Source organism: Engystomops pustulosus, chromosome 4 (genome assembly GCF_040894005.1).
Source record: "Engystomops pustulosus chromosome 4, aEngPut4.maternal, whole genome shotgun sequence".
Lineage (NCBI taxonomy): Eukaryota > Metazoa > Chordata > Amphibia > Anura > Leptodactylidae > Engystomops > Engystomops pustulosus.
Window position 1 is genome coordinate 225,819,170 of NC_092414.1, and position 69,838 is coordinate 225,889,007.

The following is a 69,838-nucleotide window of genomic DNA, read 5'->3' on the forward strand; positions in this document are numbered from 1 at the left end:
GCCCGGCTCTCCTGTACACAGTCGCTGCATAGTGCCCGGCTCTCCTGTACAGTCGCTGCATAGTGCCCGGCTCTCCTGTACACAGTCGCTGCATAGTGCCCGGCTCTCCTGTACACAGTCGCTGCATAGTGCCCGGCTCTCCTGTACTCAGGCTCTGCATAGTGCCCGGCTCTCCTGTACAGAGGCTCTGCATAGTGCCCGGCTCTCCTGTACACAGTCGCTGCATAGTGCCCGGCTCTCCTGTACAGAGTCGCTGCATAGTGCCCGGCTCTCCTGTACACAGTCGCTGCATAGTGCCCGGCTCTCCAGTACACAGTCGCTGCATAGTGCCCGGCTGTCCTGTACAAAGGCGTTGCATAGTGCTCGGCTCTCCTGTACAGAGTGGCTGCATAGTGCTCGGCTCTCCTGTACAGAGTGGCTGCACAGTGCCCGGCTCTCCTGTACAGAGTGGCTGCACATTGCCTGGCTCTCCTGTACAGAGTGGCTGCATAGTGCCCGGCTCTCCTGTACAGAGTGGCTGCATAGTGCCCGGCTCTCCTGTACAGAGTGGCTGCATAGTGCCTGGCTCTCCTGTACAGAGTGGCTGCATAATGCCCGGCTCTCCAGTACAGAGTCGCTGCATAGTGCTTGGCTCTCCTGTACACAGTCGCTGCATAGTGCTCGGCTCTCCTGTACACAGTCGCTGCATAGGGCCCGGCTCTCCTGTACAGAGTCGCTGCATAGTGCTTGGCTCTCCTGTACAGAGTCGCTGCATAGTGCTTGGCTCTCCTGTACACAGTCGCTGCATAGTGCCCGGCTCTCCTGTACAGTCGCTGCATAGTGCCCGGATCTCCTGTACAGAGTCTCTGCATAGTGCCCGGCTCTCCTGTACAGAGTCGCTGCATAGTGCTCGGCTCTCCTGTACAGTCACTGCATAGTGCCTGGCTCTCCTGTACTGAGTGGCTGCATAGTGCCCGGCTCTCCTGTACACAGTCTCTGCATAGTGCCCGGCTCTCCTGTACAGAGTGGCTGCATAGTGCCCGGCTCTCCTGTACACAGTCTCTGCATAGTGCCCGGCTCTCCTGTACACAGTCGCTGCATAGTGCCCGGCTCTCCTGTACACAGTCGCTGCATAGTGCCCGGCTCTCCTGTACAGAGTCGCTGTATAGTGCCCAGCTCTCCTGTACAGAGTGGCTGCATAGTGCCCGGCTCTCCTGTACAGAGTCGCTGTATAGTGCCCAGCTCTCCTGTACATAGGCGCTGCATAGTGCCCGGCTCTCCTGTACAGAGTGACTGCATAGTGCCCGGCTCTCCTGTACAGAGTGGCTGCATAGTGCCCGGCTCTCCTGTACAGAGTGGCTGTATAGTGCCCGGCTCTCCTGTACAGAGTCGCTGCATAGTGCCCGGCTCTCCTGTACAGAGTGGCTGCATAGTGCCCGGCTCTCCTGTACAGAGTGGCTGCATAGTGCCCGGCTCTCCTGTACAGAGTGGCTGTATAGTGCCCGCCTCTCCTGTACAGAGTCGCTGCATAGTGCCCGGCTCTCCTGTACAGAGTGGCTGCATAGTGCCCGGCTCTCCTGTACAGAGTGGCTGCATAGTGCCCGGCTCTCCTGTACAGAGTGGCTGCATAGTGCCCGGCTCTCCTGTACAGAGTGGCTGCATAGTGCCCGGCTCTCCTGTACACAGTCTCTGCATAGTGCCTGGCTCTCCTGTACAGAGTCACTGCATAGTGCCCGGCTCTCCTGTACAGAGTGGCTGCATAGTGCCCGGCTCTCCTGTACAGAGTCGCTGCATAGTGCCCGGCTCTCCTGTACAGAGTCGCTGCATAGTGCCTTCTGAGCTTTTCCCCTAGCAGCTGCTTAGGGAGACCTGATTTTTCCTAACAGTGCCGCATGCTGCAGTTTGTCTGGAGATGAGGCACTTTAACCTGGGTAATACTAAAGATTGTCCAGGTAGAGGTGGTAGCCCAGGTCCAATAGTGGGTGCACCAAATCCCAAACTCTTTCCAGCAATTCCCAGGAAGGGGGGGGGGGCATTCTGGGGGCACGATTCTAGAGTCCTCCCCTTCATATATCCTGAACTGAACTTATAAGTGTACCCTGATGCCCTCTCACACAGCTTATACATCCTCACGCCAGACCTTATCCTCTTATTGGGCAGGTACTGGTGGAACTGAAGTCTCCCTTTGATATGTGCCTCTCTGGAGTATACACTTCCATACATTGGGCACTCAGTCTAATATGGGCTGGACCTTATACAACCTATCATGACTGGGGTCATCTCTGCGTGGGCACTGAGAATTGTCGGCAAAATGCAAAAACCTATGGATGGCTTCAAAGTGCAACCTGCTTCTCCATCTCTGCTGCACCAACAGGGGTCCACAGGCCATGTATTGTGCAGTGTAGAGATTGGTCTTGGACGTCAGACCAATTAGGTCCTCACTAAAAACCTAAAATAGTCCACTGGTCCGAGCCCTGCAGTGTCTCTGCGTATCACAGGACTGGCCATAAAATCAGGGACCTGAGGGGCATAACTACTGGGGGTCACCCATGTGGGGTCAGAAGTCCTGGCCACTTCAGCACTACTACGCAAGTGCCTTCTCGGAGGTTCCTCACAGTCGCCTTGTGAGGACCAGGTAGACAAATAAAACGGACACTCGTCCCCACTAGCTGACCCTGTATCAGAGGCCATATATTTATACACCTCCAAGTCAGTGTATGAGTTTTGTGACATGATGGGGGGATAGTAGAGACCTTACACAGAACAACGCCTACTCCTCCACACAACAACTGCTCCACCACACAACGCCTCCTCCTCCTCCTCCACACAACAACTGCTCCACCACACAACGCCTCCTCCTCCACACAACAACTGCTCCACCACACAACGCCTCCTCCTCCACACAACAACTGCTCCACCACACAACGCCTCCTCCTCCACACAACAACTGCTCCACCACACAACGCCTCCTCCTCCTCCTCCACACAACAACTGCTCCACCACACAACGCCTCCTCCTCCACACAACAACTGCTCCACCACACAACGCCTCCTCCTCCACACAACAACTGCTCCACCACACAACGCCTCCTCCTCCACACAACAACTGCTCCACCACACAACGCCTCCTTCTCCTCCACACAACAACTGCTCCACCACACAAAGCCTCCTCCTCCTCCTCCACACAACAACTGCTCCACCACACAACAACTGCTCCACCTCCACACAACAACTGCTCCACCACACAACGCCTCCTCCTCCTCCTCCACACAACAACTGCTCCACCACACAACGCCTCCTCCTCCACACAACAACTGCTCCACCACACAACGCCTCCTCCTCCACACAACAACTGCTCCACCACACAACGCCTCCTCCTCCACACAACAACTGCTCCACCACACAACGCCTCCTCCTCCACACAACAACTGCTCCACCACACAACGCCTCCTCCTCCACACAACAACTGCTCCACCACACAACGCCTCCTCCTCCACACAACAACTGCTCCACCACACAACGCCTCCTTCTCCTCCACACAACAACTGCTCCACCACACAAAGCCTCCTCCTCCTCCTCCACACAACAACTGCTCCACCACACAACAACTGCTCCACCTCCACACAACAACTGCTCCACCACACAACAACTGCTCCACCTCCACACAACAACTGCTCCACCACACAACGCCTCCTCCTCCTCCTCCACACAACAACTGCTCCACCACACAACGCCTCCTCCTCCACACAACAACTGCTCCACCACACAACGCCTCCTCCTCCTCCTCCACACAACAACTGCTCCACCACACAACGCCTACTCCTCCACACAACAACTGCTCCACCACACAACGCCTCCTCCTCCTCCTCCACACAACAACTGCTCCACCACACAACGCCTCCTCCTCCACACAACAACTGCTCCACCACACAACGCCTCCTCCTCCACACAACAACTGCTCCACCACACAACGCCTCCTCCTCCACACAACAACTGCTCCACCACACAACGCCTCCTCCTCCACACAACAACTGCTCCACCACACAACGCCTCCTCCTCCACACAACAACTGCTCCACCACACAACGCCTCCTCCTCCACACAACAACTGCTCCACCACACAACGCCTCCTCCTCCACACAACAACTGCTCCACCTCCACACAACAACTGCTCCACCACACAACGCCTCCTCCTCCTCCTCCACACAACTGCTCCACCACACAACGCCTCCTCCTCCTCCTCCACACAACTGCTCCACCACACAACGCCTCCTCCTCCTCCACGCTACCCCTCCCACTCCTAACAGATCGCACTGAAAAGATAGGTAGCACAACTCTCTGTAACAACTCCAACACCAAAATGGCGATGTTAGAGAGCATTGGGCTAGTAAGATCAGGCCCCCAGCATCATAGATCGCTGTCAATGGCCAATCTGAATTGATTGGCCAATGGCGGTGATTGACATCACAGGACCAATAGGATCAGTCCTGTGATGTCATCGTTGGGGTGTCGGTTAGCGATGCCGACACCTCCCACCGCAGTGTCACCCTGTCTCGCGACAGGGTGACTATCGAGTATATCAGAAATCTGATATTAAGTTACTGCGCTCAGCGTCTGTTATATCGGACGTGGAGCGCTAAGGGGTTAAAGGGATCTGCCATCATCTGTAACCATACATGCTGCAGCTAATGTTATGTCCCTGGAGAGATGTGTAATCAGACCTCACACTGCTGTGCTCTGTGCTCTCTGCAGCCAGTGTTATGTATTGTCCCTGGAGAGATGTGTAATCAGACCTCACACTGCTGTGCTCTGTGCTCTCTGCTCTCTGCAGCCAGTGTTATGTACTGTCCCTGGAGAGATGTGTAATCAGACCTCACACTGCTGTGCTCTGTGCTCTCTGCAGCCAGTGTTATGTACTGTCCCTGGAGAGATGTGTAATCAGACCTCACACTGCTGTGCTCTGTGCTCTCTGCAGCCAGTGTTATGTATTGTCCCTGGAGAGATGTGTAATCAGACCTCACACTGCTGTGCTCTGTGCTCTCTGCAGCCAGTGTTATGTATTGTCCCTGGAGAGATGTGTAATCAGACCTCACACTGCTGTGCTCTGTGCTCTCTGCAGCCAGTGTTATGTATTGTCCCTGGAGAGATGTGTAATCAGACCTCACACTGCTGTGCTCTGTGCTCTCTGCCGCCAGTGCTATGTATAGTCAAACCTAAGTATAGTAGCAGCAGGACTGTGATATATGAATTTATATTCCGGGAATGTCCTCACACTGCTGTGCTCATGCATAGATACACTCTGCAAGCCTTTTTCTTTAGAAACCTCCCGTTTTTAGTACACAGCTGCACTGCAGACTACACACTGGTTCCTCTACAGCTTCCCCAGACAGAGCCGCTGGAGAGACACCAGAACCACATGTAAAAATAACAATTCATTGGAATGAAAGAGATGGCTGAACCGGCCCGGTCTGGTCCACATCACATCTTCTCCTCAGCTCCTCTTCTTTTTCTGCTGCTGGGCCCCAGAGCTGACATTCCAATAATAAAGGAGCTGAGCAAAAATCAGTCCGTTACATGAAGACGACACAACATAAGTGAGCGCCATGAGGGGGTCTCCGGTCTCCTGTGCAGGGGTAGAAATAACAGGGGGGTAGAATCAGAACCAATGGTACAAGCCGGTCCAATCCATACCGGGAGACACGTATGTAATACTGTGGCTGGGGGGATATATAATCAGAACCAGTGGTAACAGCCGGTCCAATCCATCCCGGGAGACATGTATGTAATACTGTGGCTGGGGGGATATATAATCAGAACCAGTGGTAACAGCCGGTCCAATCCATCCCGGGAGACATGTATGTAATACTGTGGCTGGGGGGATGGGGGATATATAATCAGAACCAGTGGTAACAGCCGGTCCAATCCATCCCGGGAGACATGTATGTAATACTGTGGCTGGGGGGATATATAATCAGAACCAGTGGTAACATCCAGTCCAATCCATACCAGGAGACATGTATGTAATACTGTGGCTGGGGGGATGGGGGATATATAATCAGAACCAGTGGTAACAGCCGGTCCTATCCATCCCGGGAGACATTTATGTAATACTGTGGCTGGGGGGATATATAATCAGAACCAGTGGTAACATCCAGTCCAATCCATACCAGGAGACATGTATGTAATACTGTGGCTGGGGGGATGGGGGATATATAATCAGAACCAGTGGTAACAGCCGGTCCTATCCATCCCGGGAGACATTTATGTAATAATGGGGGAGAGGGAGGGTAGAATCAGTACCAGTGGTAACAGCCAGTCCAATCCATACCAGGAGACATGTATGTAATACTGTGGCTGGGGGGATATATAATCAGAACCAGTGGTAACAGCCGGTCCAATCCATCCCGGGAGACATGTATGTAATACTGGGGGAGAGGGAGGGTAGAATCAGTACCAGTGGTAACAGCCAGTCCAATCAATACCGGGAGACATGTATTTAATGCTGGGAGGATGGGGGATATAGAATCAGAGCCGGGAATCACGGATCAGATATCACATCCTTTTTCTTGCATTGATGGAAATCCAGGGAGAGGCAAGTCTGCACCATGAACCTCATCCTCCATCATCATCTTGTAACACTAGGAGGGAGAAGCCGTCCAATCACAGTATTTCCTGCAATGTTGAGTTACACCATAGGGGGTGTAGAGATTCCTGAATGTCTTAGCAACCCCGGACGCCTGATGCCCCTCAGCTCATCTGGGTGATACATCATGTATAAGCATCATCTAGCTTCACTCCATAGTGACAGAGCAGGGCGTCCATTCATCCACCTATGGAGAGAGGAGGGGATCCGGTCCTGGAGAGCACACAGTGCTTCACTCCATAGTGACAGAGCAGGGCGTCCATTCATCCACCTATGGAGAGAGGAGGGGATCCGGTCCTGGAGAGCACACAGTGCTTCACTGTATAGTGACACAGCAGGACGTCCGCTCATCCACCTATGGAGAGAGGAGGGGATCCGATCCAGGAGAGCACACAGTGCTTCACTGCATAGTGACAGAGCAGGGCGTCCGCTCATCCACCTATGGACAGAGGAGGGGATCCGGTCCCGAGAGCACACAGTGCTTCACTGCATAGTGACAGAGCAGGGCGTCCGCTCATCCACCTATGGAGAGAGGAGGGGATCCGGTCCTGGAGAGCACACAGCGCTTCACTGCATAGTGACAGAGCAGAGAGTCCGCTCATCCGCCTATGGACAGAGGAGGGGATCCGGTCCCGAGAGCACACAGTTGCTTCACTGCATAGTAACAGAGCAGGGCGTCCGCTCATCCACCTATGGAGAAAGGAGGGGGATCCGGTCCCGAGAGCACACAGTGCTTCACTGCATAGTAACAGAGCAGGGCGTCCGCTCATCCACCTATGGAGAGAGGAGGGGATCCGATCCAGGAGAGCACACAGTGCTTCACTGCATAGTGACAGAGCAGAGAGTCCGCTCATCCACCTATGGACAGAGGAGGGGATCCGGTCCAGGAGAGCACACAGCGCTTCACTGCATATTGAGAGAGCAGGACGTCCGCTCATCCACCCATGGAGAGAGGAGGGGATCCGGTCCTGGAGAGCACACAGCGCTTCACTGCATAGTGAAAGAGCAGGACGTCCGCTCATTCACCTATGGAGAGAGGAGGGGGTCCGGTCCCGAGAGCACACAGTGCTTCACTGCATAGTGACAGAGCAGAGAGTCCGCTCATCCACCTATGGACAGATGAGGGGATCCGGTCCAGGAGAGCACACAGTGCTTCACTGCATAGTGACAGAGCGGGGCGTCCGCTCATCCACCTATGGAGAGAGGAGGGGGATCCGGTCCCGAGAGCACACAGTGCTTCACTGCATAGTAACAGAGCAGGGCGTCCGCTCATCCACCTGCGGAGAGAGGAGGGGGTCCGGTCCCGAGAGCACACAGTGCTTCACTGCATAGTGACAGAGCAGAGAGTCCGCTCATCCACCTATGGACAGAGGAGGGGATCCGGTCCAGGAGAGCACACAGTGCTTCACTGCATATTGAGAGAGCAGGACGTCCGCTCATCCACCTATGGAGAGAGGAGGGGATCCTGTCCTGGAGAGCACACAGTGCTTCACTGCATAGTGACAGAGCAGAGAGTCCGCTCATCCACCCATGGAGAGAGGAGGGGATCCGGTCCTGGAGAGCACACAGCGCTTCACTGCATAGTGAGAGAGCAGGACGTCCGCTCATCCACCTATGGAGAGAGGAGGGGATCCAGTCCGGGAGCGCACACAGTGCTTCACTGCATAGTGACAGAGCAGGACGTCCGCTCATCCACCTATGGAGAGAGGAGGGGATCCGGTCCAGGAGAGCACACAGTGCTTCACTCCATAGTGGCAGAGCAGGGCGTCCGCTCATCCACCTATGGAGAGAGGAGGGGGATCCGGTCCCGAGAGCACACAGTGCTTCACTGCATAGTGACAGAGCAGGGCGTCCGCTCATCCACCTATGGAGATAGGAGGGGATCCGGTCCAGGAGAGCACACAGTGCTTCACTGCATAGTGACAGAGCAGGGTGTCCGCTCATCCACCTATGGAGAGAGGAGGGGGATCCGGTCCCGAGAGCACACAGTGCTTCACTGCATAGTGACAGAGCAGAGAGTCCGCTCATCCACCTATGGACAGAGGAGGGGATCCGGTCCCGAGAGCACACAGTGCTTCACTGCATAAAGACAGAGCAGGGCGTCCGCTCATCCACCTATGGAGAGAGGAGGGGGATTCCGGTCCCGAGAGCACACAGTGCTTCACTGCATAGTGACAGAGCAGAGAGTCCGCTCATCCACCTATGGAGAGAGGGGGGGGATCCGGTCCAGGAGAGCACACAGTGCTTCACTGCATAGTGACAGAGGAGGGCGTCCGCTCATCCACCTATGGAGAGAGGAGGGGGTCCGGTCCAGGAGAGCACACAGTGCTTCACTGCATAGTGACAGAGCAGGACGTCCGCTCATCCACCTATGGACAGAGGAGGAGATCCGGTCCTGAGAGCACACACTGCTTCACTGTATAGTGACAGAGGAGGGCGTCCGCTCATCCACCTATGGAGAGAGGAGGGGGGTCCGGTCCAGGAGAGCACACAGTGCTTCACTGCATAGTGACAGAGCAGGGCGTCCGCTCATCCACCTATGGAGAGAGGAGGGGGATTCCGGTCCCGAGAGCACACAGTGCTTCACTGCATAGTGACAGAGCAGAGAGTCCGCTCATCCACCTATGGAGAGAGGGGGGGGATCCGGTCCAGGAGAGCACACAGTGCTTCACTGCATAGTGACAGAGGAGGGCGTCCGCTCATCCACCTATGGAGAGAGGAGGGGGTCCGGTCCAGGAGAGCACACAGTGCTTCACTGCATAGTGACAGAGCAGGACGTCCGCTCATCCACCTATGGACAGAGGAGGAGATCCGGTCCTGAGAGCACACAGTGCTTCACTGCATAGTGACAGAGCAGGGCGTCCGCTCATCCACCTATGGAGAGAGGAGGGGGTCCGGTCCCGAGAGCACACAGTTGCTTCACTGCATAGTGACAGAGCAGGACGTCCGCTCATCCACCTATGGACAGAGGAGGGGGATCCGGTCCCGAGAGCACACAGTGCTTCACTGCATAGTGACAGAGCAGGGCGTCCGCTCATCCACCTATGGAGAGAGGAGGGGGATCCGGTCCTGGAGAGCACACAGTGCTTCACTGCATAGTGACAGAGCAGGACGTCCGCTCATCCACCTATGGAGAGAGGAGGGGGATCCGGTCCTGGAGAGCACACAGTGCTTCACTGCATAGTGACAGAGCAGGACGTCCGCTCATCCACCTATGGAGAGAGGAGGGGGATCCGGTCCTGGAGAGCACACAGTGCTTCACTGCATAGTGACAGAGCAGGACATCCGCTCATCCACCTATGGAGAGAGGAGGGGGATCCGGTCCTGGAGAGCACACAGTGCTTCACTGCATAGTGACAGAGCAGGGAGTCCGCTCATCTACCTATGGAGAGAGGAGGGGATCCGGTCCTGGAAAGCACACAGTGCTTCACTGTATAGTGACACAGCAGGACGTCCGTTCATCCACCTATGGAGAGAGGAGGGGATCCGGTCCGGGAGAGCACACAGTGCTTCACTGCATAGTGACAGAGCAGGACGTCCGCTCATCCATCTATGGAGAGAGGAGGAGATCCGGTCCTGAGAGCACACAGTGCTTCACTGCATAGTGACAGAGCAGGACATCCGCTCATCCACCTATGGAGAGAGGAGGGGATCCGGTTCTGGAGAGCAAACAGTGCTTCACTGCATAGTGACAGAGCAGGACGTCCGCTCATCCATCTATGGAGAGAGGAGGAGATCCGGTCCTGAGAGCACACAGTGCTTCACTGCATAGTGACAGAGCAGGACGTCCGCTCATCCACCTATGGAGAGAGGAGGGGGTCCGGTCCAGGAGAGCACACAGTACTTCACTGCATAGTGACAGAGCAGGACGTCCGCTCATCCACCTATGGACAGAGGAGGAGATCCGGTCCTGAGAGCACACAGTGCTTCACTGCATAGTGACAGAGCAGGACGTCCGCTCATCCATCTATGGAGAGAGGGGGAGATCCGGTCCAGGAGAGCACACAGTGCTTCACTGCATAGTGACAGAGGAGGGCGTCCGCTCATCCACCTATGGAGAGAGGGGGAGATCCGGTCCAGGAGAGCACACAGTGCTTCACTGCATAGTGACAGAGGAGGGCGTCCGCTCATCCACCTATGGAGAGAGGAGGGGATCCGGTCCTGGAGAGCACACAGTGCTTCACTGCATAGTGACAGAGCAGGGCGTCCGCTCATCCACCTATGGAGAGAGGAGGGGGTCCGGTCCTGGAGAGCACACAGTGCTTCACTGCATAGTGACAGAGCAGGACGTCCGCTCATCCATCTATGGAGAGAGGAGGAGATCCGGTCCTGAGAGCACACAGTGCTTCACTGCATAGTGACAGAGCAGAGAGTCCGCTCATCCACCTATGGAGAGAGGAGGGGATCCGGTCCAGGAGAGCACACAGTGCTTCACTGCATAGTGACAGAGCAGGGCGTCCGCTCATCCACCTATGGAGAGAGGAGGGGGATCCGGTCCTGGAGAGCACACAGTGCTTCACTGCATAGTGACAGAGGAGGGCATCTGCTCATCCACCTATGGAGAGAGGAGGGGATCCGGTTCTGGAGAGCAAACAGTGCTTCACTGCATAGTGAGAGAGCAGGACGTCCGCTCATCCACCTATGGAGAGAGGAGGGGGTCCGGTCCAGGAGAGCACACAGTGCTTCACTGCATAGTGACAGAGCAGGACGTCCGCTCATCCATCTATGGAGAGAGGAGGAGATCCGGTTCTGAGAGCACACAGTGCTTCACTGCATAGTGACAGAGCAGGGCATCCGCTCATCCACCTATGGACAGAGGAGGGGGATCCGGTCCAGGAGAGCACACAGTGCTTCACTGCATAGTGACAGAGCAGGACGTCCGCTCATCCATCTATGGAGAGAGGAGGAGATCCGGTCCTGAGAGCACACAGTGCTTCACTGCATAGTGACAGAGCAGGACGTCCGCTCATCCATCTATGGAGAGAGGAGGGGGTCCGGTCCTGAGAGCACACAGCGCTTCACTGCATATTGAGAGAGCAGGACGTCCGCTCATCCACCCATGGAGAGAGGAGGGGATCCGGTCCTGGAGAGCACACAGTGCTTCACTGCATAGTGACAGAGGAGGGCGTCCGCTCATCCACCTATGGAGAGAGGAGGGGATCCGGTTCTGGAGAGCACACAGCGCTTCACTGCATAGTGAGAGAGCAGGACGTCCGCTCATCCACCTATGGAGAGAGGAGGGGGATCCGGTTCTGGAGAGCACACAGCGCTTCACTGCATAGTGAGAGAGCAGGACGTCCGCTCATCCACCTATGGAGAGAGGAGGGGGTCCGGTCCAGGAGAGCACACAGTGCTTCACTGCATAGTGACAGAGCAGGACGTCCGCTCATCCATCTATGGAGAGAGGAGGAGATCCGGTCCTGAGAGCACACAGTGCTTCACTGCATAGTGACAGAGCAGGACGTCCGCTCATCCACCCATGGAGAGAGGAGGGGATCCGGTCCTGGAGAGCACACAGTGCTTCACTGCATAGTGACAGAGGAGGGCGTCCGCTCATCCACCTATGGAGAGAGGAGGGGGATCCGGTCCTGGAGAGCACACAGCGCTTCACTGCATAGTGACAGAGCAGGGCATCCGCTCATCCACCTATGGACAGAGGAGGGGATCCGGTCCAGGAGAGCACACAGTGCTTCACTGCATAGTGACAGAGCAGGACGTCCGCTCATCCATCTATGGAGAGAGGAGGAGATCCGGTCCTGAGAGCACACAGTGCTTCACTGCATAGTGACAGAGCAGGACGTCCGCTCATCCACCTATGGACAGAGGAGGGGATCCGGTCCTGAGAGCACACAGTGCTTCACTGCATAGTGACAGAGCAGGACGTCCGCTCATCCACCTATGGAGAGAGGAGGGGATCCGATCGGTGGGAATGTGAGGAGGGTCTTTATAAGCAGCTGATATTATGTATCACTCAGGATCGCTGTCTAATTACAGGTCGGAACTGTATACTTTATCATTGTAATCCCAGCCAGAACTTTTTTGGTCTCTGTGACAATTGGGTTTTAAAAATGTTGGGTTGTCATAAGAATCAATATTAACACTAAATCTTCATTACAGACGCCTGTGATAACTGTTACAGCTGATTATTGTAGCCTAGGACTAAAGCACAATAAATTACCAATATCCAGAGGTCCGTTTGTAACTAGGGGTCGTATGTAAGTTGAGTGTTCTTAAGTAGGGGACCGCCTGTATTGATACATTTCAGTTGGTGTCAGGACTTTTTGCTCCTCCCTCCCATTATTACACATCAGTTATGGACATTACGGTGGGTTCTTCCAGCACATGGGTTGGACGGGACGTTACCAAAGGTTTACATATTACTACTTATTTTATCCACTGTAAACACAACGAGACATTATCTATTACCTGAACTGAAGTGAAGATACGAGCCAGAGAGCCCAGGAACAAGAGCGCAACCGTCACTGCCGACAACTGCCCCGTGTGACCGTTCCTATAGTTTGTTACTGCTTGTAGGAGCTTCAGGGGGGCGGGAAAGACACCAATCACATTAAAGAAAGACTTACAGATCACATCACATGGAGCTGGCCCCCACCCCCGCACGACAAGCCATGGGCCGGCCCCACCACCGCACGACAAGGCGTGGGCCGGCCCCACCCCCGCACGACAAGGCGTGGGCCGGCACCACCCCCGCACGACAAGCCATGGGCCGGCCCCACCCCCGCACGACAAGGCGTGGGCCGGCCCCACCCCCGCACGACAAGCCATGGGCCGGCCCCACCCCTGGATCTATAAGCTTCTCCCTCCCCCTGGAGGAGGAGCCGTTAGCCTGCCCCGCCCCTGCAGGGTGCCATATAGGATCTATAAGCCTCCCCCTTGAGGGCGATACTCACCCTGCTGATGATGACCGCGGGCACGTTGACTGCTTGTAGTATGGTGACAACAGCCATTGGTACAACAGGAGACAGGAGGACTGCGACCACCGCAAAGTACACCCCAAGGAAGAGAACACCTGGAACACACAGGGGGCAGGTCAGAGGCTGCAGGGTGACACCACCGAGTACTAGAGCAGAGATCTCATACCCAGGGCGGTGCGTCCCCCCAGGTGCTGGATCAGGAAGCCGATAACCAGGGTCTGGATCATGAGAAATAGAACTTCACCCCAGGAGCTGCACAAGACATAAAGAGGAAGGTCAGTCATACGGGTGGAGCGAGCACCCGCGTGCATGGGGGACAGGCTCACCTGAAGGGGAAGGTCAGTCATAGGGGTGGAGCGAGCACCCGCGTGCATGGGGGACAGGCTCACCTGAAGGGGAAGGTCAGTCATACGGGTGGAGCGAGCACCCGCGTGCATGGGGGACAGGCTCACCTGAAGGCTAAGGTCAGTCATACGGGTGGGGCGAGCACCCGCGTGCATGGGGGACAGGCTCACCTGAAGAGGAAGGTCAGTCATACAAGTGGAGCGAGCACCCGCGTGCATGGGGGACAGGCTCATCTGAAGGGGAAGGTCAGTCATACAAGTGGAGCGAGCACCCGCGTGCATGGGGGACAGGCTCACCTGAAGGCTAAGGTCAGTCACACGGGTGGGGCGAGCACCCGCGTGCATGGGGGACAGGCTCACCTGAAGGGGAAGGTCAGTCATACGGGTGGAGCGAGCACCCGCGTGCATGGGGGACAGGCTCACCTGAAGGCTAAGGTCAGTCACACGGGTGGGGCGAGCACCCGCGTGCATGGGGGACAGGCTCACCTGAAGGGGAAGGTCAGTCATACGGGTGGGGCGAGCACCCGCGCGCATGGGGGACAGGCTCATCTGAAGGGGAAGGTCAGTCATACAAGTGGAGCGAGCACCCGCGTGCATGGGGGACAGGCTCACCTGAAGGGGAAGGTCAGTCATACGGGTGGGGCGAGCACCCGCGTGCATGGGGGACAGGCTCACCTGAAGGGGAAGGTCAGTCATACGGGTGGAGCGAGCACCTGCGTGCATGGGGGACAGGCTCACCTGAAGGGGAAGGTCAGTCATAGGGGTGGGGCGAGGACCCAGGTGCATGGGGGACAGGCTCACCTGAAGGCTAAGGTCAGTCATACGGGTGGGGCGAGCACCCGCGTGCATGGGGGACAGGCTCACCTGAAGGGGAAGGTCAGTCATACGGGTGGGGCGAGCACCCGCGTGCATGGGGACAGGCTCACCTGAAGGAGAAGGTCAGTCATAGGGGTGGGGCGAGGACCCAGGTGCATGGGGGACAGGCTCACCTGAAGGCTAAGGTCAGTCATACGGGTGGGGCGAGCACCCGCGTGCATGGGGGACAGGCTCACCTGAAGGGGAAGGTCAGTCATAGGGGTGGAGCGAGCACCCGCGTGCATGGGGGACAGGCTCACCTGAAGGGGAAGGTCAGTCATACGGGTGGGGCGAGCACGCTCGTGCATGGGGGACAGGCTCACCTGAAGGGGAAGGTCAGTCATAGGGGTGGAGTGAGCACCTGCGTGCATGGGGGACAGGCTCACCTGAAGGGGAAGGTCAGTCATAGGGGTGGAGTGAGCACCTGTGTGCATGGGGGACAGGCTCACCTGAAGGGGAAGGTCAGTCATACGGGTGGAGTGAGCACCTGCGTGCATGGGGACAGGCTCACCTGAAGGGGAAGGTCAGTCATACGGGTGGGGCAAGCACCCTCGTGCATGGGGGACAGGCTCACCTGAAGGGGAAGGTCAGTCATACAGGTGGGGCGAGCACCCAGGTGCATGGGGGACAGGCTCACCTGAAGAGGAAGGTCAGTCATACGGGTGGAGCGAGCACCCGCGTGCATGGGGACAGGCTCACCTGAAGGGGAAGGTCAGTCATACGGGTGGGGCGAACACCTGCGTGCATGGGGACAGGCTCACCTGAAGGGGAAGGTCAGTCATAGGGGTGGAGCGAGCACCTGCGTGCATGGGGGACAGGCTCACCTGAAGGGGAAGGTCAGTCATAGGGGTGGAGCGAGCACCTGCGTGCATGGGGGACAGGCTCATCTGAAGGGGAAGGTCAGTCATACGGGTGGGGCGAGCACCTGCGTGCATGGGGACAGGCTCACCTGAAGGGGAAGGTCAGTCATACAGGTGGGGCGAGCACCTGCGTGCATGGGGACAGGCTCACCTGAAGGGGAAGGTCAGTCATACGGGTGGAGCGAGCACCCGCGTGCATGGGGACAGGCTCACCTGAAGGGGAAGGTCAGTCATACGGGTGGGGCGAGCACCTGCGTGCATGGGGACAGGCTCACCTGAAGGGGAAGGTCAGTCATACGGGTGGGGCGAGCACCTGCGTGCATGGGGACAGGCTCACCTGAAGAGGAAGGTCAGTCATACTGGTGGGGCGAGCACCTGCGTGCATGGGGGACAGGCTCACCTGAAGGGGAAGGTCAGTCATAGGGGTGGGGCGAGCACCTGCGTGCATGGGGGACAGGCTCACATGAAGAGGAAGGTCAGTCATACTGGTGGGGCGAGCACCTGCGTGCATGGGGGACAGGCTCACCTGAAGGGGAAGGTCAGTCATAGGGGTGGGGCGAGCACCCGCGTGCATGGGGGACAGGCTCACCTGAAGGGGAAGGTCAGTCATACGGGTGGGGCGAGCACCCGCGTGCATGGGGGACAGGCTCACCTGAAGGGGAAGGTCAGTCATACGGGTGGGGCGAGCACCTGCGTGCATGGGGACAGGCTCACCTGAAGGGGAAGGTCAGTCATACGGGTGGAGCGAGCACCCGCGTGCATGGGGACAGGCTCACCTGAAGGGGAAGGTCAGTCATACGGGTGGAGCGAGCACCTGCGTGCATGGGGACAGGCTCACCTGAAGGGGAAGCTGTAGGTGATGCTGTACACCATGGTGCCGGACAGCGCCAGTAACTCCAGCAGCACCGCCTGGAAGCTGAGCCCCTCCGCTGTGCCCGACCCAACGATCTTGACGATCTGCGGGACTTTCACTGAGTAATAGAGGAACAGGTGAGATCGGGCCAAAACCTCCCGATAATGGGGGGCAAACACCCCAACCCTGCACCAGACACAAGGACTCACCCATGATTGAGCCGAGGATAATCCCGAAACCCAACATCTTACTGAGCAGAATCTTCAGACATTCAACTGCAAGAAAAACAAGACGTCACCAGGACACCGGCAGCTTCCTGCACCCAGCAAAGGGGACAGAACTGAGGGGGGACATACAGCGGAGGAGGGGCAGAGGGAGGGGGGACATACAGCGGAGGAGGGGCAGAGGGAGGGGGGACATACAGCGGAGGAAGGACAGAGGGAGGGGGGGACATACAGCAGAGGAAGGGCAGAGGGAGGGGGGACATACAGCAGAGGAGGGGGATAGGGAGGGGGGACATACAGCAGAGGAGGGGCAGAGGGAGGGGGGACATACAGCAGAGGAGGGGCTGAGGGAGGGGGGACATACAGCAGAGGAGGGGCAGAGGGAGGGGGGACATACAGCAGAGGAGGGGCAGAGGGAGGGGGGACATAAAGCGGAGGAGGGGCAGAGGGAGGGAGGAGACATACAGCAGAGGAGGGGATGAGGGAGGGGGACATAAAGCAGAGGAGGGGCAGAGGGAGGGGGGACATACAGCAGAGGAGGGGCAGAGGGAGGGGGGACATACAGAAGAGGAGGGGCAGAGGGAGGGGGGACATACAGCAGAGGAGGGGCAGAGGGAGGGGGGGACATACAGAAGAGGAGGGGCAGAGGGAGGGGGGACATACAGTAGAGGAGGGGCAGAGGGAGGGGGGACATACAGCAGAGGAGAAGATGAGGGAGGGGGACATACATTGGAGGAGGGGCAGAGGCGGGACATTCAGTGGGGGAGGGGCTGAGGGAGGGGGGACTAAGAGCGGGGGAGGGGTATACAGCAGAGGAGGGGCAGAGGGAGGGGGGACATACAGCAGAGGAGGGGCTGAGGGAGGGGGGACATACAGCAGAGGAGGGGCTGAGGGAGGGGGGACATACAGCAGAGGAGGGGCTGAGGGAGGGGGGACATACAGCAGAGGAGGGGCTGAGGGAGGGGGGACATACAGCAGAGGAGGGGCTGAGGGAGGGGGGACATACAGCAAAGGAGGGGCTGAGGGAGGGGGGACATACAGCAGAGGAGGGGCTGAGGGAGGGGGGACAAACAGCAGAGGAGGGGCTGAGGGAGGGGGGACATACAGCGGAGGAGGGGCTGAGGGAGGGGGGACATACAGCGGAGGAGGGGCTGAGGGAGAGGGAACATACAGCGGAGGAGGGGCAGAGGCGGGACATTCAGTGACGGAGGGGCTGAGGGAGCGGGGACTAACAGCTGAGGGGGGGTATACAGCAGAGGAGGGGCAGAGGGAGGGGGGACATACAGCAGAGGAGGGCTGAGGGAGGGAGGACATATAGCAGAGGAGGGGCTGAGGGAGGGGGGACGGAACTGAGGGGGACGGCAGGAGGGGGGACATACAGCAGAAGAGGGGCTGAGAGAGGTGGGACATACAGCAGAGGAGGGGCTGAGGGAGGGGGGGACATACAGCAGAGGAGGGGCAAAGGGAGGGGGGACATACAGCGGAAGAGGGGCAGAGGGAGGGGACATACAGCAGAGGAGGGGCAGAGGGAGGGGGACATACAGCAGAGGAGGGGCAGAGGGAGGGGGGACATACAGCGGAAGAGGGAGGGGACATACAGCAGAGGAGGGGCAGAGGGAGGGGACATATAGCAGAGGAGGGGCAAAGGGAGGGGGACATACAGCAGAGGAGGGGCAGAGGGAGGGGGACATACAGCAGAGGAGGGGCAGAGGGAGGGGGGGACATACAGCAGAGGAGGGGCAGAGGGAGGGGGGACATACAGCGGAAGAGGGAGGGGACATACAGCAGAGGAGGGGCTGAGGGAGGGGACATACAGCAGAGGAGGGGCTGAGGGAGGGGACATACAGCAGAGGAGGGGCTGAGGGAGGGGACAGACAGCAGAGGAGGGGCTGAGGGAGGGGACAGACAGCAGAGGAGGGGCTGAGGGAGGGGACAGACAGCAGAGGAGGGGCTGAGGGAGGAGACACACAGCAGAGGAGGGGCTGAGGGAGGAGACATAGAGAAGAGAGGGCAGTAAGTTATATCATGGAGAAGCCCCTCAGTTTTGGGGTGCAGTCTTTATACCGTGCAGCAGGTTGTAGCTGAGGAAGAACTCGTCATAGCAGCGCTCAGGGAGGATCCCCGGGACTAGCACAGTCCTCAGCGCCTCCATCCTTCTCCTCCTGTCACAGTCTCCCGGTGTCCTCTTACTTCCTGATACGGTCTCTCTCGTCGCTGACGTCACTTCCGCCCTTCTTCAGCCGCCATATTGGTTGAGGCAGCGGAAGTACCTTTTCTTTCCGTCCATTGCGGGCGGCCACCATAACAACATTACTGAAAAGCTTAAAAATCTGGATGTAAAATGGAGAAGGTGGGTAACAATTACTGAGTGATGGAAGACCGGACCCTGTTGTGAGAAAAAGGCGGGAAAGTAGTCACAGCGCTGGCCCCGCCCCCTCCACGGCAGCGTGCAGGTGAGGGCGGGAAACGCGTGACAGGAATGTGCAGGTCACAGGGACCACTGCCGCCATTACACCCGGGGACACAGCGACCACTGCCGCCATTACACCCGGGTACACAGCGACCACTGCCGCCATTACACCCGGGGACACAGCGACCACTGCCGCCATTACACCCGGGTACACAGCGACCACTGCCGCCATTACACCCGGGGACACAGCGACCACTGCCGCCATTACACCCGGGGACACAGCGACCACTGCCGCCATTACACCCGGGGACACAGCGACCACTGCCGCCATTACACCCAGGGACACAGCGACCACTGCCGCCATTACATCTAGGGGACACAGCGTCCACTGCCGCCATTACACCCAGGGACACAGCGACCACTGCCGCCATTACACCCGGGGACACAGCGTCCACTGCCGCCATTACACCCAGGGACACAGCGACCACTGCCGCCATTACACCCGGGGACACAGCGACCACTGCCACCATTACACCCAGGGACACAGCGACCACTGCCGCCATTACACCCGGGTACACAGCGACCACTGCCGCCATTACACCCGGGTACACAGCGACCACTGCCGCCATTACACCCGGGGACACAGCGACCACTGCCGCCATTACACCCGGGGACACAGCGACCACTGCCGCCATTACACCCAGGGACACAGCGACCACTGCCGCCATTACACCCGGGTACACAGCGACCACTGCCGCCATTACACCCGGGGACACAGCGACCACTGCCGCCATTACACCCGGGTACACAGCGACCACTGCCGCCATTACACCCGGGGACACAGCGACCACTGCCGCCATTACACCCGGGTACACAGCGACCACTGCCGCCATTACACCCGGGGACACAGCGACCACTGCCGCCATTACACCCGGGGACACAGCGACCACTGCCGCCATTACACCCGGGGACACAGCGACCACTGCCGCCATTACACCCAGGGACACAGCGACCACTGCCGCCATTACATCTAGGGGACACAGCGACCACTGCCGCCATTACACCCAGGGACACAGCGACCACTGCCGCCATTACACCCGGGGACACAGCGACCACTGCCACCATTACACCCAGGGACACAGCGACCACTGCCGCCATTACACCCGGGGACACAGCGACCACTGCCGCCATTACACCCGGGGACACAGTGACCACTGCCACCATTACACCCGGGGACACAGTGACCACTGTCGCCATTACACCCGGGGACACAGTGACCACTGTCGCCATTACACCCAGGGACACAGTGACCACTGTCGCCATTACACCCGGGGACACAGTGACCACTGCCGCCATTACACCCGGGTACACAGCGACCACTGCCACCATTACACCCAGGGACACAGCGACCACTGCCGCCATTACACCCGGTGACACAGCGACCACTGCCGCCATTACATCTAGGGGACACAGCGACCACTGCCGCCATTACACCCGGGGACACAGCGACCACTGCCGCCATTACACCCGGGGACACAGCGACCACTGCCACCATTACACCCAGGGACACAGCGACCACTGCTGCCATTACACCCGGGGACACAGTGACCACTGCCGCCATTACACCCGGGGACACAGCGACCACTGCCGCCATTACACCCGGGGACACAGCGACCACTGCCGCCATTACACCCAGGGACACAGCGACCACTGCCGCCATTACATCTAGGGGACACAGCGACCACTGCCGCCATTACACCCGGGGACACAGTGACCACTGCCGCCATTACACCCGGGGACACAGTGACCACTGCCGCCATTACACCCGGGGACACAGTGACCACTGCCGCCATTACACCCGGGGACACAGACAACACTGCCACCATTACACCCGGGGACACAGCGACCACTGCCGCCATTGCACCCGGGGACACAGCGACCACTGCCGCCATTACACCCAGGGACACAGCGACCACTGCCGCCATTACACCCGGGGACACAGCGACCACTGCCGCCATTACACCCGGGGACACAGACAACACTGCCGCCATTACAACCGGGGACACAGCGACCACTGCCGCCATTACACCCGGGGACACAGCGACCACTGCCGCCATTACACCCGGGGACACAGCGACCACTGCCGCCATTACACCCGGGGACACAGCGACCACTGCCGCCATTACACCCGGGGACACAGCGACCACTGCCTCCATTACACCCGGGGACACAGCGACCACTGCCGCCATTACACCCGGGGACACAGTGACCACTGCCGCCATTACACCCGGGGGGACAGCGACCACTGCCGCCATTACACCCGGGGGGACAGCGACCACTGCCGCCATTACACCCGGGTGGACAGCGACCACTGCCGCCATTACACCCGGGGACACAGCGACCACTGCCGCCATTACACCCGGGGACACAGCGACCACTGCCGCCATTACACCCGGGGACACAGCGACCACTGCCGCCATTACACCCGGGGACACAGCGACCACTGCCGCCATTACACCCGGGGACACAGTGACCACTGCCGCCATTACACCCGGGGACACAGTGACCACTGCCGCCATTACACCCGGGGACACAGTGACCACTGCCGCCATTACACCCGGGGACACAGTGACCACTGCCGCCATTACACCCAGGGACACGGTGACCGCTGCCACCATTACATCTAGGGGACACAGTGACTACTGCCGCCATTACACCCGGGGACATAGTGACCACTGCCGCCATTACACCCGGGGACACAGCGACCACTGCCGCCATTACATCCAGGGGACACAGTGACTGCTGCCGCCATTATCACCAGGGGACACATGACGAGCTGTGGAGGATAATCATGTATAACGTGTGACCGCTACCACCATTAATACCCACTGTGTTTTGTCCCATAGTAACAGTACAAAACATACCGACCACCATGGACTCTGACAGAGATCTGGGTGTTCCGGAGCTCTGTGCCGGTACGGTTGCCCTGTGCTCCTTGTACTATGTGCATCTGATGAAGGAAAGGCGGAGACGGGAGTTTGAACGGAAAAGAAGAATATTGCGTTACCGGCGCATGATGACGAGGGAGCGGCTGCGCTTTGCTGTCCTGTGGACCTCTAGGATCTTCAACTGCAGGGACATCACTGGTTCATTATCATCACCAGAGATGCCAGAGCCACGGACCTGGAGAGACATCCTCCCCTCAACACCCTGGGGTGAAGTGATGGAGAACGTCTTCACTAAGTTTGACTGGATAGAGAGTTTCCGCATGACAAGGTCAACCTTTGATTACCTGTGTGAACAGCTACGACCAGTGATGGAGGCACTGGACACGGACCTGGGTCAAGACATACCGGCAGAGGTGCGGCTGGCCATGACGTTATGGAGACTTGGCTCCTTATGTGAATACCGGACCATTGGGAAAATCTTCAGAGTCTCCCGTTCCACTATATGTAAGGTGGTGCAGGACGTTTGTGAGGTGCTGGTGTCCACTCTTACACCCAAGTTCATTAGCGTTCCTCGGGGAGATATTCTCTTCCACACTATAAAGGCTTTTGAACAATATCACAGTATACCACAGCTGGCCGGCATCATCGGCACTTTCCATGTCCCTATATATCCCCCCAGTGAGTTCAGCGGGCAGTATTTCAATGCCAAGGGTTGGCATTCTGTGGTTGTCCAGGCTGTGGTCGACTGTAACCATCTCTTCTGGGATCTGAATATTGGAAGTCCCGGAAACTCCTCCAACTCCCAGGTTTTACTGTCTTCTGAGCTTTACGAGTGGGGTACAGAAGGAACCCTGTTCCCCAAAACAAAGTACTGTGTGGAGGGAATGGAATTACCAATCCACTTGTTAGGACCTCGGTCTTATCCCCTTCTTCCTTGGCTGATGACACCTTCTTCAGAAGAAGAGCGTCCAGAGAGTGTAGAACTGAACAGACAGTTTTCATCTGCCCTGAACGTGGCACAAGTAGCTTTTGGGCACCTCAAGGGTAGATGGTGTTGCCTGCTAAAACGCAGTGACTCTGATCTCGTATTCTTACCCACGTTGATTGCCACTTGCTGCACGCTGCATAATATTTGTGAGTCGCGGGGAGATCCATTTCAAGAGCATTGGCTAGAAGAAGCCGCTGAGGAAGAGTTAGAACAACCGAGTGAGTGTGAGGAGGATGACTTGGAGGCAGAAGGAAAGTCACTAAAGATTCGAGATGCTCTTGCCAGTACCGTATGGGTAAACAATGGTGGGTTGTAGATCAGCTTAGGTCAGTGATGGCTGACTTATGACACGCAGAGACGTTTTTGCTGAAACGCAGGAAGCTGATAGCATCGGCAGGAGGAGCCAATCTCCTGCTGAGAGCACGGTGTGAACAGCGTCCATCTTACCTCCACTAGTGAAAGCAGTCAGTTATAGAGATCTTACCAGACCTAAATGTTTTGAGGACATGCACCCAGACTGCTGGGTGGGGGTGGATAGTAGAGTCATCTCAGGTGTGTGGGCCCCTTACATCCAGGCCAATATCTTGAAGCAGCTCCCAAAATCTCCCCCTGCTGCCAGTGTACCCACCACGGTTACCACTCTGTAGTCTGCACTCTGTGGTAACTGTGGTGGGTAGATGCTTCATCATAGCTTCACCACTGTCTTAGATGCTTCATCATAGCTTCACCACTGTCTTAGATGCTTCGTCATAGCTTCATCACTGGCTTAGATGCTTCGTTATAGCTTCATCACTGGCTTAGATACTTCGTCATAGCTTCATCACTGGCTTAGATGCTTCGTTATAGCTTCATCACTGGCTTAGATACTTCGTTATAGCTTCATCACTGGCTTAGATGCTTCATCACTGGCTTAGATGCTTCGTCATAGCTTCATCACTGGCTTAGATGCTTCGCTATAGCTTCATCACTGGCTTAGATACTTCGTTATAGCTTCATCACTGGCTTAGATGCTTCATCACTGGCTTAGATGCTTCGTCATAGCTTTATCACTGGCTTAGATGCTCCGTCATAGCTCGGTCACTGGCTTAGATGCTTCATCATAGCTTCATCACTGGCTCAGATGCTTCGTCATAGCTTCATCACTGGCTTAGCTGCTTCGTCATAGCTTCATCACTGGCTTAGATGCTTCATCATAGCTTCGTCACTGGCTTAGATACTTCGTCATAGCTTCATCACTGGCTTAGATGCTTCGTTATAGCTTCATCACTGGCTTAGATGCTTAGTCATAGCTTCATCACTGGCTTAGATGCTTCATCGTAGCTTCATCACTGGCTTAGATGCTTCATCGTAGCTTCATCACTGGCTTAGATGCTTCATCGTAGCTTCATCACTGGCTTAGATGCTTCGTCATAGCTTCATCACTGGCTTAGATGCTCCATCATAGCTTCATCACTGGCTTAGATGCTTCATCGTAGCTTCATCACTGGCTTAGATGCTTCGTCATAGCTTCATCACTGGCTTAGATACTTCATCATAGCTTCATCACTGGCTTAGCTGCTTCATCATAGCTTCATCACTGGCTTAGATGCTTCATCACTGGCTTAGATGCTTCGTCATAGCTTCATCACTGGCTTAGATGCTTCGTTATAGCTTCATCACTGGCTTAGATGCTCCGTCATAGCTCGGTCACTGGCTTAGATGCTTCATCATAGCTTCATCACTGGCTCAGATGCTTCGTCATAGCTTCGTCACTGGCTTAGATGCTCCATCATAGCTTCATCACTGGCTTAGATGCTTAGTCATAGCTTCATCACTGGCTTAGATGCTCCATCATAGCTTCATCACTGGCTCAGATGCTTCGTTATAGCTTCATCACTGGCTTAGATGCTTCATTGTAGCTTCATCACTGGCTTAGATGCTTCGTCATAGCTTCGTCACTGGCTTAGATGCTTCGTCATAGCTTCATCACTGGCTTAGATGCTTCGTCATAGCTTCATCACTGGCTTAGATGCTTCGTTATAGCTTCATCACTGGCTTAGATGCTCCATCATAGCTCCGTCACTGGCTTAGATGCTTAGTCATAGCTTCGTCACTGGCTTAGATGCTCCATCATAGCTTCATCACTGGCTTAGATGCTCCATCATAGCTTTGTCACTGGCTTAGATGCTTCATCGTAGCTTCATCACTGGCTTAGATGCTTCGTCATAGCTTCATCACTGGCTTAGATGCTCCATCATAGCTTCATCACTGGCTTAGATGCTTCATCGTAGCTTCATCACTGGCTTAGATGCTTCGTCATAGCTTCATCACTGGCTTAGATACTTCATCATAGCTTCATCACTGGCTTAGCTGCTTCATCATAGCTTCATCACTGGCTTAGATGCTTCATCACTGGCTTAGATGCTTCGTCATAGCTTCATCACTGGCTTAGCTGCTTCGTCATAGCTTCATCACTGGCTTAGATGCTTCATCATAGCTTCGTCACTGGCTTAGATACTTCGTCATAGCTTCATCACTGGCTTAGATGCTTCGTTATAGCTTCATCACTGGCTTAGATGCTTAGTCATAGCTTCATCACTGGCTTAGATGCTTCATCGTAGCTTCATCACTGGCTTAGATGCTTCATCGTAGCTTCATCACTGGCTTAGATGCTTCATCGTAGCTTCATCACTGGCTTAGATGCTTCGTCATAGCTTCATCACTGGCTTAGATGCTTCGTTATAGCTTCATCACTGGCTTAGATGCTTCATCGTAGCTTCATCACTGGCTTAGATGCTTCGTCATAGCTTCATCACTGGCTTAGATGCTCCATCATAGCTTCATCACTGGCTTAGATGCTCCATCATAGCTTTGTCACTGGCTTAGATGCTTCATCATAGCTTCATCACTGGCTTAGATGCTTCGTCATAGCTTCATCACTGGCTTAGATGCTTCGTCATAGCTTCATCACTGGCTTAGATGCTTCATCATAGCTTCATCACTGGCTTAGCTGCTTCATCATAGCTTCATCACTGGCTTAGATGCTTCGTCATAGCTTCATCACTGGCTTAGATGCTTCGTCATAGCTTCATCACTGGCTTAGATGCTTCGTTATAGCTTCATCACTGGCTTAGATGCTCCATCATAGCTCCGTCACTGGCTTAGATGCTTAGTCATAGCTTCGTCACTGGCTTAGATGCTCCATCATAGCTTCATCACTGGCTTAGATGCTCCATCATAGCTTTGTCACTGGCTTAGATGCTTCATCATAGCTTCATCACTGGCTTAGATGCTCCATCATAGCTTCGTCACTGGCTTAGATGCTTCGTCATAGCTTCATCACTGGCTTAGATGCTTAGTCATAGCTTCATCACTGGCTTAGATGCTTCGTCATAGCTTCATCACTGGCTTAGATGCTTCGTCATAGCTTCATCACTGGCTCAGATGCTTCATCATAACTTCATCACTGGCTTAGATGCTTCATCGTAGCTTCATCACTGGCTTAGATGCTTCATCGTAGCTTCATCACTGGCTTAGATGCTTCATTGTAGCTTCATCACTGGCTTAGATGCTTAGTCATAGCTTCATCACTGGCTTAGATGCTTCGTCATAGCTTCATCACTGGCTTAGATGCTTCATTGTAGCTTCATCACTGGCTTAGATGCTTAGTCATAGCTTCATCACTGGCTTAGATGCTTCGTCACAGCTTCATCACTGGCTTAGATGCTTAGTCATAGCTTCGTCACTGGCTTAGATGCTTAGTCATAGCTTCGTCACTGGGTCAGATGCTTCATCACTGGCTTACATGCTTCATTATAACTTCGTCACGGGCTTAGATGTTTCATCATAGCTTGATCACTGGCTTAGATTCTCCATCATAGCTTCGTCACTGGCTTAGATGCTCCATCATAGCTTCATCACTGTCTTAGATGCTCCATCATAGCTTCATCACTGTCTTAGATGCTCCATCATAGCTTCATCACTGGCTTAGATGCTCCATCATAGCTTCATCACTGGCTTAGATGCTCCATCATAGCTTCATCACTGGCTTAGATGCTCCATCATAGCTTCATCACTGGCTTAGATGCTCCATCATAGCTTCATCACTGGCTTAGATGCTCCATCATAGCTTCATCACTGGCTTAGATGCTCCATCATACCTTCATCACTGGCTTAGATGCTCCATCATAGCTTCATCACTGGCTCAGATGCTCCATCATAGCTTCATCACTGGCTTAGATGCTCCATCATAGCTGCGTCACTGGCTTAGATGCTCCATCATAGCTTCATCACTGGCTTAGATACTTCGTCATAGCTTCGTCACTGGCTTAGATGCTTCATCATAGCTTCGTCACTGGCTTAGATGCTTCATCATAGCTTCGTCACTGGCTTAGATGCTTCATCATAGCTTCATCACTGGCTTAGATGCTTCGTCTACCTTCATCACTGGCTTAGATGCTCCATCATAGCTTCATCACTGGCTCAGATGCTCCATCATAGCTTCATCACTGGCTTAGATGCTTCATCATAGCTTCGTCACTGGCTTAGATGCTTCATCATAGCTTCATCACTGGCTTAGATGCTTCATCATAGCTTCATCACTGGCTTAGATGCTTCATCATAGCTTCGTCACTGGCTTAGATGCTTCATCATAGCTTCATCACTGGCTTAGATGCTTCATCATAGCTTCATCACTGGCTTAGATGCTTCATCATAGCTTCATCACTGGCTTAGATGCTTCATCATAGCTTCATCACTGGCTTAGATGCTTCATCATAGCTTCATCACTGGCTCAGATGCTTCGTCATAGCTTCATCACTGGCTCAGATGCTCCATCATAGCTGCGTCACTGGCTCAGATGCTCCATCATAGCTTCATCACTGGCTTAGATGCTTCATCATAGCTTCGTCACTGGCTTAGATGCTTCATCATAGCTTCATCACTGGCTTAGATGCTCCATCATAGCTTCATCACTGGCTCAGATGCTCCATCATAGCTTCATCACTGGCTCAGATGCTCCATCATAGCTTCATCACTGGCTTAGATGCTTAGTCATAGCTTCATCACTGGCTCAGATGCTTCGTCATAGCTTCATCACTGGCTTAGATGCTCCATCATAGCTTCATCACTGGCTTACATGCTCCATCATAGCTTCGTCACTGGCTTAGATGCTTTATCATAGCTTCGTCACTGGCTTAGATGCTCCATCATAGCTTCATCACTGGCTTACATGCTCCATCATAGCTTCGTCACTGGCTTAGATGCTTTATCATAGCTTCGTCACTGGCTTAGATGCTCCATCATAGCTTCATCACTGGCTTAGATGCTCGTCATAGCTTTGACCTATTAAACTAATTAAATGGCTGGGTGTTAAACAATAAGATTGGTCTGAAGTCACAGAGGCATTCAACAGGATTGGCCACGGGCTTTATCTAATGCTGTAGGTCGTCCTAGAATAGTCTTTGTTCAATGACAGCCGACCCAGGTAGAGGTAGGAGCCCAGTGGACAATCCGAGATTGAGGCAGGCTGCATGACTTCATAGTCTTTATATAGGTGCAGAGTTTATATACCCTGGCATGTGTCCGGACTGATGGCAGGAGAAACAAGTTCAATGATTGTAGAATGCACTGCATGCACAGGATGCTACAGGCAGTAAAGGGGCTTATCACTGGAAAATGGGGGTACAGGGACTGTGGGGACCAGACTTGAACTCTTGTGGCTTTTAAGAAGTGGATTTTGTTAAGACCTTGACAACATTACCTGGGCTGTAATTCATTTAGGGGGACAATGGCCCACATTTATCAAAACTATGTACAGATACCTGTGTACAGTGCAGGGGGTGCCAGATTTGTGGTGCATATTCTGCATGAATCGGGCTCCCCCTGCACTGCCTTCAGAGAGGGCACCAACTTTTTTTTTGGTGCACCTTTAACGTGAGGCATGCGACACACTTCTGTCGGACTTTGCATGATAAATGTGGCGCACGGTCGGTGCATCGGGCGCCCCTTTATGTGCAGAATTGTGCGTCACGTCGAATATAATGCAACTGTGACACCAACGTGCGCTACACTTTATAAATACCTGTACAAGCCGTTTACACTGAAAAGAACCTGCAAAGGCCCACAGAAACTGGCGCAGGGGCTCAGTAATGGGGTCCGTAGTCTCTGAAAGCCTCCCTGTCAAATACTGTGAGATATATGAATTTCTGTAAACTCGAAAGTAATTCATGTTTTTGTGGTCATTTCTGCACAACATTAAACTTGTTGGTTTTGAGGAAAGCAATGAACAATATTTGAATTAATGTGAGATAATATGTATGTCCCCTACGGCCCAGGCTAGCCCCACGTTGTGTACTTCACGTGTCTGATGCAGTAGTTGACGCCACTTTCTAGTGACCTTCACCGACTTCTCGTGACACCACCCTACCACTTGACACCACCACTTGTTCAGGTTGAATTCGGGATACGGAGGTTACATGATAGGTTCTGTCCACTGAACGCCATCAGGCTTATGGGCCTAGTACTGAAGATTTTTTGGCACATGCGAGGCCGTCCTACATTCAAGTCTCTGGGAATAATGAGCCTGAATAGATAGCAAACTGTCCGCAGCAAAGGACCGCACCTGTCGTAGGTATTTATTGCCCCTTTAGATAGTGACCCATCCCTGGAGATCCCACTGCTCATGACAGAGATCAATGTCCACAGGCCAAAGACGAGGCCTCCTCTGACCTATGATGTACGTGGGAGGAATTACACTGCAGGCCTTTGTGTACGTCTCTGTTTACACTGGATTGTGCTTTGACCAGGATCCTTTGTGATCTGCTGGCCGGATCCTATGTAATGCAGTCGCCGCTCACTGACCCGTAAGAGGTCCTTTGTTTCTTCACTACTGGAGTGAAAAGCAAAGCAGATGACGCTATACTTACTGTGTAAATGACAAGATGGAATGAAGGATTGTGTGAATGAGGCCTTAGCCCCCCTGCATTGGAGAGATGCCTCCACCATTCTTCCTGTTTTATCTTAAAGGGAGTTTCCAGGGCTACCCTTCCTGAGATATTTGAGTATTGTTGATACTGCTCTGACACATTGGGGCTCATTTACTAAGGGGCCGAAACGGCGGGTTTCCCGGAAATTACCGATTTGCGCCGTTTTTTCCTGAATTGCCCCGGGTTTTTGGCGCACGCGATCGGATTGTGTCACAAACCACGGGCCGTCGGAAAACCCGACGGATTCGGAAAAAGCGCGGAATTTAAAAAAGAATTTGTGTCGCTTGACATGCACTTACATGCACCGAAGAGAAGAAGGTGAACTCCGGCGGACCTCAGCGCAGCAGCGACACCTAGTGGACATCGGGTGCACGGACCTTAGTGAATCCAGGCAAAGCCCGAATCCTCGTCGGAGAACGCACCGGGTAAGTAAATGTGCCCCAAAGTGATGACCCTGTAGGTGTGTGAGTAGGGCAGGACATAAGTTCTTATACACCGTGCGGGCCCATACTGCACCTTCTGGGCCCCCATATATTCTCCAATGTGTGTAGGAAGCCTCCACTGCATATTACTGTTAATATGACTATGTAGTGAGGTCTGTGGTGGGATCCGATTCCTATGAGATTACCCCCACACTCCTGCTTCGATGTGTCTATGTCCTGACCGCCGGACAAGCACCTTGGCTCATTGTCGTTATGCTTCTTTGTTCCCCTCGACCTCCTACATGTGAGCTGTGAGTGAATAAGAAAGCCATGGTGTAAATTTCATGTGTTTGGTGAGACGTTTCCTCGTGTCCGAGCTGTGTCATTGTGAAATAGGCCTCATGTGACTCATCTGAGGAAGTGCAAGGTCTGGATCAGCACCTATCTGCTGAGCGGGCATTTCCAGGCTCTCCGGCATAGGAGCCTTGTGATATTGTGAACCGTGTTTACAGGAAGCCGTGTCACATTGTGCGCCCCCCACAATTGAGCAATATCAAGACCAGGATCAGCGATCTGGTCGAACTTCCTCGATTCTTGCTTGTTTTATGATCTGCCCAACCCAAGAGTGATTTGTTCTACATTATTATATACCACACTGAAGACTAGTCACAGAACCGAAGATTTATTCATCGCCAGGGACCTCACAAGGGTTGGTAGCCTCTCTGATTCCTTCGACGGGCAACAAGGTACGCAATGACAACGATTAATATCAACACCACGAGGATGACCCCAACCACAATGGGGACGGTCATATTGGGCGATCCACTGGAGCACTTCATCTCTGGGGAGATACAAAGAGGGTTTATAGTGTAGACGTGTTTATACTGTAGGCTGTAACGCAAATATAAATAAGGGTCCGATTTTATCAGGGCTGTGTAGTCGGAATTTGTGAAATTGAAGAGCCGGAGCTGGAAATTTGGCATAACTTCTCCACAGCACTGGTTTTTGTATGGATTGAAGTCCCCTCAAGTGGTTAGGGAGACCACATATCTATAGGGCCCGTATACCTAATAGCTTACCTTTTCCGTAGTTTCCTCCTTCTAGTTTGAAGGCCTGAGCCTTGACGTTCATCATTGAGAAGCTCACGTTTGGGGTCACTTCAATATCTACTTTTTCACAAGTAAAGGCTCGTCCTAGTGGAGTGACCATGCCTTTGACAACTGCACCAGCAAACATCCAATAATCTGTGGAAATGTAAGAAGATCCCAGAAAATAGACAATGCATCCCAGGAGATACCCCTGACCATGGGCACAGTTATTAAGAGGGTGTATTATTAGGATCAGCAGATGTTACCTTTGAGATTCAGAGTGATATTAACCTCTCGTAGGAAGAAGGTCTTGTCTTTCGTGTCCTGTAAAGGTTAAAAACAGTTTTGTCTGCAGCATATCCATCCATTGTCCACAGTTCCCCGGCTTTGGTCTTTGTGGTGACTTATGGTAGTGACTTATTCATCCTCTTCTCTTTGCATTACTCCTCTCTTGTACCCAGTTGATGGCCCATCTACCACACCATGACTGGTCCCCTCCATACCTGTCTGAAAGTTATGTGAAGCTGTCCTAGTGGAAAGGCGAGGTTCAGCCAGGCCTCCTGTGCAGAGCAGTTTCCAGATGCTCGAGTGCGGGGTTCAGATGGGATCACAATCTGGAAACATGAAGTATAGTATAAGTAGAGAAGCTTAGTTCAGCTGAGCATGCATGTACTGAATAAGGGGTACTAGGAATCCAAGATATTTGGCAACCTTAAAACTATCACCAATAAGTTTGTTGGTGCAGGGTCACCTACCTCTTGCTTCGTTTTAGAAATGAGTGATATATTGAATGATGCCATTATTCTCAAGCAGATTCCTCCTGTGCCATTGACGACGTACTCTGTAGGAGGCGCTGTGGTTGGGGTGTACGTTGTGGTAAGATGTGATGTTGTGTGGTTGGTGTGAGTAGTTGGGTGAGGTGTTGTGTGGTTGGTGTGAGTAGTTGGGTGAGGTGTTGTGTGGTTGGTGTGAGGTGTTGTGTGGTTGGTGTGAGTAGTTGGGTGAGGTGTTGTGTGGTTGGTGTGAGTAGTTGGGTGAGGTGTTGTGTGGTTGGTGTGAGTAGTCGGGTGAGGTGTTGTGTGGTTGGTGTGAGTAGTTGGGTGAGGTGTTGTGTGGTTGGTGTGAGTAGTCGGGTGAGGTGTTGTGTGGTTGGTGTGAGTAGTTGGGTGAGGTGTTGTGTGGTTGGTGTGAGTAGTTGTGTGTTTGGTGTGAGTAGTTTGGTGAGGTGTTGTTATGTTGTTGGTTGGTGTAGTGGTGTGAGGAGTAGATATGTAATTAGTATGAGTAGTGGGACGTGGTGTTGCTGTGTGTAGTGTGTGGTGTGTAGTTGTTTTGCACCAGACACATGGTGGGGTTGTGTTCCTTTGGGTGGGTGCAGGTGCCCAGTCAGTGTGGCAGGCTGTAATACAAGCACAGGAGTCATGGTTAGTGCTTCTGTCCTGAAGGCACAACAACATTATCACCCGCTACACTCCCATAGGGGCTCTACAGCGCTCCCATCCGGGCTCTACAGCGCTCCCATCCGGGCTTTACAGTGCTCCCATCCGGGCTCTACAACGCTCCCATCCGGGCTCTACAGCGCTCCCATCCGGGCTCTACAGCGCTCCCATCCGGGCTTTACAGTGCTCCCATCCGGGCTTTACAGTGCTCCCATCCGGGCTTTACAGTGCTCCCATCCGGGCTCTACAACGCTCCCATCCGGGCTCTACAACGCTCCCATCCGGGCTCTACAACGCTCCCATAGGGGATCTACAGCGCTCCCATCCGGGCTCTACAATGCTCCCATAGGGGATCTACAGCGCTCCCATCCGGGCTCTACAACGCTTCAATCCGGGCTTTACAACGCTCCCATAGGGGCTCTACAGCGCTCCCATCCGGGCTCTACAACGCTTCAATCCGGGCTTTACAACGCTCCCATAGGGGCTCTACAGCGCTCCCATCCGGGCTCTACAACGCTTCAATCCGGGCTTTACAACGCTCCCATAGGGGCTCTACAGCGCTCCCATCCGGGCTCTACAACGCTTCAATCCGGGCTTTACAACGCTCCCATCCGGGCTCTACAGCGCTCCCATCCGGGCTCTACAGCGCTCCCATCCGGGCTCTACAGCTCTCCCATCTGGGCTCTACAGCGCTCCCATCCGGGCTCTACAACGCTCCCATCCGGGCTCTACAGCGCTCCCATCCGGGCTCTACAACGCTCCCATCCGGGCTTTACAGCGCTCCCATCCGGGCTCTACAGCGCTCCCATCCGGGCTCTACAACGCTCCCATCCGGGCTCTACAACGCTCCCATCCGGGCTTTACAGCGCTCCCATCCGGGCTTTACAACGCTCCCATCCGGGCTCTACAACGCTCCCATCCGGGCTCTACAGCTCTCCCATCCGGGCTCTACAGCTCTCCCATCCGGGCTCTACAGCTCTCCCATCCGGGCTCTACAGCTCTCCCATCCGGGCTCTACAGCTCTCCCATCCGGGCTCTACAACGCTCCCATCCGGGCTCTACAACGCTCCCATCCGGGCTTTACAGCGCTCCCATCCGGGCTTTACAGCGCTCCCATCCGGGCTCTACAACGCTCCCATCCGGGCTCTACAACGCTCCCATCCGGGCTTTACAGCGCTCCCATCCGGGCTTTACAACGCTCCCATCCGGGCTTTACAGCGCTCCCATCCGGGCTCTACAGCTCTCCCATCCGGGCTTTACAGCTCTCCCATCCGGGCTCTACAGCTCTCCCATCCGGGCTTTACAGCGCTCCCATCCGGGCTTTACAGCGCTCCCATCCGGGCTCTACAACGCTCCCATCCGGGCTTTACAGCGCTCCCATCCGGGCTTTACAGCGCTCCCATCCGGGCTCTACAACGCTCCCATCCGGGCTTTACAGCGCTCCCATCCGGGCTCTACAGCTCTCCCATCCGGGCTCTACAGCTCTCCCATCCGGGCTCTACAGCTCTCCCATCCGGGCTCTACAGCTCTCCCATCCGGGCTCTACAGCTCTCCCATCCGGGCTCTACAACGCTCCCATCCGGGCTCTACAACGCTCCCATCCGGGCTTTACAACGCTGTCATGGAGCAGTCAAAGCGTAAGGCTCCTTCTCCAAGAAAGATCCTTCCTTTCTCTATTGAGCAATGATTAGAGGCAGAGCCGGCAGAGGGTCCCGGACCACCCCATAAGTGACCGTCATGGCTACAATCAGATGGATCCTTAGGTCCTTTATAGTTGTAATTATCACTTCAGATATAATAATATATCATGTAAGAAGAGGGGGATGAGTGACAGACCCGACATCATCCCACCCAAATCTGATGAGTAACTTACAGTATACCAGGTAAGTAGTCAGTCCAGGAGGATACAATAAAGACTCCTCCGTCCCATACAAGGGTCCGGACCATATGCTGGAGAATATCCTCTACACATCGCGGAGGCACCACAGCACCCGGGGTAATAGAAGGTGCCCCAAGGGACATTATTAGCCTATGGACCCTGTATAGTGCGCTGTATGTGCTGCCCCTGTACCCTGTATAGTGCTGCCCATATACCCTGTACCCTGTATATTGCTGCCCCTATATCCTGTACCCTGTATAGTGCTGCCCCTATATCCTGTACCCTGTATAGTGCTACCCCTGTACCCCATATAGTACTGCCCCTATACCCTGTACCATGTATAGTGCTGCTCCCTGTACACCGTATAGTGCTGCCCCTATATCCTGTACCCCGTATAGTGCTGCCCCTATATCCTGTACCCCGTATAGTGCTGCCCCTATATCCTGTACCCTGTATAGTGCTACCCCTGTACCCCATATAGTACTGCCCCTATACCCTGTACCCTGTATAGTGCTGCCCCTATACCCTGTACCCTGTGTAGTGCCGCCCCCTGTACCCTGTATAGTGCTGCTCCCTGTACACTGTATAGTGCTGCCCCTATATCCTGTACCCTGTATAGTGCTGCCCCTATATCCTGTACCCGTATAGTGCTGCCCCTATATCCTGTACCCTGTATAGTGCTACCCCTGTACCCAATATAGTACTGCCCCTATACCTTGTACCCTGTATAGTGCTGCTCCCTGTACACCGTATAGTGCTGCCCCTATATCCTGTACCCCGTCTAGTGCTGCCCCTATATCCTGTACCCTGTGTAGTGCCGCCCCCTGTACCCTGTATAGTGCTGCTCCCTGTACACCGTATAGTGCTGCCCCTATATCCTGTACCCCGTATAGTGCTGCCCCTATATCCTGTACCCCGTATAGTGCTGCCCCTATATCCTGTACCCTGTATAGTGCTACCCCTGTACCCCATATAGTACTGCCCCTATACCCTGTACCCTGTATAGTGCTGCTCCCTGTACACCGTATAGTGCTGCCCCTATATCCTGTACCCCGTATAGTGCTGCCCCTATACCCTGTACCCTGTGTAGTGCCGCCCCCTGTACCCTGTATAGTGCTGCTCCCTGTACACCGTATAGTGCTGCCCCTATATCCTGTACCCCGTATAGTGCTGCCCCTATATCCTGTACCCCGTATAGTGCTGCCCCTATATCCTGTACCCTGTATAGTGCTACCCCTGTACCCCATATAGTACTGCCCCTATACCCTGTACCCTGTATAGTGCTGCTCCCTGTACACCGTATAGTGCTGCCCCTATATCCTGTACCCCGTATAGTGCTGCCCCTATACCCTGTACCCTGTGTAGTGCCGCCCCCTGTACCCTGTATAGTGCTGCTCCCTGTACACCGTATAGTGCTGCCCCTATATCCTGTACCCCGTATAGTGCTGCCCCTATATCCTGTACCCTGTATAGTGCTGCCCGTATACCCTGTACCCTATATAGTGCTGCCCCCTGTATTGTTCTGCCCTATGTATAGCGCCGCTTCGGGGTCATTATACCTTGTAGGTAGAGGCAGAGGATGATGACTTTGCGGGGGTCTCCCATTTGTGCAGTCTTAGTGTCCCGGGGTCTCGCTGCTGGCAGTCCCTTCTCTGCTCCTGTGACTTGTGATCTCTCGCTCCACAAGTGCTTTATCTTTTTACATACAACATTCAGTTCCCTTTTTCATTGTCAGTAAAAGGAAGTGAGAGGAGGAAGAGACTGTGATTGATGAGATGAGACCTACCAGGACTGGCTCTACACTGCCCCACCCCATTGTGACAACCAGCAGTATTACATCACTGATACCCACAGTGCCCCATACCAGGGACTTCTCCGCCCGTCCCTTCTCCGCCAGTCCCATCTCCGCCAGTCTCTCCTCCGCCCGTCCATTCTCCGCCGGTCCCTCCTCCGCCGGTCTCTTCTCCACCCGTCCCTTCTCCGCCGGTCCCTCCTCCGCCGGTCTCTTCTCCACCCGTCCCTTCTCCGCCGGTCCCATCTCCGCCAGTCTCTTCTCCACCCGTCCCTTCTCCGTCCGTCCCTTCTCCACCAGTCCCTTCTCTGTATGTCTCTTCTCCGCCTGTCCCTTCTCTGCCCGTCCCTTCTCTGCCCGTCCCTTCTCTGCCCGTCCCTCCTCCGCTCGTCCCATCTCCGCCAGTCCCTCCTCCGCCCGTCTCTTCTCCGCTCGTCCCATCTCCGCCAGTCCCTCCTCCACCAGTCTCTTCTCCGCTCGTCCCTTCTCTGCCCGTTCCTTCTCCGTACGTCTCTTCTCCGCCCGTCCCTTCTCTGCCCGTCCCTTCTCCGCCCGTCTCTTCTCCGCCCGTCCCTTCTCCGTATGTCTCTTCTCCGCCTGTCCCTTCTCTGCCCGTCCCTTCTCTGCCCGTCCCTCCTCCGCCCGTCCCTTCTCCGTATGTCTCTTCTCCGCCTGTCCCTTCTCTGCCCGTCCCTCCTCCGCCCGTCCCTCCTCCGCTCGTCCCATCTCCGCCAGTCCCTCCTCCACCAGTCTCTTCTCCGTATGTCTCTTCTCCGCCTGTCCCTTCTCTGCCCGTCCCTTCTCTGCCCGTCCCTCCTCCGCCCGTCCCTTCTCCGCTCGTCCCATCTCCGCCCGTCCCTTCTCCGTACGTCTCTTCTCCGCCCGTCCCATCTCCGCCAGTCCCTCCTCCACCAGTCTCTTCTCCGCTCGTCCCTTCTCTGCCCGTCCCTTCTCCGTACGTCTCTTCTCCGCCCGTCCCATCTCCGCCAGTCCCTCCTCCACCAGTCTCTTCTCCGCTCGTCCCTTCTCTGCCCGTCCCTTCTCCGTACGTCTCTTCTCCGCCCGTCCCTTCTCCGCCCGTCCCTTCTCTGCCCGTCCCTTCTCTGCCCGTCTCTTCTCCGCCCGTCCCTTCACTGCCCGTCCCTTCTCCGCCCGTCTCTTCTCCGCCCGTCTCTTCTCCGCCCGTCCCTTCTCTGCCCGTCCCTTCTCCGCCCGTCCCTTCTCCGCCCGTCTCTTCTCCGCCCGTCCCTTCTCCGCCCGTCCCTTCTCCGCCAGTCTCTTCTCCGCCAGTCTCTTCTCCGCCAGTCTCTTCTCCGCCAGTCTCTTCTCTGACAGTCTCTTCTCCGCCCGTCTCTTCTCCGCCCGTCCCTTCTCCGCCCGTCCCTTCTCCGCCAGTCTCTTCTCCGCCAGTCTCTTCTCTGACAGTCTCTTCTCTGACAGTCCCTCCTCCGTCCCCCCTCTATTCTACCAGTCCTTGGTTTGGGGGATCTGGTACTCAATACGCAACCTCATCCTGTTACATAACATTCTCTGTCGTGAGCTGTTGTCTCTGTTGTCACCTCACATTATGCAGTGCTGTTATACTTGGTGCCAGCTCCACCTTGTGCACAGTTTGAAAACTGCAGCTGTAATTGTTTAATGACTACAGAGAGATGAGTAACGTCATCTAATAGGTGGTCAGTGTGTACCTGGGACAAAAGATACAGGGGGTCATTTACTAAGGGCCCGATTCGCGTTTTCCCTACGTGTTACCCAAATATTTCCGATTTGTGCCGATTTTCCCTGAATTGCCCCGGGATTTTGGTGCACGCGATCGAATTGTGGCGCATCGGTGCTGGCATGCACACGACGGAAATTGGGGGGCGTGGCCGAACGAAAACCCGACGGATTCTTAAAAACCGCCGCATTTTTTTTTTTAAAAAAGTGTCGCATACCTTCACTTGGTCCGGCTTGGTGAAGATCAGTGCATTCCGGGGAACTTCAACGCAGCAGCGCCGCCTGGTGGACGTCGGAGGAACTACCTTAGTGAATGCCGGCCCGAATCCACCACAGAGAACGCGCCGCTGGTTCGCGAATGGACCGGGTAAGTAAATCTGCCCCACAGTGTGATAATACTCTCTCCTGAAAATAACCTGAACTACCCCGGATACATCATTTAAGACACCCCCTGCCCAGATATATATAAACCAGAGCTCTCCTCCTTCCTGTGCAGTCTGTACTATGTGCAGTGTCCTCCCTCCTGTGCAGTGTCCTCCCTCCTGTGCAGTCTGTACTATGTGCAGTGTCCTCCTCCTGTGCAGTCTGTACTATGTGCAGTGTCCTCCCTCCTGTGCAGTCTGTACTATGTGCAGTGTCCTCCCTCCTCCTGTGCAGTCTGTACTCTGTGCAGTGTCCTCCCTCCTGTGCAGTCTGTGTTATGTGCATTCTCCTCCCTCCTGTGCAGTCTGTATTATGTGCATTCTCCTCCCTCCTGTGCAGTCTGTACTATGTGCAGTGTCCTCCCTCCTGTGCAGTCTGTACTATGTGCAGTGTCCTCCCTCCTGTGCAGTCTGTACTATGTGCAGTGTCCTCCCTCCTGTGCAGTCTGTACTATGTGCAGTGTCCTCCCTCCTGTGCAGTCTGTACTATGTGCAGTGTCCTCCCTCCTGTGCAGTCTGTACTATGTGCAGTGTCCTCCCTCCTCCTGTGCAGTCTGTACTATGTGCAGTGTCCTCCCTCCTGTGCAGTCTGTACTATGTGCAGTGTCCTCCCTCCTGTGCAGTCTGTACTATGTGCAGTGTCCTCCCTCCTCCTGTGCAGTCTGTGTTATGTGCATTCTCCTCCCTCCTCTGCAGTCTGCATTATGTGCATTCTCCTCCCTCCTGTGCAGTCTGTATTATGTGCATTCTCCTCCCTCCTGTGCAGTCTGTACTATGTGCAGTGTCCTCCCTCCTCCTGTGCAGTCTGTACTATGTGCAATGTCCTCCCTCCTGTGCATTCTGTACTATGTGCAGTGTCCTCCCTCCTGTGCAGTCTGTATTATGTGCAGTCTCCTCCCTCCGGTGCAGTCTGTACTATCTGCAGTGTCCTTCCTCCTGTGCAGTCTGTACTATGTGCAGTGTCCTCCCTCTTGTGCAGTCTGTACAATGTGCAGTGTCTTTCCTCCTGTGCAGTCTGTACAATGTGCAGTGTCTTTCATCCTGTGCAGTCTGTACTATGTGCAGTGTCCTCCCTCCTGTACAGTATGTACTATGTGCAGTGTCCTCTCCTGTGCAGTCTGTACTATCTGCAGTGTCCTCCCTCCTGTGCAGTCTGTACTATGTGCAGTGTCCTCTCCTGTGCAGTCTGTACTATCTGCAGTGTCCTCCCTCCTGTGCAGTCTGTACTATGTGCAGTGTCCTCTCCTGTGCAGTCTGTACTATGTGCACCATCATCCCTCCTGTGCAGTCTGTACTATGTGCAGTATACTTCCTCCTGTGCAGTCTGTACTATGTGCAGTGTCCTCCCTCCTGTGCAGTCTGTACTATGTGCAGTGTCCTCCCTCCTGTGCAGTCTGTACTATGTGCAGTGTCCTCCCTCCTGTGCAGTCTGTACTATGTGCAGTGTCCTCCCTCCTCCTGTGCAGTCTGTGTTATGTGCATTCTCCTCCCTCCTCTGCAGTCTGTATTATGTGCATTCTCCTCCCTCCTGTGCAGTCTGTATTATGTGCATTCTCCTCCCTCCTGTGCAGTCTGTATTATGTGCATTCTCCTCCCTCCTGTGCAGTCTGTACTATGTGCAGTGTCCTCCCTCCTGTGCAGTCTGTACTATGTGCAGTGTCCTCCCTCCTCCTGTGCAGTCTGTACTATGTGCAATGTCCTCCCTCCTGTACAGTCTGTACTATGTGCAGCGTCCTCCCTCCTCCTGTGCAGTCTGTACTATGTGCAGTGTCCTCCCTCCTGTGCAGTCTGTACTATGTGCAGTCTCCTCCTTCCTGTGCAGTCTGTACTATGTGCAGTGTCCTCCCTCCTGTGCAGTCTGTACTATGTGCAGCGTCCTCCCTCCTCCTGTGCAGTGTTCTCCCTCCTGTGCAGTCTGTACTATGTGCAGTGTCCTCCCTCCTGTGCAGTCTGTACTATGTGCAGTGCCCTCCCTCCTGTGCAGTCTGTACTATGTGCAGTAGCCCCCCTCCTGTGTAGTCTGTACTATGTGCAGTGTCCTCCTCCTGTGTAGTCTGTACTATGTGCAGTGTCCTCCTCCTGTGTAGTCTGTACTATGTGCAGTGTCCTCCCCTCCTGTGCAGTCTGTACTATGTGCAGCGTCCTCCCTCCTCCTGTGCAGTCTGTACTATGTGCAGTGTCCTCCCTCCTGTGCAGTCTGTACTATGTGCAGTGTTCTCCCTCCTGTGCAGTCTGTACTATGTGCAGTGTTCTCCCTCCTGTGCAGTCTGTACTATGTGCAGTGTCCTCCCTCCTGTGCAGTCTGTACTATGTGCAGTGTCCTCCCTCCTGTGCAGTCTGTACTCTGTGCAGTGTCCTCCCTCCTGTGCAGTCTGTACTCTGTGCAGTGTCCTCCCTCCTGTGCAGTCTGTACTATGTGCAGTGTCCTCCCTCCTGTGCAGTCTGTACTCCTGTGCAGTCTGTACTATGTGCAGTGCCCTTCCTCCTGTGCAGTCTGTACTATGTGCAGTGTCCTCCCTCCTGTGCAGTCTTTACTACTGCTAGAAGAAGTGGCATGGAGTACCAGTACACTCCCCCCAGCACAAAGTACACACCCCCTGCACATAGTACACACCCCCTGCACTATACACAGGAGACTGCACATAGTACACCCCCCTGCACATAGTACACCCCCCTGCACATAGTACACCCCCCTGCACATAGTACACACCCCCTGCACATAGTACACACCCCCTGCACATAGTGCACTCCCCCCTGAACATAGTACACTCCCCCCTGAACATAGTACACCCTACCCTGCACATAGTACACCCTACCCTGCACATAGTACACCCTACCCTGCACATAGTACACCCTACCCTGCACATAGTACACCCCTTGCACATGGTACACCTCATGCACATAGTACACTCCCCCTGCACATAGTACACACCCCCTGCACATAGTACACCCCTTGCACATAGTACACCCCCTGCACATAGTACATACCCCCCCTGCACATAGTACACCCCCCCTGCACTTAGTATACTCCCCCTGCACATAGTACACCCCCCCTGCACTTAGTATACTCCCCCTGCACATAGTACACTCCCCCTGCACATAGTACACCCCTGCACATAGTACACACCCCCCGAACCTAGTACCACCCCCTGCACATGATACATCCCCCCTGCACATAGTACACACCCCTGCACATAGTACACCCCCTGCACATAGTACACACCCCCTGCACATAGTACACATCCTGCACATAGTACAAACCCCCTGCACATAGTACACTCCCCTGCACATAGTACACTCCCCTGCACATAGTACACTCCCCTGCACATAGTACACTCCCTGCACATAGTACACACCCCCTGCACATAGTACACATCCTGCACATAGTACACATCCTGCACATAGTACACACCCCCTGCACATAGTACAAACCCCCTGCACATAGTACACTCCCCTGCACATAGTACACCCCCTGCACATAGTACACACCCCCTGCACATAGTACACACCCCCTGCACATAGTACACACCCCCTGCACATAGTACACACCCCCTGCACATAGTACACACCCCCTGCACATAGTACACACACCCCTTCACATAGAACACAGGACACTGCACATAGTACACACTGCACATAGTACACACTGCACATAGTACACACCCCCTGCACATAGTACACACCCCCTGCACATAGTACACACACCCCTGCACATAGTACACACTGCACATAGTACACACTGCACATAGTACACACCCCTGCACATAGTACACAGGACACTGCACATAGTACACACTGCACATAGTACACACACCCCTGCACATAGTACACAGGACACTGCACATAGTACACACACCCCTGCACATAGTACACAGGACCCTGCACATAGTACACAGGACCCTGCACATAGTACACAGGACACTGCACATAGTACACACCCCTGCACATAGTACACAGGACACTGCACATAGTACACACTGCACATAGTACACACACCCCTGCACATAGTACACACCCCCTGCACATAGTACACACACCCCTGCACATAGTACACACCCCTGCACATAGTACACAGGACACTGCACATAGTACACACTGCACATAGTGCACAGGACCCTGCACATAGTACACACACCACTGCACATAGTACACAGGACCCTGCACATAGTACACAGGACCCTGCACATAGTACACAGGACACTGCACATAGTACACAGGACCCCTGCACATAGTACACAGGACACTGCACATAGTACACAGGACCCTGCACATAGTACACAGGACCCTGCACATAGTACACAGGACACTGCACATAGTACACAGGACCCTGCACATAGTACACACCCCCTGCACATAGTACACAGGACACTGCACATAGTACACACCCCTGCACATAGTACACAGGACACTGCACATAGTACACACCCCTACACATAGTACACACCCCCTGCACATAGTACACACTGCACATAGTACACACCCCTACACATAGTACACACCCCCTGCACATAGTACACACTGCTCTGTTCTTAGTAGATGTTCCCCCATGTGGTCAGTTGTGGTGTAAGGGGGTAGTATTAATACGGGGCACAGTGCAGGTATACATGTGACTATATGATGTATCATGTCTGGTAGTATTGGTGGTCCTGGTGGGTCAGTGCTGCTATTAGTGTTGGATATTACATGTTGTACATGAGATTTCCTTAGGATTTTGGTCCATCTCCGGATCCTCTATTGATGTGCATTGGGTTCTGGTCCACAGCTAGAAGGTGTCACCTGTGTTGTTGGTTGAGGGTTGCATGTCCTTCGAAGGTTCCTGGCCTCTACACGTCCCGTCCTCCATAGTGTGAGGTCTCTCCTCCCTGTGTGTAGGTGCTTCTAGCAGCCTCCGGGTGGCGCTCCCTATTTACGGGGGTGGGGACGGGGGGGTCACACCGAGGTCTTTTCAGCCTCACTAGGACAGAGATGACCTCATGAAGAAGCTGCTGATGTCACGTAGCAGAGATGCGCCCACCTCAGCCTCTGATAAACCCCGCCCACCTGACACATTACAGGCGGCTAACCCTCTAATTCCCTTTCTGGGTTAATTATAATGAGTGGAGCCGGAGCCGCCCAGGGAGGACACTCAGGACACTGAGGTGACTGTACATTGGAATCCCGACGTGTCCTGTCTGGGGTGTACTTACCTTCATGAGAGGTTTCCAGCATGAGATCACAACTCCAACAGATAACAGTCATGTGACACGGATGACATCACAACGCCGCAATATCCTCAGGTCTCAGACATAAGGTAAGAGCAGTCACGGTATGAAGCAGCGAGGCCGGAGGAGATAGAAGGGAGGTCATCAGTGAGGCCGGAGGAGATAGAGGGGAGGTCATCAGTGAGGCCGGAGGAGATAGAGGAGGTCATCAGTGAGGCCGGAGGAGATAGAGGAGAGGTCATCAGTGAGGCCGGAGGAGATAGAGGGGAAGTCATCAGTGAGGCCGGAGGAGATAGAGGGGAAGTCATCAGTGAGGCCGGAGGAGATAGAGGGAAGGTCATCAGTGAGGCCGGAGGAGATAGAGGGGAGGTCATCAGTGAGGCCGGAGGAGATAGAGGGAAGGTCATCAGTGAGGCCAGAGGAGATAGAGGGGAGGTCATCAGTGAGGCCAGAGGAGATAGAGGGGAGGTCATCAGTGAGGCCAGAGGAGATAGAGGGAAGGTCATCAGTGAGGCCAGAGGAGATAGAGGGAAGGTCATCAGTGAGGCCAGAGGAGATAGAGGGAAGGTCATCAGTGAGGCCAGAGGAGATAGAGGGAAGGTCATCAGTGAGGCCAGAGGAGATAGAGGGAAGGTCATCAGTGAGGCCGGAGGAGATAGAGGGGAGGTCATCAGTGAGGCCGGAGGAGATAGAAGGGAGGTCATCAGTGAGGCCGGAGGAGATAGAGGGGAGGTCATCAGTGAGGCCAGAGGAGATAGAGGGGAGGTCATCAGTGAGGCCGGAGGAGATAGAGGGGAGGTCATCAGTGAGGCCGGAGGAGATAGAGGGAAGGTCATCAGTGAGGCCAGAGGAGATAGAGGGGAGGTCATCAGTGAGGCCGGAGGAGATAGAGGGAAGGTCATCAGTGAGGCCGGAGGAGATAGAGGGGAGGTCATCAGTGAGGCCGGAGGAGATAGAGGGGAGGTCATCAGTGAGGCCGGAGGAGATAGAGGGGAGGTCATCAGTGAGGCCGGAGGAGATAGAGGGGAGGTCATCAGTGAGGCCGGAGGAGATAGAGGGGAGGTCATCAGTGAGGCCGGAGGAGATAGAGGGGAGGTCATCAGTGAGGCCGGAGGAGATAGAGGGAAGGTCATCAGTGAGGCCGGAGGAGATAGAGGGGAGGTCATCAGTGAGGCCGGAGGAGATAGAGGGAAGGTCATCAGTGAGGCCGGAGGAGATAGAGGGGAGGTCATCAGTGAGGCCGGAGGAGATAGAGGGGAGGTCATCAGTGAGGCCGGAGGAGATAGAGGGGAGGTCATCAGTGAGGCCGGAGGAGATAGAGGGGAGGTCATCAGTGAGGCCGGAGGAGATAGAGGGGAGGTCATCAGTGAGGCCGGAGGAGATAGAGGGGAGGTCATCAGTGAGGCCGAAGGAGATAGAGGGGAGGTCATCAGTGAGGCCGGAGGAGATAGAGGGGAGGTCATCAGTGAGGCCGGAGGAGACAGAGGAGAGGTCATCAGTGAGGCCGGAGGAGACAGAGGAGAGGTCATCAGTGAGGCCGGAGGAGATAGAGGGGAGGTCATCAGTGAGGCCGGAGGAGATAGAGGGGAGGTCATCAGTGAGGCCGGAGGAGACAGAGGAGAGGTCATCAGTGAGGCCGGAGGAGACAGAGGAGAGGTCGTCAGTGAGGCCGGAGGAGACAGAGGAGAGGTCGTCAGTGAGGCCGGAGGAGATAGAGGGGAGGTCGTCAGTGAGGCCGGAGGAGATAGAGGGGAGGTCCTCAGTGAGGCCGGAGGAGATAGAGGGGAGGTCGTCAGTGAGGCCGGAGGAGATAGAGGGGAGGTCGTCAGTGAGGCCGGAGGAGATAGAGGGGAGGTCGTCAGTGAGGCCGGAGGAGATAGAGGGGAGGTCATCAGTGAGGCCGGAGGAGATAGAGGGGAGGTCCTCAGTGAGGCCGGAGGAGATAGAGGGGAGGGGTCGTCAGTGAGGCCGGAGGAGATAGAGGGGAGGGGTCGTCAGTGAGGTCGGAGGAGACAGAGGAGAGGTCGTCAGTGAGGCCGGAGGAGACAGAGGAGAGGTCGTCAGTGAGGCCGGAGGAGACAGAGGAGAGGTCGTCAGTGAGGCCGGAGGAGACAGAGGAGAGGTCGTCAGTGAGGCCGGAGGAGATAGAGGAGAGGTCGTCAGTGAGGCCGGAGGAGACAGAGGAGAGGTCGTCAGTGAGGCCGGAGGAGACAGAGGAGAGGTCGTCAGTGAGGCCGGAGGAGACAGAGGAGAGGTCGTCAGTGAGGCCGGAGGAGACAGAGGAGAGGTCGTCAGTGAGGCCGGAGGAGACAGAGGGGAGGTCGTCAGTGAGGCCGGAGGAGACAGAGGGGAGGTCGTCAGTGAGGCCGGAGGAGATAGAGGGGAGGTCCTCAGTGAGGCCGGAGGAGATAGAGGGGAGGTCCTCAGTGAGGCCGGAGGAGATAGAGGGGAGGTCATCAGTGAGGCCGGAGGAGATAGAGGGGAGGGGTCGTCAGTGAGGCCGGAGGAGATAGAGGGGAGGGGTCGTCAGTGAGGTCGGAGGAGACAGAGGAGAGGTCGTCAGTGAGGCCGGAGGAGACAGAGGAGAGGTCGTCAGTGAGGCCGGAGGAGACAGAGGAGAGGTCGTCAGTGAGGCCGGAGGAGACAGAGGAGAGGTCGTCAGTGAGGCCGGAGGAGACAGAGGAGAGGTCGTCAGTGAGGCCGGAGGAGACAGAGGAGAGGTCGTCAGTGAGGCCGGAGGAGACAGAGGAGAGGTCGTCAGTGAGGCCGGAGGAGACAGAGGAGAGGTCGTCAGTGAGGCCGGAGGAGACAGAGGAGAGGTCGTCAGTGAGGCCGGAGGAGACAGAGGGGAGGTCGTCAGTGAGGCCGGAGGAGATAGAGGGGAGGTCCTCAGTGAGGCCGGAGGAGATAGAGGGGAGGTCATCAGTGAGGCCGGAGGAGATAGAGGGGAGGTCCTCAGTGAGGCCGGAGGAGATAGAGGGGAGGGGTCATCAGTGAGGCCGGAGGAGATAGAGGGGAGGGGTCATCAGTGAGGTCGGAGGAGATAGAGGGGAGGTCCTCAGTGAGGCCGGAGGAGATAGAGGGGAGGTCCTCAGTGAGGCCGGAGGAGATAGAGGGGAGGTCCTCAGTGAGGCCGGAGGAGATAGAGGGGAGGTCGTCAGTGAGGCCGGAGGAGATAGAGGGGAGGTCGTCAGTGAGGCCGGAGGAGATAGAGGAGAGGTCGTCAGTGAGGCCGGAGGAGATAGAGGGGAGGTCGTCAGTGAGGCCGGAGGAGATAGAGGGGAGGTCGTCAGTGAGGCCGGAGGAGATAGAGGGGAGGTCGTCAGTGAGGCCGGAGGAGATAGAGGAGACGTCGTCAGTGAGGCCGGAGGAGACAGAGGAGAGGTCGTCAGTGAGGCCGGAGGAGACAGAGGAGAGGTCGTCAGTGAGGCCGGAGGAGATAGAGGAGAGGTCGTCAGTGAGGCCGGAGGAGACAGAGGAGAGGTCGTCAGTGAGGCCGGAGGAGACAGAGGGGAGGTCGTCAGTGAGGCCGGAGGAGATAGAGGGGAGGTCCTCAGTGAGGCCGGAGGAGATAGAGGGGAGGTCATCAGTGAGGCCGGAGGAGATAGAGGGGAGGTCCTCAGTGAGGCCGGAGGAGATAGAGGGGAGGGGTCATCAGTGAGGCCGGAGGAGATAGAGGGGAGGGGTCATCAGTGAGGTCGGAGGAGATAGAGGGGAGGTCCTCAGTGAGGCCGGAGGAGATAGAGGGGAGGTCCTCAGTGAGGCCGGAGGAGATAGAGGAGAGGTTGTCAGTGAGGCCGGAGGAGATAGAGGGGAGGTCGTCAGTGAGGCCGGAGGAGATAGAGGAGAGGTCGTCAGTGAGGCCGGAGGAGATAGAGGGGAGGTCGTCAGTGAGGCCGGAGGAGATAGAGGGGAGGTCGTCAGTGAGGCCGGAGGAGATAGAGGGGAGGTCGTCAGTGAGGCCGGAGGAGATAGAGGAGACGTCGTCAGTGAGGCCGGAGGAGATAGAGGAGAGGTCGTCAGTGAGGCCGGAGGAGACAGAGGGGAGGTCGTCAGTGAGGCCGGAGGAGATAGAGGGCAAGTCCTCAGTGAGGCCGGAGGAGAGGTCGTCAGTGAGGCCGGAGGAGAGGTCATCAGTGAGGCCGGAGGAGATAGAGGAGAGGTCGTCAGTGAGGCCGGAGGAGATAGAGGGGAGGGGTCATCAGTGAGGCCGGAGGAGATAGAGGAGAGGTCGTCAGTGAGGCCGGAGGAGATAGAGGGGAGGGGTCATCAGTGAGGCCGGAGGAGATAGAGGGGAGGTCATCAGTGAGGCCGGAGGAGATAGAGGGGAGGTCCTCAGTGAGGCCGGAGGAGATAGAGGGGAGGTCCTCAGTGAGGTCAGAGGTAAGAGGGGGGGTCATTGGTTAACGATAGATTCTGGAACATCAGAGCCTTGGACTGCACAGGAGATGGAGACGACAGGTTGTACTATTACCTTCTCCCGATATCGAGGGCTTGTTCTTCCAGTTCCTTCGGTCCACATCTGACAGGTCACAGTCTGAGGAAGGGGAGGGGTCGCACATTTTTGGTCATTTGGGTTTCCTTAGGACTTCCATTGATCGGGGCTTCCATTCTCCACCTTCATGTGGAGGGAGTGAAGGTTCGGTGTCCTGTGTATAGAGCACGGGTGCCTGAGGCGGCGCACTCAGCCCTCTCTCTGTGGGCACCCAGACCACCACCCCAGAATAAACCCCAAGAACCTTCCTACAATGATGGATGAATTCTCCCTCCTTTCATCTGCGTTGGGGTCTTTAGGAGGCTGAAGGACTGAAAGTTGTCGAAGAACAAGGAGAAATAAGTTGCTGCGCTGGCACTTTGCAGTAAGTGGCTTTTGGTTGCAGTTTGGGCACTGAGGCTCTAGAAGGTTCGCCATCACTGCCATAGGGTAAACGGCTGATAACAGGAAACAACAGATGCATTCTGTCCTGTTAACTCAGCATTACCACTATACAGACTGGGATCAGAGGTCACCCTCATGACCCCGGCACCTGACTCAGCTGGTTATAGGTCCAGTACACCCGGCATCAGGACCCTACAACATGGCCGAGCCCTCTCCATGACTGTGGCTGATAACAGCGAGGAGGGGCCTATACACCAGCAAACTGGATTAATCCTTTGACTATGCTGAGTCTCAATATGTAACAGAAACAATCCATTGACGTAGTACAGCAGCCTCCCCCCTGCATTGTGCAGCATCACCTCCTTCAAGGGTCTAAATGTTCCCTTTAAATTTTGGCTCATGGCAATGGAGGGGCCGCTCATGGTTTCAGTTCACCGAGGGACACAGATAAAATACCAACTCAGTTCTTTGTCAAACCAGAATTCAACAACAATGCAGGATCTGTACCTGGTGGCAGGAAAGGCTGGGGCAGGGCTGGCCATGGCAGAGCTTCCTCACACCTGAAGCTGTGCTACTGGTGGGGCTGGACGAGGTTATTGAAGACCATGCTTCCCCCCCCCACACACACCAGACCTAGAACCTTTAAGTTCTCATATATAGAAGGTGCCGATTGCCCAGCAGCCTGTCTACCACCAGCTGACACCAGGAATAGCACATGGACCCGTTTCCCTCCATATAAACATGGCACTGGCTGTATACAGGTTACACTAGTAGGGGGGGGCATTTCCCCTAGGACCTGCCCTGGAGTAAGGCAACTACACCTGCTTGTAGATGGTGCTCGGCTATAGGCAGCCGTCACCAGGTCTCGGCTATAGGCAGCCGTCACCAGGTCTCGGCTATAGGCAGCCGTCACCAGGTCTCGGCTATAGGCAGCCGTCACCAGGTCTCGGCTATAGGCAGCCGTCACCAGGTCTCGGCTATAGGCAGCCGTCACCAGGTCTCGGCTATAGGCAGCCGTCACCAGGTCTCGGCTATAGGCAGCCGTCACCAGGTCTCGGCTATAGGCAGCCGTCACCAGGTCTCGGCTATAGGCAGCCGTCACCAGGTCGCGGCTATAGGCAGCCGTCACCAAGTCACCAGGTAGCGGCTATAGGCAGCCGTCACCAAGTCACCAGGTAGCGGCTATAGGCAGCCGTCACCAAGTCACCAGGTAGCGGCTATAGGCAGCCGTCACCAAGTCACCAGGTAGCGGCTATAGGCAGCCGTCACCAAGTCACCAGGTAGCGGCTATAGGCAGCCGTCACCAAGTCACCAGGTAGCGGCTATAGGCAGCCGGCACCAAGTCACCAGGTAGCGGCTATAGGCAGCCGGCACCAAGTCACCAGGTAGCGGCTATAGGCAGCCGGCACCAAGTCACCAGGTAGCGGCTATAGGCAGCCGGCACCAAGTCACCAGGTAGCGGCTATAGGCAGCCGGCACCAAGTCACCAGGTAGCGGCTATAGGCAGCCGGCACCAAGTCACCAGGTAGCGGCTATAGGCAGCCGGCACCAAGTCACCAGGTAGCGGCTATAGGCAGCCGGCACCAAGTCACCAGGTAGCGGCTATAGGCAGCCGGCACCAAGTCACCAGGTAGCGGCTATAGGCAGCCGGCACCAAGTCACCAGGTAGCGGCTATAGGCAGCCGGCACCAAGTCACCAGGTAGCGGCTATAGGCAGCCGGCACCAAGTCACCAGGTAGCGGCTATAGGCAGCCGGCACCAAGTCACCAGGTAGCGGCTATAGCTCGGCACCAAGTCACCAGGTAGCGGCTATAGGCAGCCGGCACCAAGTCACCAGGTAGCGGCTATAGCTCGGCACCAAGTCACCAGGTAGCGGCCATAGCTCGGCACCAAGTCACCAGGTAGCGGCTATAGCTCGGCACCAAGTCACCAGGTAGCGGCTATAGCTCGGCACCAAGTCACCAGGTAGCGGCTATAGCTCGGCACCAAGTCACCACCAGAACTGTTCTAGAGGGTGACACAGGCCTGAATGTGACAAGTCTTAGCCTCTGGGAGGCCCCAGGGAACCCCATGACATCACAATTGCCCCCCAGGTGTAGGCAACTCTGCAGCTTATTCCATTCACTGACTGAATGCAGAGATCCTAAACATGAAGACAAGCAGAACCCCCCACCCCTTGTGTTACCCATTTCCCACCAAAAACAGCACCAAGAGGAGAATGGGGGTGGGGGGGGAAGGGTAATTGGTCCAGGGAGGGGTCAACCAGGGAGGGGAAATAAGATACAAAGTAAATTGCAAAAAACAGGCTTTTATTTAATAAATACTATACAGAAAAGCAAATAAAAAGTTACAATTTTTGGGTTTTGGAAAAATTTGTTAAAATTTTTTTTAAATCTCCGAATTGAGTTCCAATTTTTTGGGTGTGGGTTGGGGGGGTTTGGTCCACTGATTTGGTGGGAAAGTATCGGGGGAGGAGGAGGATTAGTGTTGACTGGAAGAAGACACGATACAAGTCTTTACGGCCACAATAACCTCAAAATAACATTTATTGGAAACAAAAAGAATAGAAATCATGGCATATCACAGGGGTGGGGGGCGCCGCTGAGTGCCGCTCCCCAGGGGGGGGGGCTGTTTTTTGTATTTTCCGTTATACACTTTTTTTCTGGTTTTCTCTTTTTCTGCCCCCGCAGGGGTCTAGATCAGGTCGGCCACGTTCATTGGCATCTCCTCGATGGTCGTGTTGTAAAAAGTCTCAATGTCCTTTAGCGTGCGCTTGTCTTCCTCCGTCACCATGTTGATGGCGACTCCTTTCCTACCGAAACGTCCTCCACGTCCGATCCTGCGGGAGAGAGGTGGGAGGTGAGCGAGGGAAGGTCCGGAGCAGGGGGGGGTCACGTGTCGGCCATGACATAGTGGCGAGAAGCTACAGGAGCGGTGGTCGCCGTGGAGCATGGTCCTTGTATCTGCCACGTGGCTACGTTCATACCTCGGCATGGCGGCCGGGCAGAGAGGGAATACACGTGGCCCCGCGCTGGGGTGCGACTTACCTGTGAATGTAGTTCTCTCTGTTGGTGGGGAGGTCATAGTTAATGACCAGGGAAACCTGCTGCACATCAATACCACGAGCCTGAGGGAGGAGAGGACACGGGGTCAGAGGGCAATCACTGCGCAGCACCACAGGGGGGGGGTTAGTACATGCACAAGGGGCTCAGATAGTAATGGTGAGATCACGCCTCCCAGAATCCTCTGCTGCAGACTGTTCTGCCCCGCAGGACGCAGGGTAGAGAGCCGCAGCAGACAGATCCCGGGATCAGATGACACGCATGGGATATCATCATCTGTGGCACATAGTGGGACCCCCATGGGACCCCCGCACTGGACACTCACCAGGAGATCTGTAGTGATGAGCACGCGGCTGGAGCCGGACCTGAACTCCCTCATGATGACGTCTCTTTCTTTTTGGTCCATGTCCCCGTGCTGCGGAGGAAGCGGAGAGCATTAGTATGTGCCACGTATATGTACCACGTGTGTAGCGTGTCCCCATAGCATGAACCAGGCGTCAGTCACAGGACACTGCGCTGGGATGAATATGGGGGGATCCTCTGCCCCCGTCAGATTAGGATTATCGCCACTAGACGACTCCTGCCCAGTGACAGGGGGCGGCCGGGCGGCACAGGACTCACCAGCGCAGACACGGTGAAGTCACGAGCGTGCATCTTCTCCGTCAGCCAGTCCACCTTCCGGCGGGTGTTGATGAAGATGACGGCCTGTGTGATGGTGAGCGTCTCGTACAAGTCACATAACGTGTCCAGCTTCCACTCCTGCAGAGAGAAGAGACGTCAGATACAGGCGCAGGGCGCAGAGAGAAGAGGCGTCAGATACGGGCGCAGAGAGAAGAGGCGTCAGATACAGGCGCAGAGAGAAGAGGCGTCAGATACAGGCGCAGAGAGAAGAGGCGTCAGATACAGGCGCAGAGAGAAGAGGCGTCAGATACAGGCGCAGAGAGAAGAGACGTCAGATACAGGCGCAGAGAGAAGAGACGTCAGATACAGGCGCAGAGAGAAGAGACGTCAGATACAAGCGCAGGGCGCAGAGAACGTCTGTCCCCACAGCATGAACCAGGCACAGACACGGGGGGCTGCGCTGGGATGAATGTGGGGCTCAATCCTCTGCCCCCATCAGATTAAGGTAACTCATCACTAGACGACGAGTCCTTGCCCAGTGACGGGGGCGGCCGCACTATCACCGCGCACTTACCTCACGCTCCACATTGACGTAGAACTGTCGGATACCCTCCAGGGTAAGCTCCTCCTTCTTGACCAGGATACGGATGGGGTCCCTCATGAACTTCTTTGTCACCTCTAGTACATCGGCAGGCATGGTAGCCGATAGCAGCACCACCTGGGGGAGGAGCCACAAGTTAGGTCTGGCAGACATGACACAACGATCCTGGCAGCGGACACAATGTTCTCAGATAGTAATGGTGAGATCACGCTTCCCAGAATCCTCTGCTGCAGACTGTTCTACACCGCAGGACGCAGGGCAGAGCGCCGCAGCAGACAGACGCAGGGATCAGATGACACGCATGGGATATCATCAGAGAACTGACCGCTCAGCAGGGGGCACCCCATGACTCCCACTCACCCAGAGGGCACCCCAGCACCCCTCCCGGCGTCCCCCCTCCACTCACCCAGAGGGCACCCCAGCACCCCTCCCGGCATCCCCCCTCCACTCACCTGGGCATTGCTGCTCAGCTTCTGGAAAATGTCGTAGATCTGATCCTTGAACCCTCGACTTAACATCTCGTCGGCCTCGTCCAGCACAAACATCTTGATGTATTTGGCAGCTGTAAAGAAATCGAGGTTAAACTCCTGAAGAACTACAAGGCCCAGAAGTCCCAGAGGGGGTGTCCCCACAGCATGAACCAGGCGGCAGTCACAGGCGGCTGCGCTGGGATGAATATGGGGCTCGCTCTGCCCTGTCAGGTATTAGGTCACACATCACATGATGTGCCCCTGCTGTACCGTCAGGGGGTGCACGGGGGTCCCACCCCAATACTTACACAGGTAACGTCTGTTCAGCATGTCAAAGACTCTGCCGGGGGTCCCCACCACGATGTGCGGGGCTTCTGACTGCAGCTTCTGCACCTCGGCCCGGACATTGGTGCCCCCGATGCAGGCGTGGCAGGAGGCGCCCATGTAGTCACCCAGCGCCATCACCACCTTCTGGATCTGGAGAGAAGACACAGGTCAGTACCACAGAGACCCAGGCCACAGGCCGCACCCACACCCAGGGACACCTACCTGCTGTGCCAGCTCTCTGGTGGGTGCCAGCACCAGGGCCTGTGTCGCCTTCATGTCCAGCTCGATCTGCTGGAGGATGGAAATGGCAAATGTGGCTGTTTTCCCAGTGCCCGACTGAGCCTGAGCGATGACATCGTAACCTGCGGAGAGAGGAGGTCACATGATCACCCGGGGGTCCGCACACTATGTACAGGGGTCTACACTACTATACATGAGCCTGAGGGTCAGTCACATGATCACCCGGGGGTCCGCACACCTTACACTGGGGTCCGCACTAGGAGAGTCTCAGGGGACAGGACTATGGGGCAGATCCTCTGAAGCCCCCCGGGGCGGCCCCCCTGCACTTACCCTTGATACAAGGTAGAATTGCTCGCTGCTGGATTGCAGACGGTTTCTCGAAACCATAGGCGTAGATCCCTCTGAGAAGAGACTCCGAGAGGTTCATGTCGTCAAAGCTGTCCACCACCTCGTTCCAGTTACTCTGCGGGGGAGGGGAGAGGGTTACACGGGGGTCCCAGCACTCAGGGGGTGCACAGGACAGGGGGACGGGCACTTACCTCAATGATGCCATCAGGCTCCATGCCCTCGGGCCCATTGTCTCTTGGTCTGCAAGAAATCAGAGAGAAGTTACAAACCGATCAGAGAACCTGGGGGCAGCAGCAGGGGAGCCACCTACTACACATAACAGGTAGGTACTGGAGGGGGCGCCACCTCCCACACATCACAGGCAGGTACTGGAGGGGAGCCACCTACCACACATCACAGGCAGGTACTGGAGGGGAGCCACCTCCCACACATCACAGGCAGGTACTGGAGGGGAGCCACCTCCCACACATCACAGGCAGGTACTGGAGGGGAGCCACCTCCCACACATCACAGGCAGGTACTGGGGGGGCGCCACCTACCACACATCACAGGTAGGTACTGGGGGGGCGCCACCTACCACACATCACAGGTAGGTACTGGGGGGGCGCCACCTACCACACATCACAGGTAGGTACTGGGGGGGCGCCACCTACCACACATCACAGGTAGGTACTGGGGGGAGCCACCTACCACACATCACAGGTAGGTACTGGGGGGAGCCACCTACCACACATCACAGGTAGGTACTGGGGGGAGCCACCTACCACACATCACAGGTAGGTACTGGGGGGAGCCACCTACCACACATCACAGGTAGGTACTAAGGGGGTCACAGCTCAGCCTGGAGGGGGCGCCACCTCCCACACATCACAGGTAGGTCCTGGAGGGGGCGCCACCTCCCACACATCACAGGTAGGTCCTGGAGGGGGCGCCACCTCCCACACATCACAGGTAGGTCCTGGAGGGGGCGCCACCTCCCACACATCACAGGTAGGTCCTGGAGGGGGCGCCACCTCCCACACATCACAGGTAGGTCCTGGAGGGGGCGCCACCTCCCACACATCACAGGTAGGTCCTGGAGGGGGCGCCACCTCCCACACATCACAGGTAGGTCCTGGAGGGGGCGCCACCTCCCACACATCACAGGTAGGTACTGGGGTCACTACACAGGAGCAGCTACAGCCCAAGCCATAAAACACAAGCCCCACAGCCTGAGGGGCAGCAGCAGGGGTAACATCACAGGTAGGTACTGGGGGCACAGCCTGGAGGGGGCGCCACCTCCCACACATCACAGGTAGGTACTAGGGGGTCACAGCCTGGAGGGGGCACCACCTCCCGCACATCACAGGTAGGTACTAGGGGGTCACAGCCTGGAGGGGGCGCCATGGCTCAGAGGCCGCTCTGCAGGGAGGGGGTCACACTGCAGCACAGATAAGGACACGTACTACAGGGAGAGGACGGGTTAACCAGGCAGATCACATGTCAGGGAGGAGGAGGATTACAGGACCCCTCCCCCACCCCCCAATACAGGACATTACACAGGGGCCACAGTATATAGATCCAGTATGTGCCCCCTATACATATATACATTACATAGTGCCCCCTATACATATATACATTACATAGTGCCCCCTATACATATATACATTACATAGTGCCCCCTATACATATATACATTACATAGTGCCCACTGTATACCCCGCACAGTATATAGAGCCACCGATAGAGATATATACACCCAGGAGACTATACAGCATCCTCTATATACCCCACACACAGTATATAGATCCAGTATATACCCCCTATACATATATACATTACATAGTGCCCACTGTATACCCCGCACAGTATATACACCCTATACATATATACATTACATAGTGCCCACTGTATACCCCGCACAGTATATACCCCCTATACATATATACATTACATAGTGCCCACTGTATACCCCACACAGTATATACACCCTATACATATATACATTACATAGTGCCCACTGTATACCCCGCACAGTATATACCCCCTATACATATATACATTACATAGTGCCCACTGTATACCCCACACAGTATATACCCCCTATACATATATACATTACATAGTGCCCACTGTATACCCTGCACAGTATATAGAGCCACCGATACACATTACCCCCTATACACCCACGAGTCAGTATACAGCGCCCCCTATACACCCACGAGTCAGTATACAGCGCCCCCTATAGATACACATTACACAGCGTCCTCTATATACCCCACACACAGTATATAGAGCCACCTATAGATACACATTACACAGCGCCCCCTATACACCCACGAGTCAGTATACAGCGCCCCCTATAGACGCCTCATACCACGGGAGGTGTAATCCGCGCTCCGTGTTACCCCCGGGGCAGTGCCCCCCTTCTCTATCACCCCCGGGGCCCCCCATCCCCCTCTCCTCCCCCCGGGCGGGGGCCACGTGCGGCGCCGGAAGTGGCGGCCATCTTAGAGGGAAGCTCCCGGGCTGCGGAGCGGCCGCCATCTTGTCTCCTGCCGCCCCCGTCCTCTCCTCGGCTCCCGGCCACGTGCAGCCCCGGCGCGGCCTCCCCGCTCCCCCGAGCACCGGGCGGGATCAGGCGGTGACCGGGGACACGTGGTGCGGGCGGGGCCCGGGGGAGCGGCGGGTGAAGCCCCGGACACAGAGGCCGCGCACAGGCTGCGCCATCAGTTTACAACGCGGGGGATGAGACGCCGCACCGGGCGGGGGAAGGGCCGCGGCCCGGGATCACACTCACCGGTTGTCGTAGCTCGCAGACATTCTTCAGAGCGGAAGCTTTCCCGAAGCCGGCGAGCGCCTTATATATACTGTCCTGCTGTCCCCGCCCAGCGGCGCTCTCATTGGCTGACTCAGAAAGTACAGCTGAGGGAGGAGCGACCGGCTTTACGCTAATTGGTTGCGGTGAGTGTCCGTCAACCAAGAGCGAACCGGCTCGAAGAACTATTGGTCTCTGCTTGGTGAAGCTCCGCCTCTACTTGCGACAGAATTTTTCTCTTGCGCTCCGCCCTATTGCACCACCTCCAATTCCTCCGCGTCGCCGTTCATTGGCTAATAACGGCACGTGACCTGGCCCCGCTGCCACGAACCCGCCAAGCAGCTCGCTTCCTTACTGGTCGGCCCTGACGTCGCTCAGGATATCGTGGCTTACTATTGGTTACCGCAGCCGTCATTCCCACAGGACTAGTGAGTGATTGGCTAGAGCGGCGGCGACGACTCCCGCCCAGGGGCCCCTCCAGGAAGTGATGTTGTGTCTGGTTCCTCACAGATAATGTGGTCCCGGCCCCGGGCCTCCCCATGACTGACCAACAGAAAACCGCAGCGTTTTACTGCATCAGCGAAGTGAACGAGACAAAAACCGCGTCCACAATGAGAAATCCCCTCACAGTCCTCCAGGGGCTCCGGGCAAAGAGGCTACAACTGCCCCAGTCACTGTGTCACTCCCCAACAACTGCCCCAGTCACTGTGTCACCCCCAACAACTGCCCCAGTCACTGTGTCACCCCCAACAACTGCCCCAGTCACTGTGTCACCCCCAACAACTGCCCCAGTCACTGTGTCACCCCCAACAACTGCCCCAGTCACCGTGTCACCCCCAACTGCCCCAGTCACCGTGTCACCCCCAACAACTGCCCCACTCACTGTGTCACCCCCAACAACTGCCCCACTCACTGTGTCACCCCCAACAACTGCCCCAGTCACTGTGTCACCCCCAACAACTGCCCCAGTCACTGTGTCACCCCCAACAACTGCCCCAGTCACTGTGTCACCCCCAACAACTGCCCCAGTCACCGTGTCACCCCCAACAACTGCCCCAGTCACCGTGTCACCCCCAACTGCCCCAGTCACTGTGTCACCCCCAACAACTGCCCCAGTCACCGTGTCACCCCCAACAACTGCCCCAGTCACTGTGTACCCCCAACAACTGCCCCAGTCACTGTGTCACCCCCAACTGCCCCAGTCACTGTGTCACCCCCAACAACTGCCCCAGTCACTGTGTCACCCCCAACAACTGCCCCAGTCACTGTGTCACCCCCAACAACTGCCCCAGTCACTGTGTCACCCCCAACAACTGCCCCAGTCACTGTGTCACCCCCAGTCACTGACCCCAAACATCTGCCCCAGTCACTGTGTCACCCCCAACAACTGCCCCACTCACTGTGTCACCCCCAACAACTGCCCCACTCACTGTGTCACCCCCAACAACTGCCCCAGTCACCGTGTCACCCCCAACAACTGCCCCAGTCACTGTGTCACCCCCAACAACTGCCCCAGTCACTGTGTCACCCCCAACAACTGCCCCAGTCACTGTGTCACCCCCAACAACTGCCCCAGTCACTGTGTCACCCCCAACAACTGCCCCAGTCACTGTGTCACCCCCAACAACTGCCCCAGTCACTGTGTCAGCCCCAACAACTGCCCCAGTCACCGTGTCACCCCCAACAACTGCCCCAGTCACCGTGTCACCCCCAACTGCCCCAGTCACTGTGTCACCCCCAACAACTGCCCCAGTCACCGTGTCACCCCCAACAACTGCCCCAGTCACTGTGTACCCCCAACAACTGCCCCAGTCACTGTGTCACCCCCAACTGCCCCAGTCACTGTGTCACCCCCAACAACTGCCCCAGTCACTGTGTCACCCCCAACAACTGCCCCAGTCACTGTGTCACCCCCAACAACTGCCCCAGTCACTGTGTCACCCCCAACAACTGCCCCAGTCACTGTGTCACCCCCAGTCACTGACCCCAAACATCTGCCCCAGTCACTGTGTCACCCCCAACAACTGCCCCACTCACTGTGTCACCCCCAACAACTGCCCCACTCACTGTGTCACCCCCAACAACTGCCCCAGTCACCGTGTCACCCCCAACAACTGCCCCAGTCACTGTGTCACCCCCAACAACTGCCCCAGTCACTGTGTCACCCCCAACAACTGCCCCAGTCACTGTGTCACCCCCAACAACTGCCCCAGTCACTGTGTCACCCCCCAACAACTGCCCCAGTCACCCCCAACAACTGCCCCAGTCACTGTGTCACCCCCAACAACTGCCCCAGTCACCGTGTCACCCCCAACAACTGCCCCAGTCACCGTGTCACCCCCAACAACTGCCCCAGTCACTGTGTCACCCCCAACAACTGCCCCAGTCACTGTGTCACCCCCAACAACTGCCCCAGTCACTGTGTCACCCCCCAACAACTGCCCCAGTCACTGTGTCACCCCCCCAACAACTGCCCCAGTCACTGTGTCACCCCCAACAACTGCCCCAGTCACTGTGTCACCCCCAACAACTGCCCCAGTCACTGTGTCACCCCCAACAACTGCCCCAGTCACTGTGTCACCCCCAACAACTGCCCCAGTCACTGTGTCACCCCCAACAACTGCCCCAGTCACCGTGTCACCCCCAACAACTGCCCCACTCACTGTGTCACCCCCAACAACTGCCCCAGTCACTGTGTCACCCCCAACAACTGCCCCAGTCACCGTGTCACCCCCAACAACTGCCCCAGTCACTGTGTCACCCCCAACAACTGCCCCAGTCACCGTGTCACCCCCAACAACTGCCCCAGTCACTGTGTCACCCCCAACAACTGCCCCAGCCACTGTGTCACCCCCAACAACTGCCCCAGTCACCGTGTCACCCCCAACAACTGCCCCAGTCACTGTGTCACTCCCAACAACTGCCCCAATAACTGTGTCACCCCCAACAACTGCCCCAGTCACTGTGTCACCCCCAACAACTGCCCCAGTCACCGTGTCACCCCCAACAACTGCCCCAGTCACCGTGTCACCCCCAACAACTGCCCCAGTCACTGTGTCACCCCCAACAACTGCCCCAGTCACCGTGTCACCCCCAACAACTGCCCCAGTCACCGTGTCACCCCCAACAACTGCCCCAATAACTGTGTCACCCCCAACAACTGCCCCAGTCACCGTGTCACCCCCAACAACTGCCCCAGTCACCGTGTCACCCCCAACAACTGCCCCAGTCACCGTGTCACCCCCAACAACTGCCCCAGTCACTGTGTCACCCCCAACAACTGCCCCAGTCACTGTGTCACCCCCAACAACTGCCCCAGTCACTGTGTCACCCCCAACAACTGCCCCAGTCACTGTGTCACCCCCAACAACTGCCCCAGTCACTGTGTCACCCCCAACAACTGCCCCAGTCACTGTGTCACCACCAACAACTGCCCCAGTCACTGTGTCACCCCCCAACAACTGCCCCAGTCACTGTGTCACCCCCAACAACTGCCCCAATCACTGTGTCACCCCCAACAACTGCCCCAGTCACCGTGTCACCCCCAACAACTGCCCCAGTCACTGTGTCACCCCAACAACTGCCCCAGTCACTGTGTCACCCCCAACAACTGCCCCAATAACTGTGTCACCCCCAACAACTGCCCCAATAACTGTGTCACCCCCAACAACTGCCCCAGTCACTGTGTCACCCCCAACAACTGCCCCAGTCACTGTGTCACCCCCAACAACTGCCCCAATAACTGTGTCACCTCCAACAACTGCCCCAGTCACTGTGTCACCCCCAACAACTGCCCCAGTCACTGTGTCACCCCCAACAACTGCCCCACTCACTGACCCCCAACAACTGCCCCAGTCACTGTGTCACCCCCAACAACTGCCCCAATCACTGTGTCACCCCCAACAACTGCCCAAGTCTCTGTGTCACCCCCAACAACTGCCCCAATCACTGTGTCACCCCCAACAACTGCCCCAGTCACTGTGTCACCCCCAACAACTGCCCCAATCACTGTGTCACCCCCAACAACTGCCCAAGTCTCTGTGTCACCCCCAACAACTGCCCCAGTCACTGTGTCACCCCCAACAACTGCCCCAGTCACTGTGTCACCCCCAACAACTGCCCCAGTCACTGTGTCACCCCCAACAACTGCCCCAGCCACTGTGTCACCCCCAACAACTGCCCCACTCACTGTGTCACCCCCAACAACTGCCCCAGTCACTGTGTCACCCCCAACAACTGCCCCAATCACTGTGTCACCCCCAACAACTGCCCAAGTCTCTGTGTCACCCCCAACAACTGCCCCAGTCACTGTCACCCCCAACAACTGCCCCAGTCACTGTGTCACCCCCAACAACTGCCCCAGCCACTGTGTCACCCCCAACAACTGCCCCACTCACTGTGTCACCCCCAACAACTGCCCCAGTCACCGTGTCACCCCCAACAACTGCCCCAGTCACTGTGTCACCCCCAACAACTGCCCCAGTCACTGTGTCACCCCCAACAACTGCCCCAGTCACTGTGTCACCCCCAACAACTGCCCCAGTCACCGTGTCACCCCCAACAACTGCCCCAGTCACTGTGTCACCCCCAACAACTGCCCCAGTCACCGTGTCACCCCCAACAACTGCCCCAGTCACTGTGTCACCCCCAGTCACTGACCCCAAATATCTGCCCCAGTCACTGACCCCCAATAACTGCCCCAGTCTCTGTCACCCCAAACACTGGAGGAAACACTTGGGACCTGCTTCAGGATCGGAGCCATTGACGAGGTGTAAAGTGAAACCACAAGCTGCATCGTATCAACAATGAGACATTAGCAGGTGAAGGGCCCGGGCCTGGGGGCCCCTGAGAGGAAGGAGAAGGTCTCAGAGAGCCACACAAAGGGACATTGACATGTATATAGGGGGAGGAGGGTGCAGGTATTCGGGATTAGCACCTGGAAGGTCCTCGCTATTCATATTGGGCCTTGATTGCATTTCGATGCGTTTGCATACAACAAGGTGTAAAAGATGGCGGCCCCTCGCCTGCCCCTGATTACACATGAAAGGCCCCGGGGGTGAGAGGGGGGCCTCAAGGAGGGGGCGGCTTATCTATCCACCGGAGACATCATTCACAAACAGGGGTTGTGCCAAAACAAATAATTAAGGATGGACCCCCCCCCCACCGGACAGAGGATTTCCCAGAATCCCAAAATGCCCAAACTAAAGGGTCACAAGTTATAGGGGCAAGAAAAGTCCAGAAAATGGGGTCCCAGATCAGTGCCATGAGGAGCTGGAAGGCACCTCCACTATCCTCCAGATCCTCCAGGGCTCGTGCTGTGCCAGGGGCGGCCGGGCAGGTGGAATGACCCAGAAAGGACACAGTTTGGGGAGGCTTATCCTTAGGCCGGGCCTTACCGCCAATAACTGTGGCACACAAGGTGTTAATTGGACATGTGACCTTTTCGATGCCAAATTGCACAAAAAAAGCAAGACATTAGTCTGGGCCGTTTCCTCTTCCAGGAAGGGGCTGGAGGGGATTTGCACCAAAAATTTGCACTTCATGAATCCGGATTCCCACGATAATAAGTTCTGGGTAATGGGCTGAAGCAGAGCAGAGGGTTGGGGCGCGAGGTGCGACAATCCGAAAACTGAGGCCCCTTCCTCCTGGAGTGTGAGAGGTCACGTTACTAAAGATGGTTTCCTCTAACAAAAACATTTATTGTGAGATTTCTCCGGGGCAATAAGCGATACCAAAATGATAGGGCGTTTTTACGTCCTTACGGCCGGCGGGACACGGGGCGTTTTGAACCCGTTTTTGGGCCGTTTTTAAGGAGTCCGTTAAGAAACGCATGTGGTTCTGACCAGTTTTAATTAAGATAATTGCTAAAACCCGTCAAAAACGGGTGCGTTTTTTTTACGGACTGCTTAAAAACAGGTTCAAAACGCCACGTGCGCCGCCGGCCTTAAGGACCCGTCTCGTCTTCACCCTTAGGACCGATCTTTCCGATTTTCCCGCGTCACGAGATGCAGTCATTACTTTATCTCACGGAGTTTTACTTTCAGACAGTTTTTTTTTCACGTTGCGTTGCACTTCACGTTGATGTGATATTTTAGTTGACTTTTTTTGCACTTATATTTTCAAAACAATGAAAATTTTGTAAAAAATTTTTAAAAAATTTGGCAATTTTTTTATTTTTTAAATGTTATACTCACCATACAGCAAAGTGGTTGCTAATTAAAATTAACCCTATGTCGGCTTTACGTTGACATAACTTTTTTTAATGTTATTTTATCACACGTTACGGTCCGAGCAGCGATTTTTCCACATTTTTAAGTAGATTTTAGATTCAAGTGTTTTTTTTTAGAGGACGAATCATCTTCAAAAGGATTTTCAAAGTTCTAATTATTAGAAACAAATCGTCCAATTTTTTTTTTAAACTTCTCCCCTCAAACCGTAGAGAAAAGTCCTCGGTAAGTCCTGTTAACCCTGTCAGGTTCTCACAGGAATAATAACAAAATGGACGCTCTATTTGGAAGTCCCTGAGCCACGAGAACAATGACCCCCCCCCTATTTATAGAAAGTAATTACTTCGCCTCATGCAAGAGAAAATATTCAAAAACTCAGAAACAAGACCCTTTAACCCCTTATTTTTTATTTTTAGAATGGGTTAGAGAATTAAGCGCCCCCCCCCCCCTGTTACCCAGTTTCTCCCCAGTTATGGTTCAACATCGAAGTTTATTGATTGCTGCAGTGAGTTACGTGATATCGCGCGCCAGACAAAGCTTTGGGTCATAGGTCAGAGGTTATTGAGATACGACCTAGGAAGCGGAATAGGGAAGGTTTGGAGAAGATATAATAGGAGACGGGGGAGCAGATCCATCTTAAGAACGGTGATCCGCCCATGATCAGGGACGTTGTGTCTGTTTCTCTCGGTCTCCGCCATTAGTCCGCAGCATGGGCTGGTGGTGTGGGCAGAGATCCGTGCTCCTAGATAACGTATGGATCCGGTAGCCCGTCGCTAGGAGCCATCGCTTGTTCCGTTACGGGCAGAGTGACATTAAAGAGTTTGTGTATTCGCTGTACGCTCAGCGCTCCGTAGAGGTGACATTCCTTTAGTATATCGTCCACAAATAAGGACGGGTTACAGTGTTTCTCCCCCACCGTGAGGCCACGGACATGTTAAGGCGTCTGCCAAGGGTTCCATCAGGTATCGGAGGGGGATAAGGGGCCTCCCTGTCGCTTTCCCTTCGTGGTGAGAAGTGGATCTGATAGCGTGGCAGTGTCTCGGACTAGAGTTGTCGGGTCACGGTAAAGTGCGAGGATGGCCGGCAGGAATCCCGGAGCACTGCTGCTAAGAACTCCCATCTCCCCATGACAAAAGCCTTCTCCGAAGTCCCCACGTGTACCTAATGGTTTCCCGGGTTTGGGCAAGACCGTGATCGTTAGTTGTAGGGATTGAGCCAGTGCCATTGGCTGCTCCATTGAATACCTGCAGGAGCATGGGCGTGATGTCCTCTCCAAAGAACCGCACTGTGAACCCATCTGGACCACCAGGGCTCTTTCCCGATTTCAAGTCCTTTTAACCTCCTGCTCTGTGAAGTCCTGGTCCAGAGATACAGAGGTGTCCCTGGTGCTATGGACTTAGGCCCGTACTTTGACAGATACTCCTCAATTTTCCCAGATTTGGGTCGCGGTAGATGTTGTGTGTTGGGGTCTACATTATATAAACGTTTGTAAGAGTTCCGGAACTCATCAGCTATTCCCTGTGGCGAGTGTGTGACGCTGTGGAGGGGATAGAGGGAAGATGTGTGCGTGGGGCCTATGGATGTAGCACCCGTGCCAGCCACGTGCCGCATTTACACACACATTGGATCTAGGATCGCTAATGTCTCACCTCGGAGAGTTCTGCTTTCATGGGATCGGATGGAGAGGATTTGTTGTCAGATCCGAGACGCTCCAGTTTGGCGAGTAACGGTTTGAGTTTGTGTGTACGAGCTTTTTTAACCCCCTTAAGGACGCAGTTTTTTTTCGCTAATTTCTCGCTCTCCACCTTCCAAAATCCATAACTTTTTCGCGCTGATACCACATTTATAGGTTTTATGGCGTTTTAATACATTTAACCCCTTAATGGGCCCTTTTTCGTTTTTGCATTTTCATTTTTCACTCCCGACCTTCAAAAATCTGTAACTTTTTTATTTTTCCATGTAAAGAGCTGTGTTTGGGCTTGTTTTCTGCGTAACACATTGCACTTCATAGTGACGGTATTTATTATTCCATGCCGTGTACTGGGAAGCGGGAAAAAAAATTCAGAATGCAGTGAAAATGATGAAAAAACGCATTTGCGCCATTTTCTTGTGGGCTTGGATTTTACAGCTTTCACTGAGCGCCCCAAATCACATGTCTATTTTAATCTTTGGTTCGGTACGATCACGAGGATATCAAATTTGTACAGGTTTTATAATGTTTTCATACATTTAAAAAAATTAAAACCTTCTGTACAAAAAAAAAAATTCTTCATTTTGCCGTGTTCTGGCACTAATAACTTTTTCATACTTCAGTGCACGGAGCTGCGGGTGGTGTCATTTTTTGCGGCTTTTGATGACGTTTTTAATGCTTTCATTTTGAGGACTGTAAAGGGCTTTCGACCACTTTTTATAGAATTTTTTATATTTTTCAAAATGGCAAAAAAATGACTTTGGGCACCAATTTCCATTACGGGGTTAAATGCTGGGAAAAATCTCTAATATATTTTGATAGATCGGACATTTTGGGACGGGATGATACCTAAAGTGTTTATGATTTTTACTGTTTATTTATATTTATATCAGTTCTAGGGAAAGGGGGGGGGATTTAAACTTTTCCTTTTTTTTACTATTTTTTAATTTTTTAATTTTTTTTATTTTTACCATTATTTTAGATCCTCCAGGGTAATTTAACCCTGCATGGTTTGATTGCTAATACTATATACTCCAATACTACTGCATTGCAGTATATAGCTATTTTACTATGATTTTTAATAGCCTGCCCTCTGCTGGCTATTAGAAATCATTGCACCTGGCAAACCCACGAGTCTCAATGAGACTCTAGGCTGCCATAGCAACCGATCGCCGCCCTCCGATGACGTTCCAGGGGGCAGTGATCGGACATCCAAGATGGCGGTGCCCATGTAAAGGTAAGTTAACTGCCGCGATCGGTGCCAGCACTGACCGTGGCAGTGACAGCGGGTGTTGGCTGTATTATGCAGCCGTCACCCGCTGTGTATGGGGATAGCTCAGCTCGTGAGCGCTCTCCATACACCCCTTGCCGCGCGAGGACGATATAGTTCGTCCTCGGTCGGCAAGGTGTTAAACGAATGTGTACAAAAAAGAAAAAAAAATGTTTGCCATCTTCTGGCGCTAATAACTTTTTCATACTTTGGCGCACGGAGCTGGGGGAGGGGTCATTTTTTGCAGAATGAGGCGACGTTTTCATTGCTGCCGTTTTGAGGTCTGTGCGACATTTTGATAATTTTTTATTCCATTTTTTATGTGATGTAAAAAGGTGTAAAAGTCGCATTTCGGACATTTGGGCGCCATTTCCCGCCTCGGAGGTCACCGCCGCCCGTAACCGTTTTTATATTTTGATAGATCGGGCATTTTGGGACGCGGCGATACCTGATGTGTCTGTGATTTTTACTGTTTATTATGTTTTATATCCGTTCTAGGGAAAGGGGGGTGATTTGAATTTTTAATATTTTATTAAATTTTTTTATTTTTTAAACTTTTTTTTTCTTTTTTTTCACTATTTCTGAGCCCCTCCAGGGTACATTAACCCTAGATGGTCAGATCGCTCCTACCATATACTGCAATACTCCTGTATAATACTACTGTACTGCACTATATGGCATTTTTGCAGGACGCGCCGGTGACTTTGGCGGCGGCAACGGACTGGTTAATAGCCGCGATCGGTGCAAGCACCGACCGTGGTTATTAGCGGTGGGGGGTTGCTGCAATATGCAATAATCCCTACCTCTGTATGAAGAAGCCTCAGCCCGTGAGCCCTCTTCATACAGTCCCTGCATCTCTGCACCATTGAGCTACGGCGCAGAGCGTTAAGGGGTTAAAGGCGCGAGCCATGGGACATCAGGACACCCCTAATATCACCTTTTAATGTTGAGTTTTGGATAGAGTGATCTGTAAGGAATGGCTGTAACACATAGGAGTCATTTAGTAGGTTCTCCGTGAGTCTCCATGTGTTGATGCGCGGTGTGGAGGCCGCTATGGATCCCACTACTGGCGCATGATCAGACCATAGGGAGTCATCTATGGAACATTTAGGTATCAGGTCAATAAGGTGGTGAGAGAGAAACAGGTGATGTGTCCTGCGCTGAGGACTGGTATGAATAGTCCTTATGATGGGGGTGTAAGATCTCCACAAGTCAATCAGATGCATTTCTTTCAGTGATCTCCTCGATCTATTCAGGTGACCCAGTGGAATGGCGGACGTACCCCATGTAGAGTCTAGTGAAGGTTCAAAGGAGAGACTAAAATCTCCACCCAATGGGGCTCATTTACTAAGGGTCCGCAGGACCGGGATTCCGTCCGGTTTTCTGAATATTTCCATTTTACGCCGAATTGCCCCAGGATTTTGGGGCACGCGATCAGATTGTGGCACATCGGCTCGACAGAAATCGAGGGGCGTGGCCGACGGACAACCTGACGGATTTGGACAAACTGCGGAATTTAAAGAAAGAATTGTGTCGCAAGGTCAAGCACTCACATGCACCGGGAAGAAGAAGGTGAACTCCGGCCGACCTCAGCGCACAAGTGACAGATGCAAGAACTCGGACGCACCATATTAGTGAATCGTGGCAGACCCGAATCCTTGTCAGACAGCGCACCGCGGGATCGTGACAGGATCGGGTAAGTAAATCTGCCCCCAATATGATCTGTGAGCCATCCGCAAACTGCGCCAGCCTCCGCAGCGTAGAGATGCCGCAGTGGACTAGGAGAATAGATGTTACCAATGGTGTACTAATTATTGGCCTATGACAGTTTAAAGAAAACGTATCGAGCACTGGGGTCCATAGATGAAGCCAGGACTGTATGCTGCAAGGATTTGTGCACGCCTATAGACACCTCCGGCCTTGCGGTCCAGATGGCGGCTATGGAACCAGGTGGGGTAGTGATTGGTGGGGCATATGTTGTGCGCAGACGTGAGTCTTATGTAACGTGGCTATGATTATGTGTTTGCTATGTAAGCGGTGGAGAATCTGCCCTCTCGTGTGTGGGGCATGAAGGCTCTTACACTGAATGTGCAGGAGAGACATGACGTCCCATATGTGGTAGTAGGGAAAGCTACGGAAGGTTACACTAGGTAAGTTACACTAGGTAAGTCACACTAGGATGGGTATATACAAGACACAACAAACGGGGTTTTAGAATATGGGGGGGGCGGTGCTAACAACCAAAGGTAGGAGACCTAAAGCAAATCTTCTAGGTGTCCACGTGATGTATATCTTGTCACAAAGTATCCATGTCACGTTTGTGCAAGGTTACAAGTTTGGCTAAGAGTCTCTGAGCCGCCTTTGGTTGGTACGGAGCGCGGGTGTGCCTGCCAGTCCCATCCAGACTCAAAATGTTAAAAATGTCAAAATGTTTGGGGTTGCCATTGGCATATGTGGTGGTGATGGGGAGACCCCTCTGGGATAAAGGTAAGAGGGCGGAGCCAGTAAGATGTGGGGAAGATGGGTGACCCGTGTGTGTCGCTGCATTGTTTGGGCCATGGCTTAGGGTGGGGCCACCAGAGTGTCGGGCTCATTGGCGGGTTGTCCCGCGGTGGCGGCTGTTGATCCAGAGCCCAATGGTGTTGGGGCTTTCAATGGCGGGAAATCCCCATCTGCCGAAAGGTCATGTGCTACGTGTTTTTTTCTGTTTTATGCACCAAATAGCAGAAATAATCCGTTACTTATGTTTTATCGGTCAGTACGGTGATTTCCCATTGATAAAGCTTTCTTATGTCTGACTACAGATCGCCAGGTGGACGACACCTTTAGGCTCTGCAGTCGTGGTTGACCGTGGCACCTAAAGAGTTAAAGAGCCGGATCGCGACCACAGCAATCCCAGCAGAGGCGGTCACATACAGGCGGCCTCCCGATTCTGATCCCGTCTGATCTCCAGGACCTTGGGGAACGTCACGGTGGCCGAAACACAAACTCAACACGACGTTCCCCAACATCCTGGTGGCTTAACAGGTTAAATACCTTTCGTGGCACAATGACATGGGGGGGGGGGGGGGGTCCTAAAGTGTTTTTTTTTTTTTTATTGCGATTCATTTGTTTTTTCTGGATTGTCAATTTGAAAATCTTTTTTTAAAGTTTAAAAAAAACTGACCCGTAGAACTTCTCCAAAATTGACAGTTTCATCCAACTTTACCCACAATTCAATAGCGAACAATTGAACGGACAAGGGTTTTTTTTTAAATTTTTTTCTATAGAACATTTTTATTCATTTTTTATTTTTCTGTTTTCTGACAAAAAAAAAAACAAAAATCCTACAAATTTTTTTCCCCA

General features: G+C 54.8%; 4 protein-coding genes and 2 non-coding genes across 8 annotated transcripts; 1 reads left to right on the forward strand and 5 right to left on the reverse strand.

The window, feature by feature from the left end:
- Positions 1–5,285: 5,285 nt before the first annotated feature.
- On the reverse strand, positions 5,286–19,039 carry MPDU1 (mannose-P-dolichol utilization defect 1). Its single transcript, XM_072150072.1, has 7 exons — positions 18,756–19,039; positions 16,677–16,742; positions 16,453–16,585; positions 13,722–13,807; positions 13,532–13,650; positions 13,047–13,157; positions 5,286–5,600 (listed from the first exon to the last, which is right to left on the reverse strand). The coding sequence occupies exons 1-7, from the start codon at positions 18,841–18,843 to the stop codon at positions 5,469–5,471; spliced, it is 735 nt and encodes a 244-aa protein (XP_072006173.1). The 5' UTR covers positions 18,844–19,039; the 3' UTR covers positions 5,286–5,468.
- On the forward strand, positions 18,919–29,295 carry LOC140128390 (uncharacterized). 2 transcript variants are annotated; one of them, XM_072150069.1, is made up of 2 exons: positions 18,919–19,041; positions 22,008–29,295. In XM_072150069.1, exon 2 carries the CDS (start codon positions 22,034–22,036, stop codon positions 23,351–23,353), a length of 1,320 nt encoding a protein of 439 aa, XP_072006170.1. In that variant the 5' UTR covers positions 18,919–19,041; positions 22,008–22,033; the 3' UTR covers positions 23,354–29,295. The 2 variants fall into 2 exon arrangements, with proteins under 2 accessions (XP_072006170.1, XP_072006169.1); XM_072150068.1 differs by having other exon boundaries at positions 18,929–19,144.
- A 1,795-nt stretch (positions 29,296–31,090) lies between these two features.
- On the reverse strand, positions 31,091–36,540 carry LOC140128392 (lysosome-associated membrane glycoprotein 1-like). Of its 2 annotated transcripts, XM_072150074.1 has the most exons (7): positions 36,390–36,540; positions 32,486–32,911; positions 32,268–32,431; positions 32,016–32,126; positions 31,779–31,836; positions 31,504–31,668; positions 31,091–31,265 (listed from the first exon to the last, which is right to left on the reverse strand). In XM_072150074.1, exons 1-7 carry the CDS (start codon positions 36,433–36,435, stop codon positions 31,126–31,128), a joined length of 1,110 nt encoding a protein of 369 aa, XP_072006175.1. In that variant the 5' UTR covers positions 36,436–36,540; the 3' UTR covers positions 31,091–31,125. The 2 variants fall into 2 exon arrangements, with proteins under 2 accessions (XP_072006175.1, XP_072006174.1); XM_072150073.1 differs by having other exon boundaries at positions 32,268–32,911.
- A 14,588-nt stretch (positions 36,541–51,128) lies between these two features.
- Positions 51,129–57,397, reverse strand: EIF4A1 (eukaryotic translation initiation factor 4A1). The gene is made up of 11 exons (XM_072150075.1): positions 57,289–57,397; positions 54,701–54,749; positions 54,492–54,624; positions 54,144–54,283; positions 53,903–54,071; positions 53,577–53,686; positions 53,098–53,241; positions 52,524–52,661; positions 52,228–52,317; positions 51,888–51,967; positions 51,129–51,679 (listed from the first exon to the last, which is right to left on the reverse strand). Exons 1-11 carry the CDS (start codon positions 57,309–57,311, stop codon positions 51,535–51,537), a joined length of 1,221 nt encoding a protein of 406 aa, XP_072006176.1. The 5' UTR covers positions 57,312–57,397; the 3' UTR covers positions 51,129–51,534.
- LOC140129355 (small nucleolar RNA SNORD10) lies at positions 52,047–52,179 on the reverse strand. Its single transcript, XR_011855548.1, has one exon. It is a non-coding gene; the product is annotated as a small nucleolar RNA SNORD10 (small nucleolar RNA).
- Positions 53,307–53,445, reverse strand: LOC140129354 (small nucleolar RNA SNORD10). Its single transcript, XR_011855547.1, has one exon. It is a non-coding gene; the product is annotated as a small nucleolar RNA SNORD10 (small nucleolar RNA).
- Positions 57,398–69,838: the final 12,441 nt, after the last annotated feature.

Coding starts and splice junctions, on each gene's coding strand:
- MPDU1 (XM_072150072.1), bottom strand. CDS start 18,843: ATGGAGGCGCTGAGGACTGTGCTAGTCCCGGGGATCCTCCCTGAGCGC. Junction 13,808..16,452: donor ACCTACAGCTTCCCCTTCAG/GTGAGCCTGTCC, acceptor TGTCTTGTGCAG/CTCCTGGGGTGAAGTTCTAT. Junction 13,651..13,721: donor GGGGGGACGCACCGCCCTGG/GTATGAGATCTC, acceptor TGTGTGTTCCAG/GTGTTCTCTTCCTTGGGGTG.
- LOC140128390 (XM_072150069.1), top strand. CDS start 22,034: ATGGACTCTGACAGAGATCTGGGTGTTCCGGAGCTCTGTGCCGGTACG.
- LOC140128392 (XM_072150073.1), bottom strand. CDS start 36,435: ATGGGAGACCCCCGCAAAGTCATCATCCTCTGCCTCTACCTACAAG. Junction 32,127..32,267: donor TTTCTAAAACGAAGCAAGAG/GTAGGTGACCCT, acceptor TCATGTTTCCAG/ATTGTGATCCCATCTGAACC. Junction 31,837..32,015: donor TTCACATAACTTTCAGACAG/GTATGGAGGGGA, acceptor TAACCTTTACAG/GACACGAAAGACAAGACCTT.
- EIF4A1 (XM_072150075.1), bottom strand. CDS start 57,311: ATGTCTGCGAGCTACGACAACCG. Junction 54,750..57,288: donor TCTGCGAGCTACGACAACCG/GTGAGTGTGATC, acceptor GATTTCTTGCAG/ACCAAGAGACAATGGGCCCG. Junction 51,680..51,887: donor AGAGAGAACTACATTCACAG/GTAAGTCGCACC, acceptor TCTCTCCCGCAG/GATCGGACGTGGAGGACGTT.